The 72,089-nt window shown below is 40.3% G+C and overlaps 1 protein-coding gene and 1 long non-coding RNA gene across 5 annotated transcripts in view; both read right to left on the bottom strand.

Moving 5' to 3' along the window:
* LOC148183808 (uncharacterized) overlaps positions 1–1,526 on the bottom strand; it is a 2,573-nt gene extending 1,047 nt beyond the window's left edge. Inside the window, exons 1-3 of the long non-coding RNA XR_015773222.1 lie at positions 1,390–1,526; positions 1,159–1,263; positions 1–83 (exon numbers count right to left, since the gene is read on the bottom strand). The exon at positions 1–83 is cut by the window's left edge and continues 219 nt beyond it. This is a non-coding gene — a long non-coding RNA (uncharacterized LOC148183808). The remainder of the gene's footprint in view (positions 84–1,158; positions 1,264–1,389) is intronic.
* Positions 1,527–33,910: 32,384 nt separating this feature from the next.
* WDR11 (WD repeat domain 11) lies at positions 33,911–68,556 on the bottom strand. Of its 4 annotated transcripts, none has more exons than XM_014250464.2 (29): positions 68,416–68,556; positions 67,297–67,408; positions 63,803–63,956; positions 62,766–62,939; positions 61,505–61,691; positions 60,864–61,029; positions 60,495–60,609; positions 59,366–59,561; positions 58,225–58,328; positions 57,560–57,736; positions 56,134–56,218; positions 51,326–51,432; positions 49,217–49,292; positions 47,667–47,775; positions 47,252–47,376; positions 46,689–46,836; positions 46,253–46,359; positions 45,680–45,794; positions 44,324–44,495; positions 42,663–42,771; positions 41,847–41,909; positions 40,774–40,839; positions 39,922–40,090; positions 39,589–39,684; positions 39,071–39,236; positions 38,123–38,220; positions 37,034–37,179; positions 36,573–36,652; positions 33,911–36,041 (listed from the first exon to the last, which is right to left on the bottom strand). In XM_014250464.2, the coding sequence occupies exons 1-29, from the start codon at positions 68,499–68,501 to the stop codon at positions 35,884–35,886; spliced, it is 3,666 nt and encodes a 1,221-aa protein (XP_014105939.2). In that variant the 5' UTR covers positions 68,502–68,556; the 3' UTR covers positions 33,911–35,883. The 4 variants fall into 4 exon arrangements, with proteins under 4 accessions (XP_014105939.2, XP_005520861.2, XP_087915966.1 ...); XM_005520804.3 differs by having other exon boundaries at positions 57,560–57,733; XM_088059840.1 differs by having other exon boundaries at positions 58,225–58,325.
* Between the last annotated feature and the right edge of the window lie 3,533 nt (positions 68,557–72,089).

Below are 72,089 nucleotides of genomic sequence, written 5' to 3'. Positions count from 1 at the left end.
CTCTGCAGTTTTGGGTCACACATGCAGCCTGGAGCAGCAGCCAGGAGGTTTTGTTGTGATGCTTCATCCAGCATTTCTGTCTCCTGGAGAATGGAGGAGAACACACAAATGCTAAAAGGGAGACAGCAGTACTAGGAATACCCACAAATTAAAATAGGAGTATCTCCATTTAAGGTGAAGTTGAATGACTTCCTTTACTCTGAAGGTGGATTTAGTTTCATGAGAATTTGGAAAGAACAACCAATATATTTAACAATTAACATGGCCTGCATTTTGCATTAACAGGCTGTCAGTAAGCCAAGTCATCTTGGTAGCTCAGAGCTTGCCTGGTTCTGATTCACTTCTCTCTTTCATGCAAACATTATCTCACCCCTGGCTCGCCCTGCCCTTGCTGCCATGGCAGGTTGGATGAAGGTGGAAGAGATTTAACATATCAGGTTCTATGGAAGATCATAGCTGTGCAGGCAGCAGCAAAGTGCTTGCCAAAGGCAACAAAAATACAGAAAACAAACCCTCTTCTGCTTAGTTACCCAGAACCAGGGTCCTACCGAGGGACAAAAGGCTCCTATGGAAAATGGGAAAGTGACTGGGAGCTGTAATGGAAACTCTGTGAGATGGTTCCACGCCATGATCATGGCTATTCCCAGAGCTTCTGCCTCACAGAGCTGGGGACTGTACAATAAAGTCATCTGCAGGTCCTGATCTATAAATTCTTCTCATCCTGTGTTGAAAGCAGCTGCGTTGTTTGTGCACATCTCAGCTCTGCCCCGCAGGAGCAAAGGTTGGTGTGGGTGCTCACAATGATCCGTGAATCACAGAGATCAGTAAATCAAAGCCTCACACGCAGCAGGTTGAGGATGCTGAGGCAGAGCTTTAGTTTCCCTTCTTTATCTCTTTTTTACCCATGAAAACTTCAGTAAGAATATCCTTCTATCATCCCATCTGGGTACAAGTCCAATTTCACAGCTTCAGCAGTTGCACAGCCTTCATGGAAGAAGCAGGAGTCTCTCCTGAAACTTTAGATAGTTTGTGACCTTTTGGAAGCTCTGAAGCAAACCAGAACACAAGGATGGAAATCTACCATTCTAGTCATTAATAACTCTGAAAAAATAAATAAATTAAATTGTGCTGAAGAAAAATGACAACACCTGTTCTTACCTTCCAGGTGCTTGGAATAACGCTGCTGCTGAGCTTCAGGGACGGAGGGGAAAAACTGTTCCTGCCTGATGCAGTTAGATACAGAGTCTCCAGGGATTACAAAAGCTGCCCAAAAAACATGAAAGGGAGAGGAAATAAATAATTTTTAAGGAAATAAAGTCAGACAGGCCACCTTTATCCTTTTCCACTCAAACAGGAGAGCATGCATGTGAGCCCAGTTGTTTCTTTTACCCAGAATACAAAAGGTAGAAGTGATTTTTCAGCCAAGTATTAATCTTGTTTAGGAGACAGAAATCAACGTTATGTACAGGATACAGCCTGTGGACCTCTGTTTTATAGATTTTGATATGTAGAAGGGCAGCTGGTACTGGGAAGGGCACTGCAGCACTCAAAGGCAATCAGACCTTCTCAGGTTGATTAGAAATAAAAGGAATTTTATCACCTGTTTTTTTTCTGTTCACCTGTGACAGCAGCATCTGATCAGCACACATGAAAACAGTCTCTGACCAGTGAGTTTTTACCTGAGTGAGTGAAATCTTTCAGGTGAGACACAGGAGCCCTTTTTGAAGGTTATTTTCTCATCAGAGTGGTGGGAATTTGGCGTCCTACTCCCCAGAACAATATGAAAAATCTCACCCTGAGACTCACTCAGATATAAATCTAACAGCACCCAAATATTTCCCATGATGGGAATCCCTGGAGATCCCAGCATGAGCAGCAGCAGGTGAAGCAGAAGGATCATCACAGTAACCAGTCAATGACCTGAGCACAAAAGTTAATTAATAGTCCTTTAATGAAGAGAAGTTTTACACCACAAAGTGGTGTGCAAAGAAAGGCTGTGAGCTTTCCTTCTGCAAAGGGAAAACAGCTCAGGAATTAAACAGATAGGCTCAGGCTCTGTGCCACAGTAAATCTCTCCTAAATCCTTTCACCCCACTCCAAGGGTGGGAGTGGGAGGTGCAGGACAGGGGAGGGTTAGCCAAGACTTCCATTGCTCCCCAGGGAACTGGGATTGCTACAGCTGCTGAAACGAGGAGTAGGATTTATTCTGCATGTTTGGAATAGCACTTGTGTTAAGCAATATGTACTTCTTAAATTATATATATATTGTTTTTACTCTAGTGCATATGGCATGGCTATACCCTTTCTGGAGTGAGAAAAAAAAACCAACCCACACTTTAGCTGTTTCAGATAAATTCACACAAAATTTCTGCACTGTGCCCCACTGAATTTGGAGTGTTAGTTGTGTCTGAGGTTTCTGGCTGATCTCTCGTTTACCCTTTTGATAACAATGCCAGGCACTTCCTAAAGCTGCACTGCATCTCATAAGGAGTCAATGGGAATTTGCTGATTTACACCAGCTGTGACTTCATGCAGGCATTTGGTGGAAATTTAACGTGTCTCTTGTAGTGGAAAAAATAATCTGAAGATGTTTTATTATTCAGTTGTCTGTCTGTATATAGAAAAACATGATGTCCTGTTGCTCTTTACACTTTTAAGAGACTACAGGTGACTAAAGGGGCAAAAAGTTCCTCAGTCCCTCTGAGAAAAGCCATGGGAGTCAGCTAGTATGTTCTGCCTAGAAATGTTTCTAAAACAATAGATTGGGTGATACAGGATCCATAGGTGAATTCAAGTTATGGAGTTATAGCTGTCTTTATGTAATTCAGGTTATTTATACTGAATTTAATATAGCCAGGGTTTGAATCACTGTTATTTTAACATATTTATTTAAAAATTAAAGAATGTCTTAGGTTGCCTGCCAGCTGTATCACAGTTATCGTGCAAGAGATCAGTCATTCAAATTCAGTGCCTGACAAAGTGTAGGAAATATTCCCACAGATGCAAACATTATGAGGAAAGTGCTTTATATGTTGTGAGCCACAGAGTCAGCTGGCTGTTTTAACTGAGACACTCGCTGCTCTCCCCATGTTTATAAATAGAATTATAAAGGGTGTGTTCCATGTTCTAAACTACCCCAAAAACACAATTTAAATATCCCACAATTCATGTGTTCCTTTACATGTCCTGAGAGAATACAGTGATAATGTTCAGATTTGGAGGCCTGTAAAATCCCACATTGTCTCAATAAAAGCAATGATGGTGGAAGGAAAAGAAGAGTAAAACTGATTTCCAAAGCTGTGGGTGACAGCAGAAGTCCCAGAGCTTTGCCACGCAGCAGAGCACGAGCTCCCACCTCGCTCACTCAGCTCCTCCTGCAAGGGCTTGGGTGTAAAAAATGAACCTGTGCCTTGGTTTCTGTGACAGGTCAGCTTGCTGGGGAGTTTCCTTCCAGGCTGACCATGGGAGACAGGAATAAATAGCGAGGGAGAACGAGGAGACACAATCCAATTAGTCAGGCGGGAGGTGATGTCAAAGGCAAGCTTCAATTACAGTGAGATTATTAACGGTGTCAGCCTAAGATAAATACACTCAGCCCAACAGCAGACATGCAAATCCTCTCAGTCTGGCTCTAGACATGCTAATTTAAGCCCGTGTTGAGGAGTCACTGTGAGGAAGTGCTGGGCACACAGTGCCCAGAGGAGCTGGTCAGAGCTGGGACTGGGGCACTCACAGAGCAGATCATGGCAAAGCCAACACGATTTCCCTGTCCCAACAGCCTGAGGGGGTCACTCCAGGGATGGGCAGGAGCTGACCAGACCTTTATTTGCCTAGGAATGGTCACTGTGCAGAAATCAGGGGAGTCACAAGGCTGTGGTGTCTCTAGAAATAGCACAGAATCACAGAATGGTTTGGGTTGGGAGGGACCTAAAGCCCATCCAGTGCCACCCCAGCCAGGGCAGGGACACCTCAAACTGTCCCTGGTGCTCCCAGCCCCATCCAACCCAGCCTTGGGCACTGCCAGGGATCCAGGGACAGCCCCAGCTGCTCTGGGCTCCTGTGCCAGGGCCTGCCCACCCTGCCAGGGAACAATTTCAGCAATACCAAACACAAGTTTGGACTAAAGGAATACAGAAAGCTGAGAGCATCCAACTATACTGGATCCACTGATATAAGCTGTGGGTTTCTATTTCTCTCATTGCTCCTTGAAGCTTATTTATCCTCTTTGACAAAATTTAATTGACTAAATCACCATCAACCAAGCACCTAAATATTTTATAAAGACTTCCTTTTGATTCTCCTTTTTTGCTGATCTCAAAGAATTCTTTTTCTGCTGCACAGTACTTGAACATAGAAGAAACACTGTGTATTTGAAAGACACAAATTTACTCAGAGTAATAAGGTTTCCCTTTATGTGTAATGCAGATACTGTTGTACAAAATTATATATAAAATCAGTTGAAGGCCTAATGAACTCATATAACCAGCTTTGGTAAATTGGTGTTGAAAAGGAAATTTGTGAGATTGAGACAACATTAAAAAAAAAACCAAACAAGGTTGAGTTAATTCAACTGAAAAATGCCATTTAGATCTTGTCTAAAATATAAGAACTTTATGGGTTAAGGAAGACAGAAAAGAAATCTACACCTAACTAAGCAAAACTCAGTTGAACAACAACCTAAAATCAGTGTAATGATTGCATAGAGCCACACATTTGGCAGTTTAATTTATAACCTTTGAGGGTCCTGTGTACAGGGATGTTATTCTGCCATTTTCATCTCTCCCAATGACACTGTGGACACAGCTTCCTATCCTAAGATTGCAGAAAAATCTAGAGAATTCTTTTCTTAAGTAATACCTTTAATTCAGTCAGTGTTACAGGTTGGAGAGCTAGAATTGATAGCTGATCTTGTCTTGTTTTGTCAATTACTGAAGGCATATTCATTTTAATAAGAAATCTAACAGCACAGAGGTGTTCTAAGTGATGTCATCTATTTGGAGGGAGTTTTAGTCTTTGTATTTTTTATGCAATACTAAAAGAAAAAAAGATACCAAAATCTGTTCCCAGGTTCTGTTTTCTGTTTAAAAAACAACCTAAGACAAAGTGAACCCTTTCTTCTTTACACAATTTCTCATCAATGTCATCTCCTCAGAGCAGACAAAGAGGATTCTTTCCAGCTCCTTTGAACAGAGGTTCTCTTTGTTTCAGGGATTTCTCCATTTTACTATTTATATCTATTTTAGAGTTCTAAACAAACACACATATAAATTAAGAAGATTAAATAGGGGCAGCACTAAAAAAAAAGCAAGCCAGGCTTAACCCCAGTGTAAAGGATGAATTAAGCGCAATGACATCAAACAGGAGCAGGAAACTTGGGGAAGCAGTAGGTGATTACTGCCTCTTAATTTATGGGAAGGATTAGAGTGTAAAGGCTTGAAGAGGCACACAGAAGAGAAAAGGTGCTTTTCTCTGCAGAGTGGTCATGCAATGTAGCACAAAAGCATCCTCTGCCTGCCCATCCCACGGCAAACACTCAGCCCTGGCCATAGAAAGCCTAAAAACTTCTGGTGCTCTAAAACCCTTTTTCTGCATGACATCCTAATGAGAAATTCAGCCCTCCCAATAAATCACACCAAGCTGCCCCTTTTTTCAGCACTGTGTTCCCTTGTTGCTCTCTCTAATATTAACTGCAGCTCCAGGGGCATCACCACGTGGAATATCAAGGACTCTCAACCTGTGCTCCTCGCCCCAGAGCTGACAAAGGAGCAGGCAAAGCTGGGCCTGGCTGATGCTGGGCCTTGGTGATTTTCCTCTGGGCTCTTAGAGCTGGAACCTGTGATGGATGGGATCCAGCCTGGCCTCCTCCCAGCCTGTCCCAGCAGCTCCCCCCTTGCTCTGGCCCCTCTGATGTTTCTGGGTTTAAACACATAATGTGCAGCTAGACAAGGTTTTCTCCTTCCTCTCCCCAAAAAGATTACAGCGTGAATGAGGGGAGAATGATTGCCTAAAGGCAGGGCATAGCTGTGATGTGTTTTGAGACACACCAGAGCATCAGGAATTTGAGGTTATCACTACAGAGCTTTCTAGAGCCAAGGGTTTCAAAAGAGCCCGCCATGAGAATGTTGGAGCAGCCACAGCTTGATCACTTTTATTAAATCTGGTTTTTCTTTTTGGTAAATAAATATCCACTTTTGGGGCAAAAGCTGCCTCTTGAAACTTTCAGATCTAGTGGGTCCTGAACTAAACCTTCTGGTAACTGCTCGCCCAAAGTTCTCAAGGCAGAAGGTACAACATTTTGGCATCTCTGTGGCTGTAGTTGGCTCCAAACTAAACTTTCCCATATGAGAAAAATTAAAGTGTCACACAAATCCTTTGCCTTGATCAAAAATGGTGATAGCTGCTTTACTTCTCTTCTGGCAATATATTGTATTGTATTAAAGCCACATTTTTACCTATTAATTGCAAAGAACATTATTTTATTTTGTTTTTTTTTCTTTTGGATTGTCCTTATTGAAGCTGCTGGGAGTACTTCAAGAAACAAAGGAAAATTGACTTTTCCATATTTTATTTGTATAATCCTCCAGTTTTCAACAACACATTCAGACCAGTAACTGAAATATTTTGTTTGACCACACCAGATTCATGCATTCTGATAAACTACTACACATATCTTACTCTTGTCTCAGCATGCCTGGAACAGTATATGTAAAAATATCCTTAAAAGAGGGGAAAGTCACAGCAAGACAAAAAAAAAAAGTAAAAAAGGGGGAAGACAGAAGTGACATATTAGAAATGAAAAATGCTACTAAAAAGAAATATATCTTTTCTTGGCACAAATAAGAGGCTTCTTTTTCATTGCCAAAGTCAAGTCAGATTACTTTTCAGAGTTATGCAAACCTCAAAGTTTTGCCTGGAAGAGATCCTGAGAGAGAATTTGAGGAAGGCTCATTTCAATTCCTGCTATTTGATCCACAAAGGAGAAACTCTGCTGGCATTAGCTCAGCACACCCTGGGATGCTCTTGGCCTGTCATCCTTGAAAGAGGAGAATTGCTGGTGGGGAAGAGGCAAGTGAGTGGTCCCCAGGCAGGGCTTCCAGTGAGCCCAGACACAGAACCAGCCTAAACTCCACCAGCAGGATGCAAAACACTGTTAAGTTCTCTGGCTATTTTGCATCAGCATTGCTGTCATCTTCTCTATTTTTTTATTTTTTTTATTGTTCCATCTCTTGTTACTAATCAGGATCCTTCCATGCCTTTGATAACAAACATTATCAGCTTGACATAACAAACCCACCAGTTTCTGTGCAAAAAGATAGAAGTGACCTTTTCTTTCCTGAGCCCAGGTTCCAGAGCCAGCATGACAGGACTGCAGTGGGATGTGTTGTGTTTGTTTGACATTCCAGCACCTGAGTGTGTGACCCAGGGAAGATGGAAGAGATGCTTTTGGCACTTGCATACCTGGATCATGCTACAGCTTGCCAGGAGGGAAGGAACAAAACCTGAGCCTGCAGGGACATCCTGTAGTAATGGCCCACTAATCCAAACAGAGCAATCACTTACCTGTCAGACTGAAAGAATTTAGACAACATTTCAAATAGCTTCTCTGCTTGCCTGTAGCATAATGAGCACAAATCTGCAATTTTGTAGTCTCCTAAACCAGGAGAGCATGAGAGCAGCCCCTACACCCTGAGAATTGTGTTAATACAACTTTGGTGTTCCTTAAGGAAAGCAGAATTCCCCAGAGCACATCCCCTGAAATATTTTCTCCTCCCTGACAGAGCAGATCTTTATCATGTCACTCCTCGAGAACAATTTGCAGAGTCTAAAGAGACAAAGGAATTGTTTAATTCCCTTACTTATTCTTTATTATGCTTTCAGAATTATTATTCCTTTCTGATTTGCCTTTGCTGTGGTGTGCAGCACCAGCTGGAACATTGCCCATGGTCACATCATCCCAGGAGCAACAGCAGGACAAGAATAATGTCCCATTACTGCTGGGACATTTAATTTGCCTCTGCCAGCTGAAAGATTAGCCCTTGGACTGAAAATTCCAGTAATTCCATGTTTTGCAGGACACAGAAACACAGCTCTGCACAACTCTTCTTTCTGCAGCATTGAAGAAGGGGCTAGGCTACCTGAGAGAGCCAACTTTGAGGAGAAAGATCCTCTGACTCCTGCAGGACACTGAAAATACTTGAGCAGATCACGAAAGGTGACCTGAACCCATGTCCCAGAATGGGAGACAGACATTAACCCTGCCTTTTCTTTCTTACAATGAAATATCAGTGTAGACCTACAAAAGCCATTTTGTCAAGTCAAAAGAAAACTTCAAATGATTCAACATCTGATCTATTTTTTAAACCTATGAAAATACCAGGGTTTGTAAATGTCTCTTCCGCCTCAGATCATCTCTTTAGGCTTTTTAATTTTGTATTTTTGATATTATTCAAATAAAGGGAGGTTGTTTTGTTTTGTTTTTCTGAGAAAAGAGAGGGAAAACAGTAGAAGTTCAATGATGTGTGCTCAGTGCTCATCTGCGAAAAACAAACTTGTAAAAATTGCATCCTGGGATAACCTATTTATTACCCTGCAATTATTACTCAATCCAGCTCATCCAGTTCAGCACTGAAAGGATGGGTTTGCCCCTGATTGTCACTGAGAGCTAAATAAAGGTAAAGCTTTATATTTTCTGGGTCATGCTCTCTGAAAAGATCTTATAGAGAGAATGCTGAAAAGTCTCACTCACAGTATGAGAGGCAGAAGCCCATTTACCTTCCACTTCTACAGGGCTGAGAAAGCCCCCTAAAGAGTACCAATGGGCTATTTAATGACCACAGGAAATAGATCTGTCTAGGCAGATACAGGAAACAGATTAAAATGTCTCCTGATTGTGCCAGAGGAGATTTAGACTGGATATTAGGAAAAATCTCTTTGTGGGAGGATTGTCCAGCCCTGGCACAGCCGCCCAGGGCAGTGGTGGAGCCACCACCCATGGAGAGATTTAAAAGCTCTGTAGATGTGGCTCTTGGGGACTTGGTTCTGTGCTGTTCCTGGCACTGATTGCACTCAATGATCCTACAGATATTTCCTACTCTTCCCACCAGGTGTTTAAGCCTATAAAGATTCAGATCAGCTTCAGCCAGCTCAGGGCAGGGATGTATCTTTGTATGTCCCAGAAACTCCCTTGGTGGGGGCCATGACTACACACAGTGTTTGTGGGCAGGTATAACCCAGCACCACACCTATCCCAGATTCTCTGCAGTTGTTCTTTTCCCTTAGAATTACTCCCACACAGCCCCCAGTTTGCTCAGCTCAGGGGGAAAGAGGCAGGGTAAAATATGACTCAAATACGCGCTGCATCCTGCAGGCAGAGTCCAGGGAAAGCTCTCTGACAAAACCAACACCCTCTGTGGTCTGAGACCTCCACAGCTCCAAGCTGTACTCCTGCCACGACTCCAGACCACTGCTGGGATGGGTTTTATAGGGATGCAGTGACATTAACAACCAGCACTCTACGTAACCGTGGCATTTTCCTAAGCTCTTACAGATGTAGGCGAATAAAATCAAACCTTCTCCTAGCACTGAACCACCTTTGTGGGCACAGGGCTCCCTCAGTGTGAGGCTATTTATTCTAATTTACTGTGCTCTTGGCTGTGTTCATGAGGATCAGGACACCCAGGGAGAAGGGGCTGTTTTCCTTTCATTTCTCCCGAAGCCTTGGGCTGCAGCAGAAGCTCCCCTGCCTCGCCAAGTGTGCTGTTCCTCATGGCAGCTCATCAGCTGGGAAGGTGTCAACCATGCTACAACCCAGCAGCAAGTTTATAAAGAAATGCAGAGGGAATAAGAAATTAAAAGACCTAATCTGGAAGAAATGTGTGTATTACTCCTGTTACTGAAACACTGGAGACAGGCCAAAACACAGATGAAAGAATAATATGACCTCTAGAAAATTCTGAATAACTGTAGAAGGTAGATCTATTTAAACTTCCAAAGGTGACCTGCCACTGTTTTGACCCTAATACAGAGTGAAATATACAAAAAAAAAATAAAATTGATACTAGAGGATTTTAAACATAAAACACATTAAACAAGGACAGACTGAAGGACTGGAAGCTGAAGGCACATAAATTCAAAGTGGAAAATGGGTGATGATTTTTCCTCGGTAGCAGTCAGTCACTGCAAGGACTTCTCATGCATGGTTTCCCCATCACTTAAAATTTTTACACAAAAGTGGATGTCTTTCTCAAACATATCCTTTTGTGGAATAATGCAGTCTGCCCTGGACAACACAGGAAGCCAAATATTCCCTTCTGGCCTTAATCTAGGAGTGGTAATATTCTTGTTCTATAAAGTTACTTGTTCCTATGGAACAAGTTGGTCTCCCCCCAACTCGAGATGATATTTTCAAGACATCAAGTGAAACTAGACAAGGTGTATTTGACAAAAATATGCTGTCAGCTTGACATCTGTGAATGACATCTTGAGCCAGAGGTCTTGGAGCGAGCCCAGGTGCACAGCCAGTGCTGTGCCACACCCATGGGTGCAGGTGTGCCATCCTGGGCTCCTCTGGAGGGGACAGCCACCACCTTTGGCCCTTTCCCAGTCCTTGTGCTCCTCAGGGATGACGGGGAGGTGATTTTCCCTCCCTCTGCAGTGACTGGTGTGTGCCCATCTCATTGGCACAAACAAAACATGACCAATAAATAAATAGGTGCATTTCTTTCCTGCCTTACAGATGTTGCAGCAGCTTCACAGAGAGCCTGCAGGTGGGCTTTGGGCTCCTGTTGGGTCCCCTGTAACAAAGCCTTGCAGGTGTTCCCCACATCTTTGTGGTCACTTTGGAAGCACATCTTGCCCACTGCTCAAAAAACACAGCCTGGTGCTGCTGGGTGTTTGCCTTTGCTGTAAGTGCCCACCCACACGGAGGCAGAGGGTGTTTTATGGTGTTTAGAAGGGCTGTGGGTACAATGTGAGGCTTTGAGCAGCGAGCCTTCCCCCCAGATCAGGGCACAGTGGGGAAAGGTGACAGGGGGATGAGGTTTTTCACCTCCACCTCCCTCTGCAGGAGCTCTGCTGTGATGGTTGGCACTGGCTGCTCTCCCACCCGCATCCCCTCAGCCTCCCAGCAGAGAACTGCACAAACCCCAGCCTGTCTCCAGCTAATTGCACTTGAAAAGCAGAGGCAGGTCACCCCAGCATTACACATGGCATTTTATGATACCTTGTGATACCTAAAATTCAGACAGATTAATTTCCTAAAGCATTTCTGTGGTAATAGGCTGTATAGCTGACATGAATTTGGTAAGGTTTCCTAGGCTGTGAGTCTGTACTTCCTATAACCTTTTGGAAAAGCTTTGATTTATTTTCATTTTGCTTCCGTAATAATTACTGATACCCCATGAAGCAGTCAAAATAAAAGCAAAGAAAGCAGGGCATAGGAAAACAGACCCAAAATACTTCCAGTCTAATGTAGATGGAGGCTGGACACAATTTTCTTCTGAATTCTTATTGTGATCTAATAGCTAAGTTGCACTTTCAAAGTATTCTGGAAGTCAGAGGTTTATATAGAGTAGCATAAGGTTGGTTTTTTCTTCAAGATATGGTTTAGAAGCCACTGGGAGTTATTTGGATGCTGCTTTCCAAACTCTGGGCTTTTACTTTTAAATATCGTCATTCACTGGGTAGGCCAGCACTTGCCAAATTCTATCCCACTCCTTTAGAAGCAGATCCCAAACCAGACAGGGCCTCACTCACACCTAATTGCTTTTGGAAAATAAACATTTTACTTCATATTTCCAATGCTCTGCTGGAGAACATGGTAGGTCCTGTACTTCTCCTGTGTGGAGAGAGATTAAGGAGGACTTGAGAACCCACCAGACACAAATGGGTGGGGAGAGCTGCTACCTGGTGCTGCCTCTTTGCATGAACTGGACAATCAGTTTGGCAGAGGATCCCAACTTTTAAGCAGTCAGTGGCTCATGCAATAAACCCCATCTCTGCTGTGAAGCTTAAAAAGTTCTTTTTCACTGAAGTTTTGCACTAGGAAGAGCCCCGGTAACCATAGAGGTACCAGGGTGCTCCTGACCATCAGAAATCCTCTACAGTTTCCACAGGACAGCAATCTGCACAATTTTTTCCTGCTTGCCTGCTAGAAAAAAAAGGGAAGTCTTTATATTTCTGGTACAATAGATGCCTTGAAGTGAATATCTTTGTAGCCAAATGCTCTGTAGAGCACGTTCCTGCTATTCTGTGCAGAAACTCAGCATGATTCACTTCCAGTTGGGTTAATTCTAAGCAGCATTGGGACCTCAGAATGAGGACTTTTAATGCACTGATGTGTTATCATGGGAGCCCTAAGTTCCCTGGTTTTTATGATTCCCACTATTGTAGTGGTGATAATAGAAGTTTCAGAAGAGTGGCTCTAAGCAGACAAAATCCTTCCAGTCACAATGGATTGGTCAAGGCAGCTACCACTGACTAATGAGTCTAGTCCATATTCCTGAAATTAGGCTGCTAACTAAATATATTTCCTTAATTACATGATTTATCTGAAAGGTAAAAAGTTCTTATGTATTTTAGTATTTTGTGTCTCCTCAGATGGTTTCCTGCTTAATTTTTCTTAATGAATTCAAAAAAAGAATGCATGTTGATAGATTAATGAATAACACAATTCTCCAATCTCTCTCATTCATCTTTTCTCCCTGGATAACTTGGTCTTCATGCCACAGGTACTCAGACAGCTTTCATCTTTCTTATATTTGCATTTCTTTTTACCTCAGGCATGGTAGGTGTTTTAATAAGATGCACTGTCCTAGCCCCTTATTTCAAAGTCTGAAAAATGTATTTTCACCTACAAAGCACAGATCAACTGCATTTGAAATAATTGCCCTTAAACAGCACATTCTACTTTGCTCTGCATCCCAATTAATGAAATTTTGGATTGAGATGGAGAAATGTTGAGCTAGGAGCAGCAGATCTGTATTGAAGAAAGTGGGAGATGGAAAAGGAATGAAGAAAAAATGTAGGACCATTAGAGGTTTGCAGTAAAGATATATATATATATATGTGTATATATGTATATATATGAGGGCAGAAAATACAATAAACTTCAATATGCTAAAATATATCAAAATATTTATATAAAAAAACATACAGAGCCATTGGATGGCTCATAAGTCAGCACCTATGTTCAGATTTTGACTATGTTCAAATAAAAACCTATATTACTTAAATAATAAGAGAAAAGATATTCTCTAATACTAATGTAAGTGTCCCAGATGGAAGTTCATGTTCAGATCTGAGAAACTCTGACTGTGGTTATACAGCTCTAAAGAGTAACAAAACTGAAATGTGGGTTTCTGTTTGTCACTACTAGAGAGTAACATCATTTGGAAGCTGTTAGCTTGAAATAAATTCCATGTAATGTCACCTCAGACAACTTTGTTCTTTTTTAGTTTGGCTTAAATTTCATTGAAGTCTTTGGTATAGACACCAGATTTGGCTCTCAAACGCTAAACCTTTAAGTGAAATACTTTCAAAATAAGTTTTTGGGACAGAAAAAGATGACCAATACTCAGATAGTACAAAATCAAATAGAATTGTTTTCATAGGCAGAATCCTTTCTCTTTTCCCAGAGTGGTTTTAATTTGCTTTCTCTGTAGCATTACTGCCTGGTCATTCAAATAATATCATCATTGAAAGCCAGATAATTAATAAGCCCAATCTCACTGGTTTTTCAAAGCCCTTTAACTTCCTGAATGATACATTTCCCACTAAGTCCTCTGCAGAAGGATGTTGCACTTCTGTTTCATTGGAATTAGAGCAACAGTTCACATTTTCCCCATTTCCCAGCTTCAGGAGAATACTGGCAGGATCTGCAGCCTCTCACCCTCCCACAAGCTCCAGCCTCCTCAGCAAATTCTTGCTGCTGTCTTGTCTTCAGGGAAAGCCTTGGATGTGCAGGCTTATCTCAGTGATTTAAACACAGCTACCTAAGGATGTGATGGATTTCCTTTGCTTGCAGCCTCCCAGCCATGAGCTGATGGATATCTCAGGGACATGTTACAGCTCAAACAGAGAGGTGCCTGATGCAGGAATTACAGGGTCAGACTCCCAGACCTGTGTTCTGTGGGAGGTCAGGCAAGGTGAGCTGGCACTTCAAACCACAGCATCTGCACTGTAAATCTCAGAGATGCCTGCAGAAGTATGACAGGCACAAGGAATTTAATGGGAGGCATTTACTTTTTCTTTTTGTCTGAGCTGTAACCCAAGGCTTTGCCTTTCCACCACATCATTTTGAAAGGAAATTAATTTCCCTGCTCACTAGTTTTACTGAAATTATTTAAAGCAATTTTTCAGCTACCACTTAGTTGAGCATAAAAACTTCCTTAATGCCAAAACTCTCTCATTTCAACACTTCCCTCCAAAAGGAGTTCCACCTGAAACAAAATTAATTTCTCTGCCTTTCAACTCATTATTCAGCTTTAATTGTAACTCCAGGGAAGAGGATTACCCTCTCATTTTTCTTCATATTTCTTGTGCCATGCTTCTTATCTTCTTATCTCCCAAGGTTTTCTGAGCACCAGGCAAGGACAGCCCTTGCCATGTTTAATTTCTGAATAGGATTCTGGGGAGGAACAGTAGGCACAGAGGAGGCTGGACCTCACTGTGGGGTCATTTCTGGGCTTGGGGAAGCTCAAAAAGAGAAGGAAACAACTCTAGAAAAACAAGCCTCCAGCTTTGTAACTAAACAAGCCAAGGAAGTGCCAGGCTATCATGATGTGGAACCAGCTGAAAAATAGTCCCAGAACTGACACGTGCAGTATGGGGAAAAGAGGGCATTCCAAACACAGTCCTGAGGGGAAACTGAGTCCTGTAACTCCAAACAGGAACGGGACCAGGCTGGTTACCTGCAAAAACTCAGCCTGGAGAGCTGAGAGCTGAGCCAGCCTCGGTGGGGTGGCAGCAGCTGCCCAGGTTTCTGAGCACTGGGCCTTTATGAGCTGAGCACTTTAATGAGAATGTTTTCTTTAGTGTTTATTTTCACAGAGTCAGACTGATCTCACGTTCCAAGAATGAAACCCTGGCATAGAAGTGGCATATCTGCCAGTTAATGTCAACAGTTGATGTGCAGAGAGCAAACAGGATCTCATGTTGTGGTAAAAGTTGAGTTACTATTTGCTTTAATTCTGTTTTCTTTGTGTCAGACATACTAAGAGTAAACAGTAAAAGAATTTCATTTTTGCTTGAAAGAAAAAAAAAGAAAAAAAAAATACCCTAATAACCCTAATTCTACTAGTGGAAGAAAAATGTTATAACTACCTACTAATGAATAGCTTGAGATGTCCTTTGCAAAAGGTATTGTAATAAAAGACCCCAGTGATTTGCACAGTGCTGAACTGTTAAGGAGGGGAAGAACACACTTAACTATGAATGAACAGAATGAAAATCCTCCCTGATTTAAACACAGGCAAGGGCAGAATTAAGTTATCACAGCAAGCAGGTTCAGTGAGTGTCTGAATGTCACCAACAATAGAAACCCTGCCCTGCGTGAGCAGCCCAGCTCATCCCGTGCTGATCACACGGATGATCACAGGAGCTCACGTTTCCAACCATGATGTCCCAGCTTTGGGAAGAGCTGGGCAGTCTGTGCTGTAAGGTGGAGGTGCTCAGAACCAGCAGGGTTTGTTCTGAGGCTCAAAATGCAGCAAGGAATGTCACCCACCACTGGCACAGAAACACCTGTGGCACGTCCCAGCCTGGCAGGGAAATGGAACTGCTGACCTGACAGCCCTTTCCACCCCCAGCTTCGGGGGTTTTATGAATTGTCAGTCACACCTAGGGGTGATATGGCTGTAAAACCCCAGCCATGCAGGAAAGCTGGCAGGGCAGCTCTGTGGTTTTAGGCTTAGCTGGGCCTGAAAGACTGCAAGGAGGTAGGAGACTTCAGGATTGGTGTTGACAGTTGCTTTCAAATATACTCAAAGACAAAATCTAGTTACACAGCAAACTCACCTGGGGTATGGGGGGTGTAGGACAGATGCAACTGAAAAACAAACAAACAATAAAGAAAAAAGGAAAATAAACCAAATTCCCTATAAACACAGTGTGTATGGAGGAGAGACTGACATAAAGGTGTTCAAAAGGTTGGCAAAGCCTTCTCTGTGTTGCAGGGGATCCCCAAAACAAGGCAAGGGAGCTCAGGCAGGCTCTGCACTCACTGCTGGCTCTCAGTTCAGTGGAAGTAATTGAACATGGGTTATCCACAGCACCTACCTGGCCACTGTGACCCTGACACTGGGACAGAGCTCCCTCTTTAGTGCCTGTTTCTGCATGAGAAACCTTCTTTGATTCAAGCACAATAAGTCTAATAAAGTAATAAAAATATGTATAAAACAGAGAGACAGAACTGGTTTAATCTTCCCCTCCAAAATTCTGTAATGGGAGAAGGAAACACTGGAAAGCAGGTTTTTGAATTATACACCAAATTTATGCACTATTATTACAGCCTGAACCTGTGACTGCCCTTCATCTCACTGCAGAATCATCAAGCAGATTTGTTGTGCTGTATTTATTTATGGCATCTGTATTTGTTTTAGATGATGCTACAGACAAGGGCCAGTCAAACTGCAGCACTGGAAAGCAGAGCTGCTTTAACTGGGATTTCAGAGCAGGTCCCTCTCCACCACGTTCTCCTGTTGGGAAAGGGTGTTCAGAGCTGACATGGCTTTCCCAGGTGTTTCCTACAGGGACAGAGTGTGGAGTGAGCAGTTAATCATGAGAGCACTCGAGTGTCCTGAGGTCCCTGGGTGAAAGCTGCTACAGACATTGAAAAAGTGTTTAATAATCAGAGCCCCACGTCCTGAGTGCAGTCTGGGTTCACAGGAGTTCACACACCTCTCAAGAGCTTCAGGCCAAAATGTAAGGAGAAGCTGCAGCTCCAGGGGCTGCACCTTGTGGAAAGCCCATGAAAAGTGTGTCCAGTCTGCCCTTTGAGTGACCCAGGCAAGGCTCTTGAGGTGCAAACACATCTCAGAAGGTGCCCAGGGAAACACCCTGTAGATCACCACCTGGATCTCTATCAGATCCAGATTTTCATTCTGCACATACAAAGTTAGAGTTGCTCACAGTTCATAAAAATACTTTTTATCACAATAAACTCACTTATAAATAATTATTCTTGAGAATACATGTAACAACCACCCTCAAGAGAAATCAGACTAGAGGCTTCCAGCTCTCTGCAAATGCACTGGCAAATCAAAATGCCTTTTTCTGCCTCATTTGCATTGTGATCTCAGAATAAGAAACTGGACATATGAAAGCATTTTTCCACTGGAGGAGGAGTGAGGATGAGAAGCTTGTTTCTCTCTCTCAATCTGAGGGGGGAACAGATTCAGCAGGTCCCTCTCAAATACAGATTGGGTTTGGGATGGAAGGGACCTAAAAGCCCATCCAGTGCCAGCCCTGCTGTTTTCAGGGACACCTTCCACTATCCCAGGCTGCTTCAAGTCCTGTCCAGCCTGGCCTTGAACACTTCCAGAGACCCAGGGGCAGCCTCAGCTTCTCTGGACACCCTGTGCCAGGACCTCAGGACCCTCACAGGGAGAAATTTCCTCCTAATATCTAATCTAAACTTCCTCTCTTTCAGCCTACACCTTCTTTTCAGTCCTGGTCTGCACCCACTGCTCTCTCCTGCAGGCTGGGGGCTCCCTGCTGCCCTAACTCCAACCCCAACTCTCCTCCTCCTCTTTTAAAGGCTGCTGAATGTTACTTGCATGCATTTTTTGAAGAGCCCACCTGCTGCACACAGGTTTCACATCACTTTAGACAGAGCAGCAAACTCCTTCACACCACTCTGAGCCATGCCATGGCACTGGGCTTGCTGGGTTTTTTTCTATGTAAACCTGTTAAGTATTAAGAGAAGTTAATCATTAGCTGGCTGGTTGTGAATTAAGACAGAACCCCTCCTTTGTCTCTCAGTGTTATTAAATGCCTTCTGCTTTGAAATGCCACATAAAAGTGATAGATGCCCTTTCTTTAAAAGCCAGGCTTCCAGTCAAGCTATGCTCGATATTAGCTCAGCCACAAAGAGCCCTCCTTGTTTAAATAAAGAAGCCTGAGGCAGATAAGGTTCAGTCAGGCTGGCTGCTGTGCCAGGGCTGCCCTGATAAGGAGCTGCAGGGGCAGGGGAGAGTTCCCTGAGCACGACAGGTGAGTTACAGCTGGACACCGGCACAGAAAATGATTGGGCTGAGGCCAGAGATGGAAATGGTCGAGTGAGTTTGTGATAAGGTGGTGGAAGGCTCTTGGCATTTTGAAAGATGGTTTAGAGTGGAAGCTGCTGCTTAAAACAGCTTCAGAAAGAGCAAACTCCACCTGTGTACTCTGAGAAAGGGTGTGTGTGTGGAGCTTATCCTTCCAGCTGGGTTTATCCTTCCAGCTGGGTTTATTCTTTCAGCTGGGTTTATCCTTCCAGTTGAGTTTAACCTTCTATTCAACATCTGTGTTCAGAGAACCCCAGGACTGTTTTCAGAAGCACTGCCATCTCCTCAAAACACACACACACAGCCCTAAGCAAGAAATGAGTGAACAGGGAGGCAGAAAATCAGGGCTGAGCAAAAGAGAGAGCAAATCCCCTTCCCAAATCACTAGGAAAAAAAAAAGTTCCTCCCCAGAGGAATGATAAACTATATTTTTGCCTAACAGCTTTTACAAGGTGAAAGTGCTGCTCAGGAGAATAAATGCCTGCTTTGTGTGGCCCCCCTGGAACCAGGAGGCAGTCAAGTCTGGGCTCAGCTAATGTATAATCTATATTTACATGTCAAAATCCCCCTTTATTTAGGTTCTTGATTTACAGTCCCTAGTTTTCATAAAAGTCAGTCATTCCCAGTGAAAGAATGCAGAGCAGATTTATAGGATCTGCATTATGCCTTAAATCTTAATAGCATTTTTAAAGCATTTTTATGACTCGTCGTAAGTAATGTTTTCCCTCTCTTTTTTTTCAAGGCATTACTGTGTAAAACCAAATACAAATCCTTACCTTAAAAGCAAGATCATTTTAACCAACCCTGCTGGTATCAGCCCTGCTGCAACGCCAAACCTTCTCAGCAATGTCCTTATAAGCCTCTGTTTTCAGGCATTCATAGCTTGAATGCAAAATGTGCTTTTCACTAAGGTTTGCCTGATAAGATCTCAACCTGCAAGCTCAGTGAATTTGTTTTCACCATCACAATCAAAATAAAATAAATCTCTGGAGGCTGCTGTGAGGTAGATGAAGGTAAAGGGTCTGATTCTGTGCCTTCTGCCCCACACCAAGATGCTCTTTGCTTTGAATCAAATGTCAGCCCAGGTTCAGTCCAGTCTAGAGCAGAAATATCCCAAGTCCATTAATCACAGGCACAGACACAAAAGTGCTGGGCTCATGTGTTTGCATCCATGGATGGGCCCAGCACTGCAGTGTTGGTTCTTAACCAGCTCTCTCAAGAACTCTCAACCTTTAGGTAGAAATTTAAATATTATCAAAGAAGTCAATGGCTCAGAGCTGTGTCCCAAAGTGGTTCTGTAGGGAATGAGTCTCTCAAGAGTTTTTTTCAGGAAACCAAGCACCAAGAGCTAATATGTTTTGGGGAAGACCTTGGAGCCCCCTCCAGTGCCCAAGGGGGCTCCAGGAGAGCTGGAGAGGGACTTTGGACAAAGGATGGAGAGAGAGGACAAGAGGAGTTGGTTTTAAACTGAAACAGGAGAGGGATAGGTGGAACATTGGAAGGAATTCCTCCCTGTGAGGGTGGGCAGGCCCTGGCACAGGTGCCCAGAGCAGCTGTGGCTGTCCCTGGATCCCTGGCAGTGCCCAAGGCTGGGTTGGATGGGGCTTGGAGCACCTGGGACAGTTTGAGGTGTCCCTGCCATGGCAGGGGTGGCACTGGGTGGGCTTTAATGTCCTTCCCAACCCAAATCATTTTGGGGTTCTGTGACTTCACCTGACAGAACCAACAGTGATGGGGATCAAACCAGTGTCCCCAAAGCCTCCTTGGCCACAAGCCAAGGATTTCCTTAGAGAATATATTCTAACCTCTGGTCACTTAATATGAAAGTGTTCAAAGGAAATGGAAAATATCTGTTATACACTGGGTTATTGCAAGCTAGAATAAGTATACATCAAATACTAGCAGTAGAGAAAGAAAAAGAAGTTTGGAACAGCAAATATTTCCAGTAAATTAAAAATATACTTTAGGATATCTTGAGTAACATTTCAAAGAACTCAGAATATTCTCCCACTAAGTCAAGTATTTACTCTGGATCCAGTTTTGCAACCTCCAGTCATATGAGAGTCTCATCCACAGTAACTGCACAGACCATTCAGTTTGGTACACAGTTTTAAAGCCTGCTGTTATTCCCTTCAATGCCCTAAATTAAAAATTTCCATTTACAATGCCATTGGATATGAGAAACAGGTTTTAAAACAACAGTCTTGATTCCAAGCTGGTCAAAATTCACAGATAAAAATCAATCATAAATGCAGCTATTACCCTTGTAAATATTTAGATATTTCAACAGACTTTGAATGAAATTTTGTGTAAACAACAATTAAAATCAGTATGCAGCATGCATAGAAAAATAAAACACATTAAAACAAACCATCACATTGTGACAATTTATATTAAAAATACCTTCTCCTCAGGGAATTTATTAAATAGCCATGAAGTCTAACCTAATGACTGGTAGGTACGGAAAAGCTAATATTATTTTGGATACCTCCATACTACTTTCAAATCCCCCAAAGAGGTCAGCATCAACAAGGAAACAAACCCCAAATTCCTACCTCCTACATTCCCACAGACAAATAAACATCGATATTTGTATACAATCAGTTAAGCATATTCTAAGAGAAGCATAAATAAAGAAAGAAAAAAAGAAAAAACCCTGAGGACTCATCAACAGAGGTGAAACTGCTTCCAGACATCCAGCATTAATAATACACACCTGCTTTAGCAGGTATCAACTTGAGATATGATTATACAATATTCAGAGTTCTTGGCTTTGGTCAGCCATGGTTAAGCAGCTGCTGAAACTGGAGTGTGTGAAGAGTGGTGTTGGAACATCCTGTGTGCCAAACACTTGAGCTCTTAAGGCTGCTGTTCCAGACCATCATTTTGCTGCTTTTCAGCAATTTTCAGTGATTAAAGATGAAACCTGAGTGCAGTTTCTGTCCTTGGCTGCATCTTTGCAATGAATAGGAAACAGGAAATATAGCAAATAGGAAACCTGTCCTGTGCTTCCCCATGCAGGGCAGGCAGTGGGGGCCACACCAGCCACAATTCCTGTCTGCTGTCTTCCTAAAAGTGCCCAGCCAAGATCTTTCCTAGAGATATCTTCCATCAGCTGGAACAGCTCCATCAGGACAAGCTGGATAAACGCTCTCCCAAAACAGACCAGGCAAGTGACAAATTCTGCCCCCCAAACCCCAAAGCTGTACATCCCTGCATCTTCACAGAAAGAGAATTGTCTCAAAGGCCACCACTGGTCATATTTTCTCCTGATTTCCAGTGTCTAGAGTCAAGGACCTGATAGAAATCTCTCCCTGGTAAGGTCAGGCTGCCCAAGGGGCTGTGAGCCTCCATCCTTTGAGTTTTCCAAGACCAGACCACAGGAAGCCCTGCACAACCCAGTGGGATCCCAGCGCCGACCCTCTCAGAGCAGAAGGCTGGACCAGAGCTCTCCTGGGGTCCCTTCCAACCTGCCCTGCCCTGGAGTGCTGAGAAATCCTTCTCCCTCTCTCCCCTGTACTCCTTCTGCCCCCAAAATCATGCCTTCTCTAGGAATATTTTCATTTGTGCCTTAATATTTTCTTCAGGAAGTCTGCTGACACTGAATTAAAGTTCAGTTTGAGAGGGAATTATGTCTTTATGAACAGTCAGCTGTCTCACACTTTTACTGCTATTTCATTGTTGTCACAATCCTTTTTCCCCCAAAGCAAGAGCTGCCAGCTCCATCTTCCAAATGACCATTGTAATGAAACACTTGATTTTCAAATGTTCATTGAAGCAGGAAATATTTTACACCCCCTGAACTTTCCAGAAGCTCAGGAGCACGCTTTTTCCCCCTTAACAAAAGTTTCTAATGGCTCAGATGTGTGATCTGTGTGGAGGAGTTTATGGCTGAGCAGGTTGGGATACCTGGATCCCGATTGAAAGGCAGCATCTCTTTAGATAAACTAGAGAAAGTCATTTATACAGGCAATGAAAATGTAGTTTTCAGACATAAAACTAGAGTGTAAGAGACCATGAGATGCCAGTCTGCCCTTGGACAATCAATCTGTGCTGCTCCCAGTAAATGCGTACCCTGGTTTCTTTAGAAACAAAACTTCTCTGGTATAGATTCCAAAATCTCCCTTAGAAATTTTTAATTCAAGAGGGAAGGACAATATAACAAGCTCTGGTGGTTTTGGCTGTTGTCATTATTTGAAATGTGTCTGATTTCTGTTCTATTTTCTATTTTCTGCTTGTGCACTATGCAATGGGAGCTTGGACACCAAGTGACCTTGTGCTAGGAGAGGTGATCACAGCGCTGCCTCTCTGCCTGTACACCTGGGGAAACAATTCCCTGCCAGCCTGGCAGCTGTTCCCTCCAGTGCTGAACCTCTTGACCACTCAGAGCTGAACACTCATTTGGCAGGAGACAATCAGCAGGGACAAGCAGGGGCAGGCAATGGGCCCCAGACACAGAACGGCACAGAACCTGTCAGAGCATGAGTTACTGCTGCTCCAGGACTGCATTGGCTCACACATTCCTCTCTTGAAAACTTCTTTTTATTAAGTGTACACCGTGGATTCCTCCGAGCTAGCACTCCCTTTCTGGCTGCATCCCATCTGGAGTGGGAATAAACCACTTCAGAGGAAGCTTTTCTGGGCATGATGAGAGAGGTATTGGCTAATGCCTCGTGCTCCCAACCTTCACCTGCTGGCCCAGGGCTAGCTCAGGGTCAGGGGACCCGGTGCCCCATTGCAGGAGCACAGCCTGGCTTTGCAAAGGTCTCCTGTGAGCTTCTGAGTCAGCAGAGGCACAGCAGGGCTGCGACCTGGCTCACCAAGCCAGCTACAGAGAGAGTCAGGAGGGAGGGATTCCGGAGGGAACCATTGCTGAGACAACGGGAATTCATCCTGCAAGAGCCTGGAGAAAAGAAGTTGGTGGATGCAATGGCAAAGCAAATTTTGTTCAGAGATTTAACAGCTTGGTGGCCAGTATTCACTGGGGCCAGGGGCTCACAGGGACCTCCAGGCTGCTGAATTGCCTCTGACATCCTCATCCACCATCGGAGACACAACTCTTTTAGCTGCAAGGTTTCTTTTTGGAATCAGATGCTAAAGGAAACCTAGAGGAAAGATGGAGGGGGATTTTTTACAGGAGTGTGTAGTGACAGAACAAGGGGAAATGGCTTCAAACTGAAAGGGAGTAGGTTTAGATTAGATATTAAGAAAAAAATTCTTCCCTGTGAGGGTGGGCAGGCCCCGGCACAGGGTGCCCAGAGGAGCTGTGGCTGCCCCATCCCTGGAAGTGCCCAAGGCCAGGTTGGATCAGTCTTGGAACAACCTAGATTTTAAATTTGGGCTCAAAACACTGCCAGAGGAAAGTTATCAGAGCAACAATCCCCAATAAACTTGCTTCTATAAAGATCATCCAATTGTAGTATGTTCTATTCCACATTTCTTTTTGGTATGAATTCAATTCCACAAACAGAGAAAAATGGAACTTTATAGAGGAATCCAGGTCCAGTTTAGAACAAGGTGTCTTACTAAATGCAGCCTTTGCATTTAATCAATATTAAAAGTCACCTGTTGTGCATTTGTGCATGCCTGAATTAGTGAGGATGAACAGAATTTAACTGTCTGCATTTAAACAGAATTCTCAAAGGTTTGAGAGGGATTTTTAATCCCTGAACAGCCAATCTGACCCTGATTCAAAACCATATGCACCAAAAAACTCCTCAGGCCCCACTGACCCACACACCTGAAAGTTTTTACCGGAAAATAATTTTGCTGCTTATGTTTTGGTGAATTTTGTGGGTTTTTTTAGCCAAAGTTGAGCCAGACAGCACTGGAAGGATCAGGACCAGCACAGTGGGCAGTGATTAAAGGTGTAAGCAGAGGGAATGGCAGTGAAAGGGGCAGGGCTACATCCACTGTGCCCACACCATGTGGGAGCAGAAATTTGGGATCTGGGTGCTCCTGGCAGTGGAAGATGCTGTTGGGATCACCCTGCCCAGGGGCCAGAGCTGCTCCCACCTGGCTTTGGCCAACAGAAAAATCCTCAGCTCCACCTCAGGATGGCCAGCTCCTGGAGAGGAATATTGGGAATATTGGAGAGGCAGCACATGGGCTTTTAGCAGAAGTTGTAATTTTAAATGAGACTCTAAATCTGGGGAGGGTTTCTAAGAGCTGACCTGAAACAGAGGAGCAGACGTGGGATCATGTGGCACCTTGGGAGACAGGCTGGCTTTTCCACCTCAGGAATTCATGTATATTAAATATGGACTTCATTTTTATCCTCTCCCACTGTCCAGAGATGTCAGAAATCACTATAATTGCACAGACTGTCCAGACTCCCTGGGAATTATGTGTACTTTCGCTCTTTCTTTCTCATACAGAATCCATCTTTCCTCTGAATAATTACTGACAGAGCTGAATCAGAGCCTGCCAGTTTTGCAGAAAAGAATCCAACCCTTTTCTACAAACTCTCAAAACAAATATGACTTCACTTTGCTGATTTTTTTTTCCTTATTTTTTTTTACATCCACTGTCATTTGATTCTCTTTGAATAACTTGAATGAGTTTAGGGAAGGCGTGGTACATAAGGAATCTTTGGGCAGACCCTCAGCTGGTGCACAATTGGCTTCAGAAAGCACTGCTCAGTTACATCCTGAAGGTGCCTCACAGTGAATTTGAAAAGCTCTCTTGGAGATTATTCACCTCATGTGAATGCCACTGTTCCCACCAGCTATGTCATTTTAAGGATTTCAGCTGTTAAGTCAGAGGGCAGACAATAGGATGGGACAGAGCCCAAGCAATTAACTCCACTCGGTTTTATTACTGAATCCTCAACTGGACCCCCACAGGGAACCTGTAACATTTTAGTCAAAGGAAAAAGGGCAAAACTTTAAATAATTAAAAGTTTGGAAGATGAAATTAAACAGCAGCCTATGATTTGCACACAGAAACTTTAAGAAAAACCCAATGAAACAAAAAAACAACCCAAAAGGGCATTAATTGAAACCTTTAATCCCAACAAAGTATTCATTCTGAGATAATTACCACCATAAAACCCTCTGACACTGACAAGAGAACTGTCTTCAAAAGTTACATACGTAAGCAGCTTGGAACTTGAGAGAGGAGCTGGCAAATCCTACAGAGATGTGAAAAGGAGGGAAGATTTTGGAGGGAACTGAGCCTTCCAGTGTTGTCATTCCTCTGTGAAAACATGTTTTCATCTATAAGAGACTGAAAGAGGAAAAGGCTGGAGAAGATTTGCCAGCAGAAAACCAGTTCCTCCAATAAATACGAAACCAGTGGGTAAAAAAAAAATAAAATTAGTAGCAACAAACTGGACTTTGAAAGGCATCTGGGACCAAATATCAGCAGTACAAGGTGGTTAAAACTGAAATCACACAATTCCTTACTCATGGCGCATGAAGTGCTGCAATCTAAAAACCTCCTGCTGCGGTTCCCCTGCTCTTCCCAATTACAAACGTTTCTGAGATGCACAAAATTAAGGTTGTCACTGTCCTTTGCTCCAGTCCTGCTCATTTTGGCACTTCCCCAAAGATGACAGCAGCTCTTGGAGCACAGCAGCGCTCAGTCCCTGCTCCATAAATTGGGTTTGGTTTGTATTCCTGGGAAATGACACCTGCTTTAAATAGAGACAAGGTTGGCTGATACCTTCAATCACCTTCTCACCCTCTGTGAACTGGCTAAGAAGCTTTAGACTGACAGATAAATATTCTTGCAAAGATTCCAAAGTCTCTTTTCCTCTCCAGGAATATTGTTAAAGTCCCCCAAAAGTGGTGCCCATCAGTGCTGCCTGTTGTGCCAAGAGCTGTCCTGGGAAAATGCTCCAGTCCATGCTCATGGGCCTTTCCTACCGATTAGCTATTCCTATATATGTGCAGATAAAAATTGCTTTGGCATGTTTTTCCTGAACATTCCTTATGGCAAAGGGATAAATTTATCAGCACCCACTTTGTTGATGTGCTTCTAAATGCTTTTAACAGTTGTATAGTTAAACATCTCTGTAACAAATGATTATTTGAAACAAAATAATTTGGGTATTTTTCCCTTTTTTATCATAAAATCTGATTTTGAAGTCACTTTAGAAGTCACATCAATACTTGATATACAGAGGGGTAGTGCTCTAAAAGTTGCACTTAGTTACTTTGAAACATATTCCTACTTTAGTAAGGCCAAAAATCAGGCTGCTTGTTCCCATGGGCCTTCTGGCCCTTCCAGCAGTCATGGCATTTTTACTTACCTGGGAATAAATCTGCCAAAAGGCACCTCCAGAAGTTCTCACCCAGGGAGCAAGAAGCTATTAGAAATAGGTATTTTAAAAAGAAAAGGCAATGGAGTTTTTTAGAGCAGATATTCCTGATTCACGTGAGGTTAAATGACAAAACCCCAGGCAGAGCCAGACCTGTGAGCACAGACCAGGGGCTCTGCAGCAGCCTGGCCAGCAATGGCCCAGCTTTGATACTGGGAGAGGGAAATTCATTTCCCTTATAAGAGGAGAGCTAAGCAAAAACTGCATTACTGAGCCCAGAACTGGTCTGGGAGGGAGCTCCCCTGGCATTGCATCCTCACATTTATGTGAGCAATGGATCCTCTGCTGGGGCGCAGGTGCTGTGGGTCTGAGCTGGCTCTGGGCTAAATCTGCAAGAGAGGGAGTCAAGAGCACTCAGAACTCAGAGCATCTCACCCCAAACTCCTGGGAGAACAAGCACAAGAGCTGAGCCAAAGCAGCCCCCAAGCCCATGGGATGTGGGGGTGCTTTTTGGGCAACCTGTGCCAGGGCCTCAGCCCTTGGAGGAGCTGTCAGGGTGAAGGGGAGGGTCCTGTCAGTGTCAGATCCAATGTTCTCCTTATTTTCCTGCCATTTCTGACCATAAAGAACTGGATGCAGCAAGGGAGAGGCTTTGGTGGCAGCACAGCAGGAAAGCTCCCCGTGCCTGCTCTCCTCAGGGACACACACACAGGGCTTGAACAAAACCATGTCCTCTGCAGAGCTGGGCCTCAACAGCTGGCACCACCCCGGACTCGTCACTAGTTACAGACATCTGATGCTCCTGCCAAAATATGAAACCCACTGCTGTGTTTGTTTTCCAGCTGCAAATGCAGAGGTTGCTTCCTGCTGAGCTAAAACTGCCCCGGGCTCAGAATTATCTCAAGCAGAAATTTAAGCACCATGGCAGGTGCACATTGAAAGAGAAATCGTCAGATTGGTACCCCTCAGAGGGGATGCTGTGGAGATGAAGGGACAGTTTAGTTCCTCATGCAAGAGTTCAAAGTTTTAATGACAATAATAAAAGATTATTCCAGAAAATCTGTTGGCCACTACATCAGTGCCTCTGCCCGGTTGTGTTCCCAGTACTTTTTAGTTTACTTAAATATACTAAAATCATATAAAATTCACAGACAACAACTTGCTGCTGCCCACAAACACCCACACCAGCAGGTGCTGAGGGTTATATCTTTGAAACCCACCAGAAAGAACTTTCCCTGCCATAACTTTTCACTGATCCTTTCCTCTTCCTACACACAGACACAAAGGATGAGGTGCTGTGCTCTCTGCTGGCACCCAGGAATGCTGCCAGCAATTCACTGGGGATTGTTGGCACAAGCAGCCTCTGATGCCCAGGTTAATGCAGAAACAGTTTTCCTTCTGCTGCTCCAGCTCAGGACACTCTTTGCAATTCCTGTGTGTGCATTAGATCTGCTCCCAGCACTTTCTAGAGAGTGAATCTCCCCTCGGCTCTCAATAATTAAGAGACAATCCCTCAGCACAAAAAGAAACTGAACCAGACTTGACCACAACCAAGTTCTGAAGCAAACCCCACCTTTCCAGCATTAGATGCAAAATAAAACTTTAAATCGTGGTTATTAATGCATTTTCAAGCATTTCCTTTTTGCCAAATCAGATCAGATTTCAAGTGAGGTGTGAGCTCGTGTTTAATGACAACTTGAGCTCCTGCTCTTATAAGAAACCTGGAATCTCTCAATGCCCGGCTTTCCTTTCCTGTAGCTATTTGCAGCTGATGCTAAAATCCATATCTGAGATGGCTCCTACTGCCTGGGAGCTGCCAATCCCTCAGGACTGAAAATAAAAGGAAAAAATTTAAAAAACCCAGCCCCTTTGACTGGGGTGGTTTGGCTGCTCCCAACCCTCTCCATTCGCTGATCTCTGCTGCCCTCTCCTGCAGCAGCTGGAAACTCTCAGGATTTCAGTGAAATAACTCGATATTAAAGCTGCTGTAGTGGGGTGTTAAAGCTCTGAGGGGATAGAGCAGGAGTTTTAGGAGTAGGGAAAATTTAAGCTGAAAAGGGAAAGCGCTCGTGGCAGCGTATTGAGCACAGCAAGGGGCAAAATAATGATAATTAACAATGATGCTAAAATTATAACAATGCTAATAATGATAACAGTAATTATAATAAAAATAATAGGAACCGTGGTAATAAATTAAATAATATAATCATTAAAGTTGGAAAATACATCCAAGATTAATAAATCCAGCTTTTGACTTAATACCACCATGCCCACTAATCCAGATTGTCCCCAAGTGCCACATCCATTTGTTTTCTGAGCACTTTTCTGGGATGGTGACTCCACCACTTCACTGAGGAGCCTGTTCCAGTGCTTAACCACTCTTTCAGTGAGGAAATCTTTCCTAATATCCAATCTAAACCTCCCCAGTCTCAGCCTGAGGCCGTTCCCTCTCCTCCTGTCCCTGTTCCCTGGCAGCAGATCCAAAATCCCACTGGCTGTCCCCGCCTAGCAGAGCCAGAAATTCCCCCTGAGCCTCCTTTGCTCCAGGCTGAGCCCCTTCCCAGCTCCTTCATCCACTCTTCCTGGGACTTATATCCCTGAATTAATTTAAGATGTTATCTCAAAGCACTGGAGTTTCACAGAAACACAAACATTTTGAAAGTTCATCAAACATGAAAATGTGGAGGAATGGGAAAAAGAAGAATGTGCTTTGCGAATAATCTCGTGGCTGAGGAATTTGCCTGCAAAGCAGTCAGAAAGGATAAACAGATGATTTCAGTTCAATTAGAAGAAAGTGCCTTGGCTTTTTGATGAGATGGTTGTGGCACAAAATAAGAATAAACTTGCTCCACACTGGTTTGGTCCTACTGGGAGAAAAAGCAGCTACCACAAAACATCACATCCAGGTGATCTCTGGCAAATTCCCTGCTCTCTTTCCATACTAGCCAGGCTGATTTTCCTTGCATTAATCTGCCTTTTAATCAAAGCCAGGCTGAACTCTGCAGTGGAAAAAGAGAGCAGATGCTGAGGTAAACCACAGAGTAGAACTGGAAGAAACAGTCAGAAAGAAAAGGCTCCTTGGCTTGATAAGGATTTAAGAACCATTTTTCTAAAGGGAAGGGAGAAAGAAAACACTCCATTTTTTTTCCAGCTTGAAAAAATGGCTATGCCTGCCTTGTTTTCCCAAATGTAGGATGCATGGGCTGGTTTGCACAGTATTTTGCATGTGCCAGCTCCTATTTAGTTGTGCAACATAGAAAAAGCCAAAAATCAATGCTGACAATTTGAAAATCAATCTTCAGACTGTGGAAATGAAATTTTTGTGCTGTCAGCAATTAAGAAACAAGCCAACAAGTACTCCAAACAAACCAACAAGTACCCCAAATCAATCAGCTGCTCTAGGGAGGGATTGTGTGCAAACAACCAGAGACTGGGATCCAGTTTGACCATTACTGTAGGTACCAGTTAAAATTCCAGGTGCAAGAAATTATTGAAACAGAGCACAACAGGAAATAAAAGTCACAGATATTTGAGGGGAGGGAGGGTTTGTGTTGGTTTCTTTGGTTGGTTGTTTTTTGTGTGTTTTGAGGTTTTTTTGGGGTTGTTTTTTGGGTTTTTGGTTTTTGTTGTTTTTTCTTTGTGTGGGGGGGTTGTGTTTGCTGGTATTTTTGTTGTTTTGGGTTTTGTTGTTGAGATCCCCAGCTGCCTTTCAAAGATTAAGGCCATTGCTTTAATAAATGTCCTCGTGTCCCCAGGGCAATTTTCTTCTGCAAAAGAAAAGTGGTTGGTCACTAAACCACTGAGGAAAAAGTTCGTTTAGGAGCCAGGAAGATAAGACCAAAATCTAGTCTTGAAAAAATGGCATTTGCAAGCAGCAACCTTGCTGGTTTTCCTTAGCACAAGCAAATACTGGAGCTGAAGCAACACAAAAGAAATACACAGTAAATCCAGACAAGAGATACAGAGCTCTGGAGAAGCTCAAAACTTTCTGAAATAGCTGGATATTATGTAAAACACCAGATGAACTTGCCTCTTGTATAAAGCATTACTAGAGACAGAAACCAAAAAGGTAAAAAGAGTTGAGTGTATAAAAGTTCACAAACAATGCTGGAAAATAGTATTTCCAAAGGCTCACCAAATTACACCATTATTCATGAGCCTGTGGTTTGATTCCAAAAGCAGGAAAAAAAAAAAAAAAGATTTACTCAGTAGGGCCATAAATATGAAACCAGTTTGAAAAAATGACCACACACACAAAAAAAAAAAAAGCAGAAAGATGACCTTTTTTTGCAACTGAAATTTGTTGCCTGTAGCTTTTTATTAGTTACAGGGAGTGAAATAAAAGCCAGACAAGTCTAATATAACTCTATTATCTCCTGCTACACCAGGGTGAAAAGCAATAACACTGCTTTTTTTTAAAAACCACCTGTTTTGCCCCATATATAACAGTAACATTCAATAAAACTCTGGAAAGCAGCCACTGAAACAGAGTTTGCCAGGGGAACCTCCCCGACCTGCAGCCACCCTTTGCTAAATAAAGCAGCTGTGACAATGACGTGGAAAACAAAAAGTATCTTCAACTTGGGGATCTGATTTGCAGAAAGAAAACCTTTAAGTTGGGCCAAGAAAGTCACTTTGGAGGAATATTTAACAGCCTTGCCTTCACCACCTGCTGGATTTGGTCTGACAGGAACTTTGGCTTTCCCTGCAGCATCTGCTGATGTTCCCTCCCCATCATCCACAAATCCTCCTTTTAGTGCTGCATTGGCAGGGAAGGAGGACAGAACAGGAAAGTGGAGGGGGAAGTTTAAAGCTTTGAAAGGGGACCAACAGCTTCAACGAATAGCATAGAAACAAACTTAGTATCACTAATTGTAACTGCTTCTCTATGATTTTCAAGACTGAAATAAACTTATCACTTACCTTCTGTGACTGCATTTTAAATGTGCTGCTTCCCTCCTTTGGGGATCCACACTTTTCTTCCAGATTGTTACATCCAAGCCAGAAAGCCATTTTAAATCTCAAAACAAAAAGAAACAACAACAAAAAAAATCCACACTAATAGCAAGTTAAATACGAAGAAATTCTAGAATTTATCTAAAAAAAATCTTTAACTAAAATCTAGATGCGCTATTTCAGCTACATTTGCATGTTTCCTGGTTTTGTTCTGCCAGAGCAGATGGATTCAGATGGATGAGGTGCCAGCTGTAATCCCTCAAAGAGTGCCTATGACTTCCACCTGGATGTTAAATTTTACCCTTTCCACTATTTCCCCTTTCAGTTGGTCATCCCATACCCAATCATTACAACTTAATTTGTTCAGATGGGCTGAGGACAAGAGAGAACAGGGCAGAGTTCTCTGTTACAGGAGCTTGGGAGCCTTCTGATCATCAATTCTATAGAAAAAGCTGTGTTTATGCAACTCCAGCCTGTTTGTTACTGATAAAATTTGGAGGAAATCACTTAAATTGTCAGTTAAGTTGTGAGGATGCACTTTGGTAGGAGGGCTTAATTCATTACACATAATAAATATTAACAGAATAATTAAATACTAATCACCCTGAATCATTAATGAATGGTTCAGATAAATATCAAGGTTGTGATTAATTATTCTGAGAAAGAAATAATTATAAAAAACTCCCAAGCCCTACTCTTTTGTAAGCTATTATTATTGTCCTTCTCCCCAACAATTTAATTTTTAGTTAAACTTTTAGAATACAATTTTGGGCAGGAAGTGATCATCCAAACCAAATCCATTCCCCATTGAAGAATCTGTGATTGTCCTCATTTTCTGTTTCCAGACTCAGCTGCACCAAAAATGAACTCTCAGATTATTTGCTCAGACACCCAACATCAACACTCCAGGCCAGGTTTTCTGATGTATAATAAATGCCTCTCTCTGGCTGTGGTGTCTCTAAGCTGGCAGATTGCATTTTAATGAAAGCAAATGATAAACAATTTGCAGTACAGTACTAATCATTTTTACACTGCAATCAAGTATTTTGTGTTGTCATTTTCCCTAATTATTCCCCCCAAATCAATTCTATGTATATGTGTGTATATGAGCATGTGCACACACCATTAAACTGAATATTTTTTGAGAAGTACTTCAGAAAGTGACCCAAGTTAGACAATTTTAGACACTGTTGATCCACATGTTTAATTTACAGGCTGCCTTTATTGTGAAGCACATTGTGATCAAATTAAAACTCTAATTAGGGCCTTTACTGAAGCTAAGCTGAAAGACAATTTTCTAGACTTTCCACTGACAATCCATTATCTTAAAACTGAAATAATTTGGACTTTTTTAAAGAATCACATCAGGAACTGAAAAGAAAATAAGCCCATTTTTAAAATCCAGCTCTGCCAAAAGAGTCCCACGACAATATTCAGTGTAAGCTTCCCTCAGGTTGTACAACCACCAGTGGAATGTGGGCACACTGATTTGGAGAGAAAGCGTCTGTGGGACTGACTGAGCTCCAGAAATGTACAAATTCCAGATGCTTCACTGAACTGAAGACAATTTATGCATCCCTGCACTCCATCTTACGCTTTTGTTTTTTGCTGTTGATCATGGAAGGCCAAAATTATTCATATCAAACAATGGGAGGAGTAACCAGCACTAGCTGTGCTGCAAGATTTTCTTCAACCAGAAGTTTCTCATCTAGACAACCTAAATGCCCAAAAAATTCCGTATTTCCAAAGGTCCTGGCCTTAAGCAAAAGAATCCTTAAACAGTTACTGAATACTCTGCTCTGCTAATCAAACATCCCAGTTAATTAATACAGGGCTGGTGTTCAAAGACAAATGCACAAAGAATCTCTGTATATTGAGGTGCAAACACAATTTTACCATTTCCTTGTTGCCAAGCATGGTCAAACACAGGTTCCAGAGTTATGGCTTCACTGCTGACAGAAGCTTCAAAAGGCAAAACTGAGAAAATACAGATTATAAATGGTAGTATTCACAATGCTTTGAGGAGGGAATTCTCAAAGGGGTTTAAAGGAGTTTAAATCATATTTATTTAAAAAACACATTCAGTTCACTTTCTAGGCTGTGAGAACAGAAAGGGAGAGGATTTTTTTCATCACTTATTTCTGTGCTTTTCAAAACTCAGGATGTGCTGACCATGTCCTGCTCTAATTTAACCCATACAAATTTTATGTTTGCTGCTAAAACCTGGGAATTAATACTGCTCAAACACAATGTTTCATTAGAACTAATATGGAAAATGTGACTCAGATGTACAAAGGATAATCACTTCCTCTATTAAACCCAGCCCTGAGCATTGTTCCTGTCCAGAAGGCAAAATGACAACAGTTGCACAAGCAGCACTCAATTCCAGAGCAACAGATGATGGGTTTGTATTAAATCAAGACACACAGAGATTTAAAAAATATTTTTATTATTGTAATGAGACTGCAGTATTATCTAAATAAACTTTTCAATCACTATTACACTCTATTTTCCTCATGAAGGTTCCAGTTGGGAATGCCACAAAGTACCCTGAAACCTGCACACTTAAAAGTTTATAGAAACATTCAGTATTAAAAGGCCTTTGCAATATGTTGTTTTTTTAAAAAAAACAAACATCAGAGTTACAAATCCAAGTGTATTCTGAAGGAGATTTATTTCAGAGACCCACTGACAAACAGCTCCATGACCTGTCAAAGAAAAGTTTGGGTGTGCTCACAACTCTGTGGGAGCCTTGTCCACAAGGGCTGCTACAAAAGCAAGAGCAGGGACTGAGCAGGGACTGAGTAGAGTTGTAGTAGTCAGTGTGAGGCAGAATTTAGGCCACTGCTAATTACAGCTCATTTTGATTCATTCTGTTGCTCACGTAATACTTAAGGCAAATTTCCTTGTATACTCATTTTCTCAAGCTAAAGCAACACCATAAGCACGGTTCACAATACACTGAACAAAAGGTATTTTGTGGTTATTTATGTAAGATGTGTCAAGAACAAAAACAACACATTGCAGATATATCTCCTACTTTTCTGCTTAGAATGATGAAACTCTCTTTTTCAGTTTATACTCAGAATGACTTGAACAGTGTACTCTTTCCCATTTTATCACAAATATTATTTAAGATTTGAACCAAAAGTTTTCTTGGGCTGGAGATGTCCCAAAGCTGATGGGAGTTCTCAATACATATCCACAAATCCTTGAACAAAAGGAGAATCCAATGCACTGTTACTGTAAGTAGACAACATAAAAATTACATTCAAGTGAGAGACATTTCATAGGATTCTTTTCACGACAACAAACTCAACTTCAGCAGCTCCAACAAGCAGGGAAAAAGAAGAATTTAGGATTTTAGCCTAAATGCCACAGTCTTCAGTTTGCAAGGGCAATGTAGCATCAGCATCCACTCCTCAGCTGTAAAATTTCTCAGCATGGAAAAGACACATCTGACATCAGAAACAATAACACAAACAAGTACTGAAATACTGGCAAAAAATATGAAAAGAGGTTTTTGGTGGCATCCTTGTGTCTGTGGACCATAAGATACGTTAGCAGGAGACGTATCTCATGAAAAGCCATTGCTTGGGCTTTGCACAATGCTTTTTTCACCTTCTGTTAATCAGACATTCAATAACAAAACAATGACTGGGGACAGCACCAGCAGTGTCCTGACCTTGCTGCTCTGGAGGTAAAACCTTCTCCCATCCTCTGACAGGCGGAATTCAGTCCCTAGGGTGTGCAGGAGTGCACAATTGAGAATAAAATGGATTGTAACAATTCCTTAACTGAAAAAAGTGATGTTTCATGGATTTCTGGAATGTTAGGAGAGCAACATTTCTAAGTTAACCTGTTAAAGATTCCATCCCAGGCAGTTATGGAAATGACAATACAGTGAATTGATTTAAAATAACAGTAACTTCAAACAAGAAATTGGACTGAAAAAAACATGATTTTCCAGGAAAGAACTGTGTGCTTTGTGATCTCTGTATTTTTAAATATATTTATATTTTTACAGTACAGACTCAATAATTTTTACATATAAATACAACAGTGTAGAAGTTCTACTAAGATTTGATTTTTAGAAGTAAATGGGCCAGACTTTTACACATGTATGGAACCCTTTCAGCATATTTTTAAATTTTATCCCTACTACATTTGAAAAAGGGGAAATACTATTGTATAATTTTATCATAAGCTTTTCTCCCCTCTTGTGAAAGCGAAGACAAATTTAACAAAAAAGCAACACCACAGTTCTTAATCCTGACTTTAAACTCATCTAACAGCATTTGCTCAAATGACATAGATCAGTTATTACAGTGATTCAAGAGAAAAATGTATTTTCACCCAGTGGAATCCCAGTCTGCCAGACAACCTCCCAACACGGAATCCTCACTCCTGTGTCACCTCCTCCTTTGGTTGTTTGAGTTCAGTCAGAAGCTCCTTCCCACTTTCTCCTGCTTTTGAGGCAAAGAGAGCAGCTCCCTCTTTAAAGCCCAGGAGCTTCAAGCTTCTGGCATAATCTGCATACACAGCATGGATCAATTTATGTAAATGAAGCATTAAGGAAAACACAAATTAATAGCAAAACAAAAAAACCCCTCAGAATCCCTTTTTCCCCCCCTTCTTACTTCTTGCCTCTCCCAAGGTGAAAATGCTGAATGTTGCTACATATTGTGCTAATCCATTATTTTTCAGCACAAATAATAAAAAAAATGTTGCTTCAAATCCTCCTTTTGAACTCATATTAGTATTTATAAAGCAGCATGCAGAGTACTGTAAACTAAACCAGACACACTTCAGATATCCTTAAGTACCTACCATGACACAATGGGATAAATTGCAACAGAAATTTTAATGTCACAAAGATTTTTTTCATTACTTAGACCTGAAGTTACTTACATGACTTATTAGTGTATTTTTTATTTACAGGCTGATGACTCCATAGAACAGGATCAGGTATTATTTGCATACACATTATTATTTATAGTATACAATACAAAAGTTTGTGTAACTGCTCAGCTTTCCAGAACACATGTGAAGATTTAGTGAGCAAAGACAGGGTTTCAGAAAAAGGATATTTGTATCATCATTAACTTCAAATGCCCCGTACTTCAGACAAGCTTCTACAAATAAAGCTGCTCTATCAAAGTACCTCATACTGTTAAAGGGGAAAAAAACAAAAAAGAGAATCATTTGTTAAGATACAAACCAGAAAAGTATTCCAGGACATCACACCAAAACACTTGCAGAGAGGCTTTCTAAAACTTTTTTTATATCACCCCTTCCACTTTGCACTCAAGAACTGACACTTGCTATAAATTTTTCTGAAAGATCAGGGCTGAAGTTACTCAGAACAAATCATAGATTCTATAAATCATTGCTGCTTGGTCCATGGGTACTGGCAGTCTTAAAGCCTGTGCTAAAATGAAATGGCAGTTGTAGCCCACAGGTTAAAATTAATTAAAGAAAAACCTGCTAAAATAGAAACAGGTGTCAGAAATGTGGACAAGAGAAAACACAGCTGCTGTTTCACCTTTACCTGTGCAACATCTCTGCAACTTTTGTGAAGCAGCCAAGAGACAAGAGGACAAGAATGGCCTTGGATTTCTGGTTGACCTGTGGGGAGCAGAGGTGATCCACCCAACGCCGGAGCACGTCCGCGCACTCCTCCGAGCTCAGCCGCACCTGTGGGGCACAGCAGAGCCTGAGCGAGTTCCCAGCTCCCACACACACACAGCACTCTGCTGCTGCTGCATTCTCCTCAGGGCAACACTCTGGGCAGAAGCAAAAGCATCTGCAACCATCATTTTTTAATAAAAAGTACGCATATTCCTTGAATTAATGTGGCATTAAGGAAAATCAGAGATATCTGGGTACAGAAATACTTCACTTGGGTCACTTCATTTTTACATGTGATTAACATCATTTTTACCCCAAGTTTTTGTTAAGTTTTTTTAAATCAAGAAGTTACTCTTCATCCTTTACTGAAGACTTAAGGACAAAAAAATCTTTATTTTTCTGAAAAGCAGCATTCACTCATTTAGAAAATCTAAGTACTTTTTCCATTCCTTCTTCAGGAAACATAACAGAAACTTCAGTTGAGAGACACTGAAAAATCCTTACTAACTCCTGCCCATTTTTAATGTGGAGAATTAATGCTGTGTCTGGGTAGTTTTGCTGTAATTATGGCTGCACACCAAAACAGAAGATGATGCAAATTTATGTGGGTGTTGGTAATTTTGAAATCAGCTCACACACTACATAGAGCTCAGCACAAAGTCACTGCCCAGTTATTTATCCACATCCAGGAGTGGGTTTTTGTAGTTTATTACCAACTTTATACTGCTGCATCTATATGGACCTTCCCAAACTACTGAAAAATTAGGAAATTGAGTATTCCAAGCCTTTTTAAGCCTCAGTCCTATAACATAAATGAGGGCAGACCTGTGTGGTCAGAAGGCTGAAGAATCTGCCAGCGCTGATTGAACAGACTGGCTTTGCATAGCTAAATGGTATTTCTAACATGTTTCAGTTATTTAGGGAACCTCAGCACCCTCCTCAGCCTTCCTAAACACAGATCCTAAGCAGGTGGTTGGTGTTACCAGCCTAGAAGTGAGGAATTGCCCACCTTGGCCAGCCACGCTGCACGGTTCCACTCGCCGTAGGTCTGCAGGTAGCGACAGGCATCTGCAGCCTTGTCAATCAGACACAGCAGCTGCACCCCCTCTGGAACACAGAAATGCACTCCACTCAGGAAATCCAGGGAAAAAGGAGTTGCTATCTCAGTGTGGAAAAGGATCTCCATATCCTCAGCACGTGAGGATGTTGAGACTGCCCTCAACATAACCCGTGTGCCAGTTATTGCATCTTTGTTCTGGGCTACAGAGGCCACGTAAAGCTCTTATTTATCTTTATTCTGAACACAAACTTAGGGGTTCACAGGACTGCTCATCATAAAGACATAATGATCTTTGTAAATGAAATAAATAGATTTCATAGGTAGTTCTTTATTTTAATTTAATGTTGTCCACAGTGCAATTATTAACGGTCTAAAGAGTGGAAAGTAGTTTCTCCAGGCAAGTACAGACTTCTAACTTTCTCAGCATGTCTGAGTATTTCAGTTATATGGTTATAACTGAAATATTTCAATTATGTTGCAGCTCTTGCATTAAGCAAAATTAACCTGTACTTGTAAGGAAACACATATTATGAACAAAGTTCTGAACTGAAAAGGAGACTAAATCCTTGTTTCATGTTTTGTAATAGGACACCAAATTTTAGTTATTCTTTAATTAGAAAAGTGGAAAATATATACTATGTGCTCAGCTTTTTTTTGTGCAAACAATTCTAAAATATTTCCTCCAGAAGTAAGTTTTCCAGTGAAAATAAATCAAGACAAGCTGGATTTTATAACTCAGTAACTGATCATTTTTGTGTTAACTACTCTGTGTAATGTCTGCTACAGCACATGCAACATGTAAGATCTATCACAGCAGGATTCGCTCCTGTTTCCACTGGCATCCTTCAAAATGATGAGAATTATGAGTTTACAAGCAAAGAGAAGGAGCTATTTTACCTGCAAGCTTTCCATTGGCTATCATGTTGGTTGCTACCAGTTTGATGGTGCTTTGAGATGGCCCTGATGAGGTGACAGTTGTGACCAGGCAAGCTTTGAGTGAGTCACAGTAATAATGTGCATTCTCTGAACTGGTTTCCAGCAGCAGTTGCACTGCTCTGTCAGTCTAGCAAGAGAAAAAAATGCAACCTTGACCACAACATATTAATTTTGTTTAAAAGCCTTTATATTTTTACCCTTTTTAAGACATGGAACAAACAACAATGGAAGTAATTCTAAAACAGGCTACAAAAATACCTCCCCGTCTAGTAATGACTAAGATTCTGTTTCAATAGGATATTTGCAATAAGGACAGCATTGAAAACCCATCATGAATTTAACATAAGAATGAAAAAAACACTGCACTGGATTCATACAAGTATGAAATAGCAAATAAAGTTAGCAAAAGCCTTCCTTGAATAGGCTAAGTACATGAAACAGACAGGGAAGAATAAAAAATTCAAATGTTACCCACAAACCTGGCCCAAGAGAAGAAGTTGATCAGCACATTTCCTGGTATGATCATATGTTGATCTCTTCAATTCCTGGAGATTTACCCTTTCCAGCTGGAATTTCTGGACAAAGAAGGAAAAATATTTTAAATGTAAGCCTACCATAAGAAATAAAACCAGGCATTTAAAAGATATTTACATATCTTGCCAGTTTTTGGAACAGCCTCTATTTTTAAGTACTAGGAATGTTTTAATCCAAACTGCTATGTTACTAATAAAAGTGAAATATGTACAGGGAAGTGAGTGTTTATTGTGTTGATGACATTCCTATTAAATTTGGTTTCAAACTCTTTGACATACCTGGAAGTAAGAATTTTCACACAGTACATCATAGCATATATCCAGAGGATTAACCAGCTGTTCTTGAAGGACGGCTGTGTCTGGTTTTGCAGGCTTTTCCTGGCATAAGCTGTGCAAATAGTGGGCAGCAATAGTCCAGAAATGCAGCTCAGATTCGTCCCCATACAGTCTGAGAAGATACAAAGCAGGATGTGAAACAGGTTTGTATTTTTCCATAGATCACATAAAAATATGATGTATTTCATGTTCTCAAGGACTGTGCACAAGTACTTTGCATTATCAATAGGACAACATTATGGAATGACATTCAGCAAGGTAGGTCACAACAGCAAACTCCAGGGATGTTCAGCATAGAAATATGTGGAAATTGGTATTTATTATTATTTTACACTTAGTCACTGATATCCTCTTTCAACCACAAGGTACTAAGTTTGGAAACCATCTCTGAATACAGACAGATTAAAATTAGCTCAGTTTAGGCAGAGGAACCACACAGAACAAATATACTTGAAATAAAACCCAGGCCCTCCCTGTTTGTACAGAACTGTTGTGAAGTTCTAAATAACATTTTGGAGCATGAACAAAATAATGTGGCTGCCAGAACTGCAGTTATAAAAGTGCCACCAAGACTGAGGGAAGCTCCTTGTATCCAGCATGCAAATAAAACTGTTTCAGTGTGGTAACATTTCCATTTTGGTCTTGAAGCCACTCTTCTATATGGTTAATAAAGTAGTTTAGGGACAGTGCTAAGTTAAAGGACAACTGGGTGAGTTCCTGTAATTCAGCTCATTCCTATGCATTAACAAGATTTTCCTAGGAAACATTTTCTGTATTTATCTGAATCTCTACTACCTGGCAACCAGGAGACATCTCTGCAGCAGAGTAAAATCTGGATCAAGCAGAAGTTTCTTTATGTCACTGCATGAAGTGGAAAAAAAAGTAGAAAAATAAACAGAAAAATAAATAAATAAAGAGAAAGTGTTAAAGAATCTGTAAAATGCTGTGCATGTTTTTTTGTTTGGTTGGTTTTGAACACAAATAGGATACATCACATACAAACTGAAAAAATCAACCCCTAAAATACACAATTTCTTTTCTGAAATGAAAAAATGCATCTATGAAAACAATTACAAGAGGAATTATATATAATTTGAAATATAACTGATCTCCAGGAGCAAATGCACTGAGTCCATCAGGAACTCTTTCTTGCAATACAGGGAATCACCACCAGGGTGTATGCAAAGCTGCCAATTATTCTGCAATAATTCTACTAATTACAATATTAATTACAAATAATCTTGCAGCTATGTAGTGTCATAGCAGAAGGGATGCACATGCACGAATTTAGGTTTTCCACAGGTGTCTCAGACTGGATAAAAACAGGCTGTTACCTATTCCACCCAACTAAATGAAAGGACAAAAGGAAAATGGACAAAATTGTCTATTTGCTAGCCTTAACTAGAATTTTCAAGGTTTAAATTGAAAATGTCAAAATCTGTTTCCTGTGTAAATGTGCATCAACATTATTCTGGAACTGCATCTTCAACAAAGGATTGCTAGAATCATCTTATTTTCCTCAGAGCTCAAATATCCTAACAAACCTTGGAATATTTAAGTAGCAGTGTCCAGTGCAGTCAGGATCAGCATAAAGAACCCCTAAATCCCTGAGAAGTACTGCTTAAAACATTCCAAATGCTCACAGGCCAGTTGCCAATCATGTACCGACCCTGTCAGCACCTTTAAAGCACCAAGTTTAAAATTACATAAAAAATAACCTCTTTTAAGTAAAAACTCATTACTCAAGTGTATCTTTAGAGAGGCAAAAAGAATTCTTTCTTAATTAATTGTGAATTGCCACAAACTTCAGATTTTTTGCCTTCTCAGAATTCCACAGCTTACACAAATAATAATAGGAAAACTCTTACTTGGACAATGAATTCAACTGTTCTTGAAGAAGGTTTTTAATATTTTCATTCTCTGGATAATCACTGGATTAGAAAAAAAGGAAAAAATAGAGGTTTTCTACATTACCAAAAGGACAGAATTACCTGAAATGAAAGAACACTACTTGTAGGAGAAAAATACAGGCACATACATAGAAACAATCTTTCACATTCTTTTGGTAAGCACTCATGCAGGATTCTTTATCCAGTTACCAGTTCCAAAACAGCAGTGAAAGATTGAGTTTGCTTCCACTGAACCTCAGAGTCAGTGCCAAGCTTCCTTTTCCCATTTTTCTTTTATTCATTAACCTTAAAACTAATAAAAATGGCAATGCCTAGAGCATTATAATGTGACAGTGAGCCAATCCAGGACACAGAAATGTGCCCCTATGATGATGTGAATGTGGCTCTCCAAGAGTACAGCCAGATCAACCAGAATATCAGAGTATCACCTGCAGTTACACTTTAGGAACAACTCTGACTGCTGCATTAACTCCTAGAACAAAGAGAACACAATTTTTCTCAGAAGTAATATAATGACATAAAAATATTACCCATACTTAAAGCAGACTGCAGTTTTTAATAGCCAAGTGCTACTGAAAGCCAGAAGAAATACCTGACCTTAGAGCCTTATCAATTTATTACTTTTAGTAATAAATAGTGAATTATTATTTTTTTACTGTCCCCAAGACTGAGGAAACTTATACATCCAACAGTTATTTGCACAGAAAGGCTAATAAAAGATGTAGGCTTTAAAAAATATTAATATGTTATATATAGATCTATATTTCTTCTTACATGTCCATAATATCTAGAGAATATTTCTCATCCCATGGTTGATGCAGCAGGAATGCTTTTAAAGCTAATGAAGCCCTTGGAACAAGCAGGTAGGGACACCAGACAGGTTCTGAAACAAAAGGAAAAGATTCATTGTCCAGAGGGTCATGTGCAATAATGCTGTGTTCACTGATCAGAAAATGTACCTCCAGGAAATGTATAACAGAAAATGTACCACAGAAAATGCACCAGCAGAACATGTCCAACCAGAAAATGTTCATCAGAAAAGGTCTCAGCTGGTTTGCAAGCACCAGGAAAATCATAAATAAAAGTCTTCTCACACACCCAGCACAGGCTGCTAGTCATAAAAACTTTTCACTACACTCAAGCAAAAACATTTCATAGAAGGCACAGGGTTATCAACCATGCTCAAATGAGAATTTCAGGACATTCCATAGTGAATTTAGCCATAGACTCCTGGAATGCATTCTACTGGTTTTAGCAGAGCTGTGTGCACTGATTATTGCTACTACAAGGGCATGGTGCAAAGTTTAGTTTGGCTTTGTCCCCGTAATTCCTACAGTACAATGCAAGGACTAAACCTTGGAAAGGATGGTGGGAAGTTTAATAAGATAAAAATTGTACATGAAGGGCTGTCACATAAATGTGAAAGTCAGTAAGTCTGTACTCAGTACAAGGTGTGGCTGACAGGCAGTAAATGCTACCCAGTAAGGTAGTGAGGAGTAAAACAAGTACCAAAAACAGCTCCATGATTAAATATTCACAATTCCCTGTTCCTCTTGTGCACTGAGTGATGTAGGACTGTTGTAAATGTGATTTGGTAATTAAAACATTACCACAGAGCAGAGGCAGAAGGACAGCTCAATCACAGGCAGCTGGCACAGCCTCATTTCAGTGTGCTTGGCTTTACAACATTCATTTTTATAACTTAATATTGCAGAACATTTGATAACAAAACTGGCTGTGATAAATTACATGTTTCCTCAAATAAATCTATACCACAGCTCCTCACATCATAGTTTATTACATATATCTTAGAATCTACTGGGTTTTAAGGAAATGACTTAAGGAATTGTATGAGCAGGACTGACTCAAAAGGCAACAAGAAGAGTTATTTGGAACATCACTAATAAAAAATACAAAGAAAATATAGCTTAGTTAACTAGCTAAACATTTGCATTCCCTTCTTAAACATATGGCTAAAAAGGCAAGTAACACTAATATTGCTGTTTTAAAGGTCAGTTTGAAAAGCAATGTATCAGCCTACAGACACCTGAAAAAAAATCAGGAAATACATTTTCACACATCAACAATTGTTTCTAAATCACGTAATGAGTATCCAATGGTGCAGGTAAATGATGTGCCAATGCTTTGTAAGTCAATTTGCTAAATATCTGCACAAAAAGCTCTTATTTTGCTAATTTATACTTCAATTAATATATTAAAAAGTATTTATTATTTAGGAGATTAAACTTGTATTAAAAAAACCATACATATGCCCTAAGCATAAAAAAATTACCTGTATCTATGAAAATCAGTGAAAAGGCACCAAAATCTCCACATGTGACAATTCCCTGTTCTAACAGAAGTGCTGAGCTCCACTTTCCAAAGGGGAGTGCAGAAGTCTCAAGCAGTGGGTAGCAGAAAAGACATGAGCATACCTATTAAATCCTGTTCATCCATCCTGAAGCACGAGGGTTTCATGGATAAGTCCAGCACTCGGATGCATCCATCATCTGATGCCAGCACCACTTTGTCTGACGTGCACCAGTCCACATCCAAGATCCGGAAATTCACATTTCTCCCGCTTCTTAAACTGCTCACCATTTGTACCTGGTAAAGTTCAGTAATTTTTTATTTTTAGCAGCCTCTCCATCACCCCGTGTGAGGCTGTGTCACACACCCAGGAGGCACAGCACAAAATTCACGATGAAAGGTGAAGTTAGCCATAAATCATTTCAATAATGGTCTTTTCTGGAGAGTGGGAATTTAGAAACCATGGAGAGATCACATGGTTGCCCTGGAACAATACTATTTCCCAATTTAGAGCTGAGAAAAAAATCCTTTTGAGCACAGTGTACAGCTGCCTTCTTGTTATCTTTTTTAACAGGACAGGATTAGATGTATAATAGAACTGAGACTATAAAATATTATTACAGATATTCCAAAAGACTTTGGACTGAAAATGTGAATTTAATTTTAAATGCTTTCACGTAGGAAACTCCTTTATCCTAGAAAAAGAAGAGGGAACAGCTACAGGAGGAGTATCCTGTGGCATCAAAACTATTCAAATGTGCTTCAAGGAGAGACTCATTGGGTAATATCCTACTCAGCTTATGTAATTCACAGTAGTTGTTCCTATCTGCTGCCCATTCTTATCATCAGTGGAGTTTCATATTTCACTAATTAAGAGTCTGAATTTGGAACTGGTGCTCTTTACAAAGTGAACAGGAAAAAAATTAAAATTCCCGTTTCATACCCTGATACCCTGAACTTATTCCAGCAGTTAAAACAGTACAATTATATTTCCTTCCCCATGGTCCTATAATCCCCTGAAAGACCTACAAAGCAAAACCCAAAAGGTTTGTGACCATAACTACAGAGTTTCTGAGTACGAAGAGAAGCTAGACAATGTTAATGAACAACGTTTTCTGGTTTATTTAATTAAATCTATTGACCATACACAAAGAAACCTGCAGTGAAAGCAATCTCTTGTCCATGGATTAAAGTCTCACGATGGTGACTCCCCCTTAGATTTTCAAGGTCTGCCTCAAAACCATTACAAAGAGGATCTCAGATAGTGTCAGCTTTAACAGTAGAAGACACTTCTCATTGATGGCAGCTCAAAAATGCTTTATAGGGAATAAAAGTCTTCTGAGAAAAGCCATATGACTTTATCATACAGCTGCCAGCAAGAAATCCTGACTCAGTAAAACTTAATCCCTGACTCATCCTGATTTTCAGAGGTGAGGTGTGGGCTTTGAAGAGAAGTGCCTATTAAACCCACAGCCACTTACCTCTTTTGAATCCCAGATTTCTGCCCCATCGTTGTACATTGCAAGAAGTTTCTGATTTCCTTTCCCTGGGGCAAACCGTATTTTTTTCACCCAGCTCCGGTGTGTCGGAATCCCCCTAAGAAAAGACAAGATTAGGATCTATCATTCTATACCCAATATTGCAGGAAATTGAATCCTGTCCAGCAACTTTGCAGATCCTGGTACTGCACAGACTGAGGAGAACAATCTCTCTATATGCAGACACAAATGGCTGTCCAGATTGTCAATTTAGTAAACAAAAATTATTAAATGCTTGAAATAAATACTACAATATTTAATTGCAGAACCCATTGCAGATTTAATGTGAGAAAATTATATCCAGCTGGTTTTAAAACCATGATTAAATGTTAATTCTTCTGAAAACACAAGAGATTAAATGTAGGGAACTGTGACACAGTAGACATTTTCTAAACTTTTATTCCAAAAAACGTGTATCTTTCCCTACAGTGAAGAACAAAAATGAAGAAGGATGGAAACATTCCACATTCTAATACTCATCATCTCATGTTTGACAGAGTTAATTTGCATTCATACCTGGATACTCTAGCTTTCAAATCCCAGAAGTTTAAATTTCCATCAACATCTCCAAGAACCAGGATATCCCCTTTCCAGGCAATACAAGTAATGCTACCCATACTTCCCTGAAAGTATTTAAGAAGCAGAAAAATATCTTGGGATTAATAAATAGACTCAAACACATGAATAAATATTTCAACATTGGTATTCATTAAAAAAAAATATTATACAACTTGGTAGACCAAATTCTACTCAGTTAAAACAGGAGAAGTTACATATAAGACTGTGAAAACAGAATTGCTATCAGGTTTTAAGTTGGAATTCAGATTTCAGATTTCAAAGTACTACATTACTGACCTTTTGATGCTACAAAGCTTATCCCAAATTTTCCTCTGGCAATCAAAGCTGAGCAAAAACAATAAAGCATCAATGATAAAGAAAAACTGGAACTCACATCTGGAGGAATTCTTGCACTGTCTTTTACTGAGTTTCCCTCTACTGTGAGATGATAAACCTGCCCATCAGCACCTGTAAACACAAAGTGCTCTCTGGCAGAGATGTTCTGGCTCAGCTCTGATTTACTTTCAGCTTCCTGCAACAAGCTTTAAAAAGAACATAATGAGACACAATTATTTGTTTCTTGAAATCAGAATTGCAAAACAAATTCAACCTAATAATGCACAGAAACAGGGAAAAAAATAAAAAAAAAGCATATATCCTTCTAACCATTTTATTGAACAGTTAACTATTTATTACTTCTACTCTTCTGGAAATGTCCAAGGGCAAGTAACAGCTTCACTAAAAGAACCAGGTAACCAATGGACTGCCACAGACATCCCTGAGAGAAACAGATGTATCAAAGTCCCACATATAAAAACTAAAGGGAGGCCCATAAAGTTGTTTTGCTTGCTATGTGCTCAAGAATCTGTTCTAAAATATTATTCTCATTAGAAAAAGGGCACATGGTGGAAAAACAACACCTGCTGTAGCACAGGATTCCACCAGGAGCAGGGATACCTGATCACAGAGGATTCCACACTGCTGACTTCAGTGTCTGATGCCACTGTCTGCCGGGCCATGGCCTCCCTGGCTGCCAACTGCTTCTTCCTCAGGCTTTTTAGGTTATGGGAAGGTGACCACTCCTGTGGAAAATGGCCCAGGAAAAATGGAAAAGACAAAGGTTTATTCCCTGAATTTACTGGGGCTTTATAATGATTCCCAAGGAGATTGCTTTCTGTAGTACCTCCGTCCATCACCCAAGGCACAGAGCAGATTTCTGCACCATAACCTCCTTTTTTCCTGCCTCCATTTGGTTAAAGCATTTCTCTGTATATGCTACAGCTACAGTAACACTTGCTGCAAAATTGCTCAGAGATTTTATACTATTTCAATGTATTACATTTATTCAAAGGTAACAGAATTTACTCCTTACCAAAGCAGTGGCTGTAGGGAAGTTTTTAGACATTTCCCTGAGCAGAGTGCAAGTTCTGACATCCCAGATCTCCAGTGGTTTATCTTTAAATACCACAGCTAGATACTGCCTGAAACAAATGAGAATTTACTTCAGCAAGAGTCCTTTGAGCATTTTACTTCACACATGTTGTTCACACCAGCACTCTGGAGGCCCTCAAGAGTTAGCAGAGCAAATTAAATCCCCTCTGAAGCTTGTGATTCCCTTGAGTTACTGAGGAGCAAAAGAATGTCTGAAAAAGAGTTCTTTTCAAAGCTAACAGAATGAGAAATTTCTGACAGGTGGTTCTGCACAATTACTGTGGAGGAGACAAGGGGAATAATTCAGAGAGAGCAGCAGCAACTCTGATCTCACCATGTTCAGCCTGAGTTGATGGCACAAAACACCAGAAAAACACACAAGACTGCAGGCTGGACAGAGTTTTTTCCCTCCTGCAGATGCATGCCACTTCCTAACCCAGGGATAAATGAGCATAAAATCATCTCACACTAAACCACTTGTCATTCATGTCTTCAGATGGCTCATCTGTGGAGCTGGGTGAGTGTAAACACCTTTAATCTTCCGCTTTTCACATTTAACTTGAAAATAGAGAGGCCGTGCAGCAGTTTGTCCTCTAAAGCATTCATCTCTCTGCAAGTGAGCCTCCTTTCTTGTCTCACTCAACACTCTCCAGCCTCTTCATCTCAGCCCATGGCTGTTCTTAATTTTTAATGCATTATTAAGAATATTATGTGGCTGAACTCTTCCAAATTCTCTGGAATTCCTACATGCAAAAATATTCCTGTGCAAGCTAGAGGACATTAATTTTTTCCTCCACTGTAAAGAAGAAGCTTTGAAGATTTAGAGAAAATACCCAATCAAATTCAAGACTACTTTAATTTCATTTGTAAAAGAAAGTGGTTTCCCAGAGTACTACAATTATTTTTGATACAATGAAGATCAGAGCCTCCTTTCACAGGCTTCAGCTCAAAAGAATGAGAACTGGAAAGGAAACAACTTGGTCATTTATCAGCTGACTTTCCAAACAACTATATCTCACATCTGGTTTTCCAGCAGAAAATTATTATAAAGGTGTGAAATACTTACAAAAGCTAAATAAATATGAATAATCATCCAATCTGTAATGCCAAACTTCCTAGTTTTAAGTAAGGCCTAAGTTATGGAAAAGACAATTAACTCATAACAGAATCAAAGTTGAAAAAAAAGTTCAGCACTTTTTTTCTCCTTAATATTATCAAAAAGTCTGTTCAGTAAAAACAACTCCTGTCAGAAATAAAATATTAATTATTGATTTTGCAATGTGGTTGGATCCTGAAGTGACGAAGTCAACCACAGAAACATTCACAGCTTTCGCACTTGGAATTAATATTTGGAAGCATTTTCCTCTTGATGCTGCTGAATATTTTTCTATATACTCTGAAGTGCTTTTTTTCTTGGAATGTCTATGATGTTATGAGGATTTTCATGCAGTACAGTGAAATTTATAAACTTCCCAAGGCTGATGCACTCACTTCAAATGAGACACCTTTATCATTTCGATGGCTGGCTCGTCATTGCCTCGCTCCCCACGGAATGCAATGCTCCTGCCTGGAGCACAAAACAGGGGGAGAACAGAAACAGTCAATAAACTAAAGAGAAATAGAGAAATAGCTTATAAAAAGAACCAGTTTACAAACCAAACCAGCACATCTCCAAATCACCAGTCATCTCTAATGTTACTCTTGTCATTGTCAAAGTTTTACTGCATTTCATTTTACTGCATTTCAGAGTTTATCATTATAATTTCAAAGTTTACATTAAATATATTATAAACTCTACTGTCAAATCTAACTCCTGACTCACTTCCAGAGCACAACTCAAATGGATGCATCAGGATTACATAAATATAGAGAGTTCCAAGTGTTATTATTTTCCACTCAAAACCAATGAGAGATTCTCTCCATTCTCCAAAGAGGAAATTTATTAATAGATTTCAAGTTTGATAAGAGAAATCAGAACCATTCTCTCTTCCTTTCCAGCTAAAATAGTAAATCTTAAGAGTTTATAATCTCATCCCCAGCAAAATTTTCATCCAGCTGTAGGAAGTGTTGCAGAATTACAGGTGTTAGAGCTATCACTAAAATAAATAATGACCTACAAACAGCATCTTCTATGCAAGTTCATTCTCCTTAGCTTTCAAGGAAAATTCAAGCTATAAACTTTAACTCCTCTTGTAGCTCACTGCTAAATTACTTAAGCCAGCTACATGAATAAATCCAGTTATCAAGAATATGAGTTAGAGCTCTCCTGTCAGAGGCTGCTGGAATTCTTTCTCCTCTATTTTCAACATCTTAGCGATTTTCTTTCATATTTTTGTTCAGAAACATACATCTGAATTTTGTCAAAGTAAATCTGAATCAGCAGAGTTTGCCTATGCCTAAAATAGAAAGCTGGGCTCCAAACTTCCCTCCAAAGAGGGAAGAAGCAAAAATCAAACAGTTAAATTGCTACAGCTTTCTTGAAAGCTTTCAAAGAGGAAATGTACCATTTTTAAGCAAACCAAATGCTAAGGTCTCAGGTATTCATATTTACTCGAAACTTGGTTGCCTGCAGAAATTCTGAATCTTTTATGACTTCTGTCTATAAATGTTCTACACTGATTCAAAAGCTGAGTGAAAAGTCAGATTCCCATTTTACATGAGATTAATTTCTCAATCTTTTCTGTTTTGGTTTTAAACAGATGAACAAAAAACATTATATGAAAAAACTTTACAATAATATTATGCTACAAGAATAGCTTCTCTATGCAGCACCTTGGAAATACAACAACTGAGATTTTTCCATAAGCTTAAAAAAACTGGGGAAAAAAAATCACTTTATATAAAGAACTAGCCATGTGCTGCAAGATTTAGGCTCTTCAATGAGAACTTAAGTGGCTCCAGCTTTTCATATTTAAAAATAATTTAAAATTATTGAAGTGCTTCCTGTTCTGTGCTGTCTAATCTCCCCAGTTCTACCTCTTTGTATTGTGCAAATATTGAGTTCATTACAAATATATTTATAATCCATTATGAGGCCAAATTAGTTGAAAAAACACATGTAACCTGTTAACTTTGCTATCAATAGTATCTTTTAATAGTTATTTACTTTTTAACCTTTCCAATTCTTTATAAAAGTATCAGATTTTATTGTTTAAAATCCCTTTTGCACTCATTCACACTCAAATCCTGACCATGTGCCTGACCTGTTGCTGAAACAAGCCACAACAAATGGTTCAACACCATTTCAGGGGCACACGAAACAGTGGGTGCAGACTATGACAAAACACATTTGGAAATCTGGAAGTATGTGCAGTTTGTGAACAAAATTCACCACTAATACCCTGTGTGGCTACTTCCAAACCCTCTGCTATATTTATTATTCTTTTAATAAGGCCAAGATGTTTTTGCAAAGGTTGGTTCAAGTCTGTCTGCAGAGCACCAGACAAAACACATCTTTGTGGCTTCACAAAGAAGAGCAGAAACAGTTAAAGCTCCTCTATTATTTTATTTTGTCATGACAACAGAAGAAAATAAATCAGAACTTGTCACTCCCCAGCAAATCTATCAGCTCCTGGAGCAGACTTCTCAGGAAACACAAACCTGTTGGAAGGTCCACCAGCTGCAGCTCATTCCTGACCAGCCCCAGATTGTTGGGTGTTGATGTGGCAAAGGAAATGAACCCACTCAAGCTTATCCACTCAATTCCCCTGTGATCAGAAGGAAATACATGGAGCATATCAGCCAAAATACTTGAATTGCTAGAAGTATTTTTTTTAATGTATATTCTTAAAAAACCCAGCACAGATATAACTTTCTGCACTTTATGAGAACATAATATTTAAGCATAACAAGAAGCTACACATTAACAACTACGGTGTGAATATAAAGTTACTGAATTAAATTTAAGAGCAGCTTTCTTTTCAGACTGCATTAGCTCTACTTTGGTTAAAATAAAAAATTCAGGTAGAAACACTGCTAACTTTTGCAGAAAGCCCTCACAGATACTCAGCACTAGCGTGAACTAAAAGCCCTGCTCTGATCAAATCAGTGGTTACTATCAAACAACTCCGATTTCCCAGCACACAGGAAATACTCATGTGGGAGGCAGAGTGGGTAGACTTAATTCTGTCAGTCCAGAGAGAGGAGAAGTAAAGATGATATAAAAAGAGAGGCCCTGAAGAGATTTCACAAAAGAACCAAAAACCTGGTCTTTTTTTTGTTTGTTTTTGATCTTTTAGATCACACCAAAGCAGCTCCCAAGCAAATCACGTTGCAGTGCTGCAAGGATGTAAAGTTCCAGTGCTCAGAACATATTGGCAGCACAGATGGATTCTCAGCCAATTCCTGAAATACACCACAGGGCAAAAGGGGCAGAAAGTGGCACTGGGTGGGCCTGATCCTAAACAAGACCCTTCTCCAGCCCCATTTCCCACACACACTTGGTGCCTGCAAAAACTGCTTTATCTGCAAAATAAATCAGGGAGCTCTTCTAATGAAAAGTGAGCTCTAATACACACGTGCTCAACTTCATTTTAACACAGATAAAAGGATTTAAGGTTTCTTCAAAGCCTTCAAACACAGATTACTTAAGAACTGTTCCCAGGACAAGTATTCTGTTACATCAACTATGTGCTTTGCAAGAATATATGTGCAGTTTGAGAAAGATAAATAACAGTATTTATGATTTACTGTCAGTAAATCCAACTAACACTGCATTAAGCAGAAGTTTCCTAAATACAATGTACATGGGTGAAACCAAAAAGCACTCCCATAATATTTTGCACCTACAATTTACAGCTGTATTTATATTATTTTAGTTCAAGCTTTAAAAACATGGGAAGCTTTATTCCTAAGTCCACAAAAAATTTAAAAATTTATGGTCCAGTCTTTTTCCCAGCAGGACCTATGGAAGTTCAACCATTAATTTCAATCAAAATGAGAAGTATTCAATTATTAATTGAAACATTTCAGGCATGATTGAGTAGAAATCTAAAACTGCAGTAATGGGTGACATTGCAAGTCTCCAAAGGGTCATAAACCCAGGGAGCTTTCTGAAATGGAAGAAATATGAATTCTGACACCTTTCCATTTCTGTTACTCAGCTATGGTTTTTGGAAAATGTCCACTCCTAATGCATTGTTATTGCTGGTAGTTATTCACCATTCTCCTGTAAAGACCTGAAGCATTTTCCACATTTTTACACTTCCTTCATCAGCTCAGATTTACCAGGGCACTTCTCTGCTGCTGCCTGGCCATTTGTCAATACCAATAAAAATCTACACAAACCCAAGACACTCAAAATCAAAAGTAAACCTTAGCTCAGCTAACTGCTTGCACCTGAAACAACATCATTTTTGTCACTGTCATACACAGAAATTGAGAATTTGAAGACAGTGGTTCAAATTCCCTAATTCAAGTTCCCTACTGAAATAGCAAAAATTTCCTTATAAAAATCATCTTTGCCTACCAGAATTAAGAGTTACATTCAGCTGCCAACCACTTCTCAGACTGAATCCACTCTTCTAAAATGTAACATTTAGAGATTCTATACATTCAACTTGTCTCAGGTACTTCAGGAGTGACACTCAGTTGTTCTGATTAATGTTTCCAATGCAAACAAATCACAAAGTGCACTGAAGTGGATAAAAACACAAATTACATTTCTGCTTGAGAATAGATTGTTGTGTCTTTATGACATGGCAGCTGCTACTTAAATTTAAGGATTGTGAAAAAAAAAGAAAGGCAAAATGGGAAATTAAACCATATGTGCTCCCAAAGTGGTGGCAGATATTTTTCACTCTGATTTCTCTATTCAAGGAAAGTTTTTTTAAAGAGGTGATGAATGTTTGCAAGGCAGTTTCCCAAAGTGCAGTCAGCTGAAATTCAAATGCTAAAACAGCTTCAATTCAACTGCTAAAATTTGGATGTAATGTAGTAATTTTCAAGTCGTGCCTGCAGGCCATAGACATTCTTGTTACAGTCAGTGAGATTTTAATTTTCAAAATAAAAGCTGTTGTAGCCTTGAACTTGCCGAGCTTCAGTGAAAAAGAATGAGCAGCACTGCTCCAGTCACAGCTATTTCCCTACCAGAATAAGCAAAAGCTGCACTGAGAACTGCAAATGTGTCTCTGAACTGAAAGCTGCACTGCAGGCATTTTATTTGCACGTATCAAATATATTTTTCTCTGCACTGAAGATGTTTTGTTTTCTCCTGTACTGCCTACTGTCCACAGCTATCAGACTTGGTTATTTCATGGTTCTTCCAGTTTCTGTTAGTAATAAGAATGATTTGCATTTCTCTGTCCTGAAGGAATCCTGACCTCCTGCTCCCAGTTTCTACCAAGCCAAAATCCCAAAATTCTTGATTTTCCCCCCTCCCTTGCACTCCTGGCTGTGGCCTGACTTTCCCTCTTTGTGTGCTTTAAGCATTTCTGCTGCTTCTTGCCTCAATCTCCTTATAAAAATGAAATTAAACTCAACAGCAAAGTATTTACTTCTATAATTCTAAACAAATAGTGAAAGCTAAATAATAGCCATAAATAAAATAAATATGCAATGTTACCCACAAGTATGGATTATCTTAAAAGGAAGGACAGAAAAGTGATTCTTCCTCCTTCTAGTCCCAATGGAATTTCAAAGTTTAAATAAAAAACTAAGCAAACACAAAAATCAGCACATGACTACATATGTAGAACACTTTGATTTCAATAAAAACAAAAATCATAATTGCTAACAACTATAATAACACCCAAACAACTCAGTGCCCATTAATTTAGAACATTTAATTTGTAAAGGAAAATTGCCTTATTTTTATTACGTTCTCTTCTAAATACAGAGCACTGAGAACTCTGCTGGCCTTGAGTTATAATTTCAGGGTACTCTCAATTACTACTAAAATAATGATGGTCCCTGAAGGTGCTCTTCAAGATAAAATGGAAACAGAGGCATTATTCAATGTGTCCAATATTTTAGAGGTAAAAATTCCCAATGGAAGAAAAACTTTTGCACTCCAGGAAAATCAATTAAAAAAAGAAAAGAATCTCCATGTATTAAACTAAATTGCTTGAAGCATTCCCTTGAACTTGTAAAAATTATGTAGAAAGTCACTCAGACAATTGAGGAATCTATAACAAATATTTAAAAGACTTACCCTGATAACAGCTTATGGCTAAATAGAATTCACAAACATTTTATATGAATTCTAAAAAGACTTGTTGAGGACATTTGCTAAAAAGACAACATATTAAAGTTTCTCAAAAGCTGCAAACCCTTTACAAAATTGAAAAACCCAAACTAACAATACTTCTAGTAATGCACAAAGCTTTTTTTCAAAACTGTGTTTATTTCTTCCTCCCCCTCCGTCTTAACTTTTTTTTTCACATGTGAAATGCGAATAGGGCTTTTCATTTTGAGTTCTGTAATTGCTGTAATATAAAAGGACTCTCCTCTTGTGCTGCATAAGGGAAAGTCAAATGAAAATAATTTCATGTGTAGTCAATGGTATGAAATCAAGAGATTGAAATGATTTAGAAAAGAAAGGGGAATTCTACTCTTACAGTGCCAAGTAATCACACCACAAACTTGAAGTTATTTCATTTTGTTGGTAGATTCCAAGCAGGTTTCCATGATGAACTCTCAGAGCTGCCTATTCTCAGTAACCTGTACATAATTTTTTGCAGAATGCACAGTAAAATGCAGACCTTAACCAGATGAAGGCTTTATGACACAATTTTGATGCAAATATTTACTAATATTAGTACTAGAAATAAGTATTTTTTTTCATGCTTAAATCTACCTGGCAATATGTAACCAGCAAGCACCACCTTGAATATCTGTGCCATCAGTTATTCAGAAAGTTCTGCCATTGTGTACACACAAACACACATCACAAAACCTTTAAAACTTACTCTGCTCCTTCTTAGGATGGATAAATACCTATTCCTATATTCAGTCTTTAAAAAATTATCTTTACTTCTCTTAGAACTAGAACTCTCAACAGCAATTTCAGCCCCAAGGGGATAAAGTAAATAAACCCTGACATATCAACCAGCACTATCTCAAAGGACTCAATCCCAATAGATACAAAATAAATAAAGTTCCTTGTCCTAAAAAGACTTCTTTGTCCTGCAGTGCCCTGAAGAGACTGGAAGTAGTTCATATGCATCCCAGATCAGCAGGCACAGATGCAATTCCAGTATTTCCTTAAATGTAATTTTCATTACAGTTTTGTCAGGGTGTTACAGCTCTTACACAGCAAAGGCAGTGTCAGGGTAAAGCACTCAACAGGCAATTTTCCTGATTCCATTAACAGCAAGGCAAGACACCCACACTGCTGGGTAACACAACTCAGGTGTCTCAACATTTGTTTCCTAGAAGGATTATAGCAGGAATTTAAATGAAAATCTTACTTGACTTCACAGGAATGGATGCTTAACTCTTTGTGGAGGAGTCCACTTGTAAGGTGAAACACCAGGACAGAGCCATTGCTTGTACCTATAAAAAATGATTAAAAAAATACAGGCACACGTTTTTATTCTTCCATGCTTTAGTGAAAATGCAGGATTTACAGGTATTTCTCTCTCTCTCATTTTTAGATACCTGTAACTATTATATTTTACAATTTTACAAAAACTATGTTAATTTCTAGAACTTAAATCCCAAATACTAAACCCTCTGCAGCCACTGATATCTACTTGGATCAAGACACCTTCCCAAACCTTTTTGAAGAGGCTGTAGAAAATCTGATTATTCTTCTCACATTTCTACAACACACCCACCCAGCTGAAGAAGAAAAGAATGTTTCTTTTTGCTTTGATTACTGGAGATGAGTAAATGCCTCAAGGAAATGTTTTAACTGTTATCCCAAATAATGCCAGGGGAGAATCTTGGGTAGGTTTTATGGAATCATTAAAGCAATTCTGCTTTCTCATCCTGAAATAATGAGTTCTTTCAAATTAGAAGCCAGTAACTTAGTAGCTTTGAGCTTCAATTACATCAAAAACCTTCTGAAACACTGAAACTTACAATTTTCCATTAGACACTTCTTTATATTCATATCAAGCCTATGAAATACAACAGGGGATACCTAAAGAGCCATTCAGGTATGTTAAGTTTAAAAAGATCTTGCTGTAAATGCACGTCACACTTAGTTATTTTCTAATCTTAATATTTCACCTTTTTTAACAGTTGTAGCTCATGGAAAACCACAAGTTACATTTTAGCAGCACCACATCATGTTGTGATGGACTGCCCCTGGTTTACAGCACAACTCTGAAAGAGGATGCCAGAAAAATCAGCTTTCAATAGGGAAAATTCTGAGTTAATACATCAGGTGCTGGCAACTATTCTAATAGCTAGATGTAATAGCTAGATGAGTTTAACTACATTTGTGGTAAGACAGAGTAGATTCATCCAGAAAAAGTAATTTTGCAAGTGTAATTTTAGGAATTCATGTCAGAGCAAAAATGAAGTCTCTGTAAAGTCCATTTACTTGTTCTAGGAATGCAGGGCTGCAGAAGTCCCTATTTCCCAGAATTCAGAATTAAGTGAGAGCAACATGTAAAATGCTGAGTGTATCAGCAAACCAACATCACAGAAAATAACAGGATAAATAAAAACTTGCTATGAAATTGCATTTTTCAGGCAGCATTGCTTAAACCCAAGGCAGGCAAAAAGAACCCAAAGACTCACAGAACCAAACCAATACAAGGGTCACTATAAATTACATTGGCTCAACAGACAGATTTATTTTTTCTCTGTACTATTAACTATATTTGTATTTAATACAGGATCTGTTCTTTCCAGAGCAATGAATAAGCTGCTCAAGGCACTCACCAACAGCAAGGATGGGCTCATACTGTTTGATGTTTTTGGTTGTGAGGGGCGGGCACATGCGGATGGCGAACGGGGGCAGAGGCAGCCCTGACAGAAGTCCTGTCAGCAGGAATTTGAGATGCACTTCCTGCAGAAATGAATTCCTTAACTCTTCTCCAGAGCTTGCACCTTGCCCTGCTTAAAAATTAAAGTTCTTGTTAGTATGAAACTTTAATTGGAGATGTTATAGAAGGTTTTCAGACAGAAATTTCTATAATGAAGAATTACAAACAATGCATAAGACACATTTCTTCCTCTTGAGCTTTGCATGATTAAACTTTCCTGAAGACTGGTTGCTGGTTTCACAAAGAGAAATGTGAAATTATGTGTCAGATAAATTGGCTTCTAAGATTAGTAACAAAAAATCAAAAAGTGTTTTATCCAAATTCCATTTTAAAATACTTCTTTTCCTCAAATAAAATGAATTTGGAACATTGGTGGTCAAGATAAAATCCTCAAGAGGATTCAGTTGATAATTTCTTTAGCAAACAGGAAATCTTCTATTTCAGAGTTACTATTAGAAATAATTCTAACAAATATTTTAAGTTCTCAAGTCAGGTAATATGTACAATGATTCAAAGCCACAAGAAATTAATAGCTGTGGTATCAATGAAAGAAATTCTTACCAATCATGTTGTCTAATGAGAGGTCTGGAAGTTTATTTTGGAATGTTCCTACAGGGATTCCACAGAAGGAGACTGGGGAATACAGAGGTGATGCACTGGAGCTGCTGCAGAAGAAATGAAAACAAGTTCCCCATGCAGGGACAATCTCCACCCCCAAGGGACTCAAACTGCCCCTGCAGCCGTGTCCTGCTGGGCTGGGGCGCCTCTGTGTCATCAGCAAAGAGCACAGACCCACCTGGCTCTTATAATATTTCATTTTTCCTGACAAAGATCAGTGCTTTAGAAATAATTTTTAAGAAAAGAAGAAGTAAAAAACAAGAACATTTGGATTCTAAACAGCTTTCCTGGATATGCAGCACAAAGAATCCATCTAGCACTCTAAGAATAAAAACACTAAATTTCTGACGAGCAACAAGAGGATCTATGCTGAAAATCTGGTACTACTGACATGTGAAAGAATTCTATTTCTTTTATGGCAGTAAGTTATTTATTTTATTCCATAATGCTTTAAAGGGTTATTGCAGCAGAACAGCCTTTGTACATTGACTGTTCAAAGCACTGTATCACTTCACACAGTATTTGGAGAGACTGCTCCAAATCTAAAATTCTAAAAGCTGTGTGTATAAAAACATTGTTTATACCACCGTATTCCAGTCACCTGCTGTGCAGCTGGAATAGTGCCAAATACACACAAATCCAGAAGAAAGCCATTCCCCTACTAAAAGTGTAGTTCTTTAGAGACTCATTTTGGCCCTTACACCAAAAGGCTGTGACAGTAATTGAGGGATCCATTCCTAAGGAAAATGAGATGATCTGAAGAAAGCCAAAGAGAGAAAAACAATCCCCCAAAATAAAGAGAATAGTAATTCTATCTTTTGTTTTCTTAGTCAAGACAGTCAGGATGGAACTTCCTTTAAAAAAAAAAAAAAAGAGTAAATACAGTTCCTGCACTTCCCCAAAGAAAGGGAACTGATCTATCTGGATGGCACAGTTTGTTCCTCCTCCTTCACTCACACACATGTACTGCAAATGAAACACTTCCAGACACAGAAGGATCACTGTTGCCTTTAAAATACAATGAAATACCGAATACCACTTGGAAAAAAAAAGAAACTTTGGTAAGAGAAGTAAATCCCATTACCTGTTCCGCACATTTCTGCCTGAGATGCTGGATTTTAATTCCCAGATCATCACCCTGCCATCACTGACTATGAGAGCTGCAGCATTCTCATTCACTGGGCAGCACACCATGCTGAAGGGTCGAACTGTTTTGGTCACCCTGATGGCATCACACTGACTTCTTAAATCATAAACCAGCTCCTGAACTGGCTCTGGATCTGTACAGAGAACAAACAGAGTGAAAAACATGGGATGTGAGCAACAGAGGGAAATGTGAAGCATGACTGAGCACTTTGATAGAAATCCATGTGCTTCCTGTGCAACAATTAGGAAAAGCAATCAAAAACAACACTCTCTTGATCTTGCTGTACACAACAAAGATCAGGAAAGTTCTCCAAAATGTAACTTTGTCTTTGTAATATATTATTCCATATGAATCTTGCAAAACCTAAAACAGAAACTGTTTCATAGCTGGGCAGAACCTTCATCTGCTCTCCACAATCCAAAATTCCAGGTTTATTGGTAAACTTGGAAGCCACTAATGTAGCTCACTAGAAATTAGCCAACTGCCCAAAGCAAAATGAACAAACAAAACTCACAGTCCCTTTTTTCCAGTCTCCACCATTAGATTTAAAAGACCATTCCTAATAATATTTCATGAAACAAAGTTTTAATAATTCAGATTTGAAACTAAATTTAAGCCCATATCTCAGGTCTAAAATCAATTTTTCCAATTGACCAAGTTACTTCCAAAATCTTGTGTTTGCCTAAAAAACGTTTTTTCTTCTTAAAGATAAAAAGAACACACTAATATTTTATTTAAAACATTATTGTATGTTGTAGTGACTTTTAAGCCACTTACTAATTTAAGTATTATTTAGCAATAAAAGGATATTCAGGGAATTAATATAACCTATTTCACACTTACTATTAGGGAATTAAAAAACTTTTCAGTTTTGGATTTGTTTTGTGAATTTGTTTTGGGAAAACACAGCATAAATTTAAATTTAAATCCAACATATAAGGGACAAAACACTAGAAGGGCACTAGATTCACCATCTTTTATGAGGCATGATGGTCATTACTGGTGTTAAACTATTAATTAAAATGCATCAACGTTAATTTCTGGACATTTCTGATGTAAAACTCACCTGGCTCCTCATTTGGAGTTGCAGTGATGCTGCAGTTGGATCTGCGAACCCTTAACGTGATACAACCATTTTCGTGTAGGCAAAATAACCCATCCCTCTGAAAACAAGGGATTACCTGGGCAAAGAGATGGCTGTTAGATTGCACATTCAAAATCTTACCCCTTTGAAAAGGACACTTGCAAGGGAGCCTACAATCCCTGATGTTTAAGCAAATCATTAAAAATGTTACCATTAAGGCAACACTTCCATGGATTTCTTCAGCTACAGGATTTGTGACCAAGGAAGTCAATTAATTGGAAAAAATAATTGAAAGGTTTTGATTGAATTGTTTGCTGTTACAATGATCAAACACAATCAAATCTTCCTCACCTGTATGAAAGGCACTCCTGTCCTTTCAATGGCAATCACACCAACTGTCTGATTCACTTCCAAGTCAAGAATCAGAATTTCCCTGGGATACAGTAAGAGCATGTAGTTTCTTTTGGAAGGCAAATATGACAACTGAAGACAGTCGTTGAGTGTTACAGATTCAGCACTGTAAAATCAGACATGAACTTTTATCAGGTTGTGTCAATGAAGAGATCAAGTTCAAAATAAAATTAACAGTTTCATTTTTCCTGCAACTGCATTTTTTCAAGTAACCTCTATTTTGATCACAAGGCAACTGCAGATTTCCATTTACCTGTCAGAGCAGTGCAAAGCATCACTGACTTCCAAAAACACATTCTGTTGACTTTTGTCTAAATAAGATTATAGAGCAATTTTAAAAATTGTACTTCATTCAAATGGAATAAGTGTAACTCTTGCACATCTCAAATCCAAAGCAATTCACTTAGGAACAGCGCTGACTGCCCTGACATTTACTGGCATTCATGGGAAATTACCCTCAGTCACACTGTTTACTTCAATTCTTATACTATTGTGTGTATTACCTTACAGGCTTTAACTTAAGTACATTGATAAAATCAGGTATAAAAAGCATTATCTGAGAAGAAAGATTTGTAACTTACCTTGGTTTTTCATTACTGATTAGGATTTTTACTTTATCAAGGGCCTTTTTGGCCCCTGTAGCAGCAGCCAGTTTGTTGTGAGAAGGACTGGAATGGGGACTGGAGATGTAAACTTTCTTCCCTGAGCTGGCAGGAGCTTTGGAAGGGGAGAAGTCAGAGATGAACACTATTCCTTCACTGGTGAGCACTGGACCAAGAAAGAAAAATAGCACAGTTCAGTCTGCAATTTGATTGTGGCATTCCATTTTAATGACATTTTGGTGAGGAGAAATGTTAATAACTTTGGTAATACTGTATCAGATAGAAAACTCATAATTCTAGACTGCCAGCACTTTCTAACTGAAAGAGCAGCAGATGGTCCATTAAAACCAATTAATATCCAAAAAACTCAACTTTTCAAAATTAGGTTTATATTAAAAGCTACTGTATTACAGGCAGAAGCTGAGTTATTCTCTCTCACCGTTTTTCTTTAAGATTCACAATGCAAATTGAAGACAGAATACATACTGACTGTATCACCATTTTTTGTACTCATGCAGAGCATTGCCCAAATAATCATTAATTCACATTATTTATGTTGCAGCACAAAGCTCAGCTGTACAGCTGCAGTGTTTATAGAAGGCTGAATGATATGGCAGGTAAAAAAATGCCCAAACTACAAAGACTGGCAACTGTACTTTCTCATTACAGATCAGGAGTGATGAAGCTAAATTCAAGAATAAAATGGTGACTCTTCTATTTCTCTCAGTTTCTTTCTGCTAAAATTAATAAATCCGCACTACATCCTCCTTGACATCTGAATCACTTCTGGTACTGATCTCACACTGAGTCCTCTGAAATCTTTTCTGTTGGAAATAATTTTTATTCTTGGTCTACTCATCTCAATGGCTTCTCCCTCAGCACTCATCCCTTTATAGCCTTTTATATTTCACAGGGCTCTCTATCCTTGGCTTTCTCCAGCTCCCTCTACACACTTCACAATTCCTGTTGTGAAGTCTCAGGTATTTATTTTCAGATCTTTAAATCTCTAACTTCTCCACTCATACCTGCTTTCCCCTCCCCACCCAACAGCAACTTGTGAAACAAGATTCCATACTGGCCAAAGGCTCCCTGTCTTTGCTTTCTGACTTCTTATTGGCATTTCTGACATTATTCTCTCCAGTCCTTTACTTTCAATTTCAACATTTACATTCCAGTTTAACAATTTTCCTGGTCACACATATCCAGGCCCCTCTGGATTTTAGTTTACATATAAACTTACGAGCTAGATGTGAGGGATCAAAGGGGTCAAATGAAAAAGACAGGATATTTTCAGCATAACTTTTCTTCCAAAGTTTGGTGCCTGTGTCTGCATTCCACAGTACAATGTAATTTGGTGGGTGAACTGCAAGCAGTAAATCTCTGGAAGCATCTTGATTCCACAGCCACTGCATGTCTGTCAAAAGAAATGGGGAACAAAATTAATATTTGGGATGGTATCAGTTTGGGCCTGGACAAAAATGTCTTCTCCACTCTAATCTTCACTCTTCTCCACTAAATCTTTTAATCAGTTCTAAGCTGAAGGGTAAAATGAGACTGAGTATAATACTGAGTATAAAACCCTTTCAGAGCTGGTAAGAGCTTTTCCTGGTTTCACAGAAAATAAAAGATCTTCAAATGGCATGGTAAGGACTTCTTTAAACCTTCAGTGAATTGGTGTCAGGAGTAAACAAAACCCAATTTATAATGCACACGCAAACAAAAAGTAGTAAAACTAAAACCAACTGTAGTCAATTGACAAATTTTCAGTGGCCCAGTATCATTTAAAATGTTGCATTTTCTTTAATGGGATTTATAAAACAGAGTAATAACAAAAATGAAACAACCTAATTTCATAAGAGGACTTTTATGTAATAGATTTTAAAAGCCCACCAGGTATAACATAAGCATCATCACAAGTTTTTAAAATCACTGAAATGCCCCAAAAAAACCCAACTCCAGCTGAGGAGCAGGAAGATGTTCTTGACATAGTAAACGTTATGATGTCAATCAATAACATTCATAAAAATAGATTCTACCTTTCTGTCACAAGATCTTGGAAAACATCACCATAATGAATTAAATCTCACAGCATTCCTCTGGGGGACAGTAAATCTTACATTTACTCATAAAACAAACAAGCAAACATACAGAGGGCTGGTAATCCCAGCAGGAAAATTCCCTGTCAGAACTGAGCACAGTTTATAAAAGGCAGGTGATGGATTTGTACACAATGCTCCATAAAATAACTCCCATATAAACACCAGGCACTGTCATTACCTTGGATGGGCTTTGAATGCTCCTGTATTTCACAGCGAGCTGTTCCTGTTGCCACATCCCACACAATGATTTTCCCTGTGGCATCAGCAGAAGCCAAACGTAAGGAATATGGAGAGCCAATATTGTGGTGGTAATTTTCCTTAGCCCATTTAACCTGAAAATACACATGGGAATCAGTTAAAGGAGACAAATATATGGTACAGACACCATAGCTCATATTTTTCAGATAATGAACTCAGTAAAGAAGCATGGTAATAGTTAATGCCAAGAGCACCCATAACATACCTTTAAGCCACCATCACTTATATAAATTTAAGGTAGGTCAGCACTGTGCTGCATGACTGCATGGCTGATATCCTCAAATTACATAAATCAACAACCCTTGCTCCTGAAGGTAACTACAACAATGTACACTATGTATATAGAGAATTTACTCAAATATTTAGAGGAAACCAAATGGCAATGTTTAAGGTTCTGTGGGCACCCACAAACCTAAACTTACTGACTTCCAATCAAATGAAAGCTGAGTTATCGTTCCATTTTTATACACATCCTAAAACATGTAATTTTCATAATCTGACAAATATATTGTGGTATAGGTGAGGAAGTAAGATTAGTCTGTAATTTATGTGTTGTCTCATAACAAAACAGAAACAAGTTACTGTTGACATTTGCTACCTTTTTGGTTATTTTCAGCACATTACTACCTCTGATTTCCAGACACCACTTTGCAGTTTGGGATTTCAAGCTGCACAGGCTTGCAAATTGGCAATACTTATGAGAAATCTGTGTCTTGAGATCTGAAAACACTCTGTCTACAACTCCCAGATTACAAGGGGATGGATAACACTGACTTCTTATCTATCCCACATGGAGCTGTTTTTTGCTATCTGCTTTTAAGGTGAACTTCTGCCCAAGGAGAGACTGCAGACACCGGCAGAATGAAGAAACATTATTGCTAAGATAATGGGAAGTCACCTGCTACAAAAATTCCATCCTGTGTGCTGTCACTGCCTGTCACAGAAAGGGTGAGGCAAACACAGGACTTTCTGCAGGTACTGAAAATGTGACATTTGAAAACTGAGACAAGACTATCATTAGTCACCACTTTCTTTTCACCATGATCCAGATTTACAGCAGCATTCAGAGCCCTGCTGACACCTCTGTGCTGCCCCTCTCAGAGGTGTGAGCAGGATGTGCTTCACAAACCAGCCGAATAAATTAAACAAATGTAACACAGGCACAGCACACAATCTCTAGCTCTAGCTATAAACTCAAAGCATGTTTCTATCAGAATCACAAAGAATTCTTGAGAGACTCTACCTAAAATTTCATTTTTGCAATTCCTGCTTCCCTGCTGTTCCAAGAAAGAACTGCCCCTGAGGATATCTGCAGGTCGCTGTTTAACTGTAACTGCAAAAACATACAAAGCTATTTATTTCTCAGTTAAATGTATAATACCCCAAAGCAAATTCCAAGTCTGGAAAACATCCTTTCTCAAGGGAGGAGATGTCACCAAGTTCAGAACAACAAAAAAAGGAGATCTTTACATGATCAGCTGTACTCAGAGCCCATGTGGTGCTCCCACACCATGAGCCTCTTTCCTCTCTGCAGTCACACTGATCCAACAAGTCCCCACACAGGACCTGACATTCAGCTAAGAGAAATTATTTTCTAGCAGTATTACTCACTGTCTACTTGACTTCAAAATACAGCAGCATCAGTCAGAAACAGGAACCAGAGGTGACTTTTTTAATTTTCACAATCCATACCACCTCATTTATAAAGCCTCCTTTTCACTGTTTATTAATGCATCAAAAAGAATACAAATGTCATGTCAATCCTCTCATTTTTGTGACGGATCAAAAAGCTTCTCTTGTAATTAGATTTTCTTCTGAAGAAGCACGATTTCAATAATCTTTGTAAAGGTAAAATCAGATATAATCCACTCCACACAAAGTCATCAGTCCCCCACAGAGACCTTTTGGACAGATGGACAACTAACATGGATCCATTTTCAGGGAAGCTTTTACCTATTCCAGACACAGCTGCAACTGCAGCCAAAGGAGAGGATGTTTTTTAAAGGAAAATAGCAAAATAGACTGCAAAAGCATTATGAAACAATTGCTTTCTTCTTTGTTTTCTTCATAACAGATGTGGTGTGTTTTGGAATTTTTCTGAACTGACACAAGCACACATTTTTTGGGGAGATCCCCAGTGGCCTGAGTTTGCTGGTGTGAGCCTCTACTCCAAGGAGTTTAAGTCAGACTTACACAGCCACTCCAGCTTATTTATGCTCTTAGCATTTACAAACTGTTTAAAAAAACTGATCTAGGAATTGAAGAAAATTTCTTAGAGATGTAAAGGTATCTGCAATGACCATGGCCTCAGAATAATTTCTCATATAATGCCTATTTCTTAATGTACAAGGGATTTTTTTTTATTCTTCCACCTCATAAATTAGCCATTTTCTTCCAGTCTGCTTTTGTGCACAAAGCTTCAGGTAGTGGCTTTGAAAAAATTACCTTATAAATTATTGGGCTTTAGCACTTGGTTTCCTGTTGAAATTATGTAACTTCTCAAAACTAGTGAATGTATCCAAAACACACTAAAATGCCATCACTGCATGGATCAAAATGGCTACAATTTTTACCTAAGCTAAGTGAAAATGTTAAAGCAGAAGGCACATTGAACCTTTTTCTTCTACTACAAAAAAATCCCACCAAAACCTCACTACCCAAGACCCTATTATTCTCCATAAATTATTGATTGCCTTCTACTAAATACAGCACTTGTGCCAAGGGCCATGAAACACATCTGCCAGCCAAACAATCCTCTGAACCCTAAGTGAATCTGTCATTGCCCACGATCAAAGAAATGATAAATCAAAGAAATACATCCTGTTCTACCATCTACCCAAAGCCAAACTCTGCAATTTCAAATCAAGGACTTCCAAAGAAAGTACAGGTACCCTACACTTAAACTAAAATTTTAGCCATAAATGCTCCATTTTGTCTGCAATTGTTCCTTTTCTAAGTAAGAAAAGAAGAAAAAGGTTAAAAGTAACTTTCTAGACAAATGGTGCACTTCCACAACAGGGAGAAAAGGCAGCAGCAAAGAGATCCATTTGGTATTATGTAACATCCATTTGGTATCCTCTTCTGTTAACAGCCTTCCTAGAAACATATCTATGTTCTGTAACGCTAACAAATGTTTCCAGATATTCTTTTATATTCTATATTTTTTAGCAAGATACACACCATCAACCCTAACACAAACTTCAGCATGCATGATGTGACTTAACTGCAAAAGATCACATAAAATACATGTATTTTACATCAGATTTCATGTGAAAATCACATGATACATCACGCCAAGCTGTTTACAGTGATTTAGATGATATTTCAGATATCACGTCAGATATTTACAGTGATTTAGAAGGATAACATAAACCCCAGAACCAAGTAATATACAATAAACCAGGTACATCTCACCTTCACAACACTGGCTTTATGTCTTTCCAAAACCTGCAAGGTCTGAGCAGAGTTGGCATCCACTACAAGCACGAGGGAATGGCATCCATAGGCAATCAAACCTTGCCAGCCCCTGGAAAAGCACAGAACATCATCAAGAAGTACATCAGAACAAAAGCTCTTCACATCAGGAATGAGAGGGTTTTTTGGTAAGTTGAATGCATGCTACTAGACACCGTATTTGATGTTTATCAGATGGTAAATACTATTTAGTAACCTAAAACCATTATAAAATAATATTGCACTGTCTGCTGGAACCCTAAGCCACCACAAAGCATCTCTTTGTGTCCCTCTCAGAATCTTCTGTAAGTTTAAAACATCAGACAGGAATTCATTAAGAGTGTTCCCAAATTTTAGATTTAAGAACACAGGTAAGAAATATATTTCAAATGATACAATTAATTGCTTATCTTTTTGTTTATTTACTTATTTATTTACAGACAAAAAAGGAGCATGTAAACAATTATTACAGTAATAGTGAAGATCTGCTGAGGACTGTCTGACTTCAGGAGAAGTTAAATACAGAATCATAGAATAGTTTAGGATGGAAGGGACCTTAAGGATTATCCCGTTCCATCCTCTGCCTTGGGCAATGACATCTTCCATTATCCCAAGCAGCTCCAAGCCCCGTCCAACCTGGCCTTGGGCACTTCCAAGGATCCAGGGGCAGCCACAGCTCCTCTGTGAACCTGTGCCAGGGCCTCTCCACCCCCACAGGGAACGATTGCTTCCTGATATCTAATCTCAACCTACTCTGCTTCAGTGGCACCCACATGTCACTGCCGGGAGGGGCCGGGCCTCGCTCGTCCGTGGGCACGGCTTTGTCCGTGCCCAGCGCCGGCCAGAGGCAACAGCCCCCGGGCTCCCCGCCCGCGCTGCGCCGGCCTCTCCAGGGGACGGATCCATCGCTATCCCAGCCCCGACCCCCGGCGCTGCTCGGGGGCTCTAAGGACACCCGCTCGCAAGGGGAGGCAGGGCCGGGGCAGAGCCAAGCCCGACCCGTGGCCGCGGCCAAGGAGCCACGGGGGGGGACCCGGGACCCCCGCCCGCCCGCGGCCCGGCCCTCACCCCGGCCCTCACCAATCCGCCGCGCCCCGGTTGGGCGCGCTCAGGGCGCCCGTCAGGGTCCGCGCCGGCAGCTTGATGTTGACGGTGAAGCGCTGCATGGCGAGGCCGGGGGGAGCCCGGAGCGGAGCCCAGCGGGGCCGCCCCCGCCCCGGCCGCCGGTGCCGTGCCCGCGGCCCTGCCGGCGCCGCCCCGCAGGAAGCGCCGCCCCGGCGCCGCCGCCGCTCCCCGCTCCGCCGGGGCCCCGCGGCCCGGGAACGGCGGTTCCGCCGCCCTGCTCTGCCCCGGCCCCGGCCCGGCTGTGCTGGGTCAGGGGCACACGCGGATCTCAGAAGGGTTCGGCTTGGCAGGGACCTCTGGGGATCATCCGCGGCAGGTGGCGCAGGATCGCGTCCAGGTGGGGTTGGGATGTCTCCAGAAACACTCCACGCCCGCCCTGTTCAGCTGTTCCAGCGCTCTTCCACTTTCAGTCTTCACTTTCAAGTTCTCCTTCATGCTGAGGTGGAACTTCTTGTATCTCAGTTTGTGGCCGTTGCTCCTTATCCTGTCGCTACCAGTGAAGAGCCTGGGGCCGTCCTCTGACACCCCTTAGAGATATTTATATGCGTTAGTGGGATCCACTCTCAGTCTCTCCTCATCAGAGAGATGCTCCAGACCCCTCGTATCTCTGTGGCCCTGCCGGACTGTCCCAGCAGCATTGTGGCTTGCACCGAGGAACCCAGGGTTTGACAGAGGAGGGACCCCCAGAGCTGCCCCCATGGCCAGGGACACGGTGCTGCTCTTGGCTGCTCATCCCTGGCTGGGACGGGGAAGGAGCCGCGGGATGCCAGAGACTCCAGCTCCAGGGACTTGTGCTGCTTGTCGGGCTGCAACCTGGGACAGCTGTCTGGGAAAAGGGCCCCCTGTCCCATCTCTAGGATGCTGCAGGACATTTTTCACTGTAGTGTCACCGCTTCAGTGACAAAACACAGTGGCAGGCCTCAACAGCAGCAGCATCAGCAGCACACTTTGCACCACAAGGCACCAACCCATCCTCCAACTGTCCCCAGGTTGTCACTCACTACCAGGCAAAGCCACCTGGGATGACACATCCCTGTGCAGGAGCACTGAGGTTGCTCGATAATGTCAAAGGTCTTTTCCAGCCTGTGTGATTCTGTGAAGCTTCTAAAACAATTTTCTGTGCCCAGGCATTAATAAGATAACAAGAATTATGTACTTGCAAGCTCATTATTTAACGTACATGAGCTGTTGTTGAGGTGTTCGTTTTTCTTTGAAATAATAATGGTTTGTTTGTTTTATTTAGTGGAGAAAAGGATGCCACTAGGTGGCCAGAGATGGCAAGAATGTAATGCCAGCGACTCGCTTTTACACTGCTGCAGTGTCACTTTGTCACAGAAGATGCATTAATGTTGGTCCTCCTTTTCCCTCTTTTCATTCTAATCACAAATACATTTGTGCAAGTGGGAACTCAAGAAACAACCTACAGCTGATGCCTTTTCCCACTCTCTTCTAAAGAAATCTGCTCTTGAAGCACAGTACATCACTCACAGCCACTTCCAAGTCACCGTAACATTGTAACTTATTTCTTGAAACTGTCTTGTCCCAAAAGATCTCTCTCTGCTCTTAAAACTGAAAAATACCTGTTTGGAGAAGTAAAGAGCTTTTTTGTTCCCTTCTCTTTGTCATTATTTGAGGACTATGTTATCTGCACCTCTGGAGATCAATTTTGTAAGAACCTGAGCAGCTACTAGGTTCATTAATTTTAGTTATTTTTGCTAATGATATGTTTTCACTCTGTATCCTTGGGCAACATGCTGCTGCTTATGTTTTTTGAGGAATTTGGTTATTTTCTTGCTTTGTTGAATTTGGACTCTGTAAGAAGGGTCTTTTTGGAGCTTTTATTGCACAATAAAAACAGAACCTCTTCTTGACAGTTTTCCATCCATTCTCTTGACATCAGAAAACCAAGCAATAAATGAAATGCCTAAAGGAAATAGATACTTTAAGGCAGCTGAAGATAAGGATAGATTCATAAAAAGAGGAAATGAGGGCTGTGTCACCAAATTGGTTGAAAAAAACCCAAAACGGAGTGGTTTTCAGAGTCAGATAGGGTGAAAATCGGGGTGCACAAGCCAGGTGAATACATACTGAAAATTCATCAGAGGAATAGGGAGGAGATGAGGAAAGGTTTTGAACAATGATAAGGATCACTGGAAGAGCTGAAAGGAATAGAAATGTGATCTTTCAGAGGGAAAACAGAATGTGCAGTGGATGAACTTCTAATTCCACTTCTGATCCACAACTACTCACCAACACTGAGTGCTCAGGACTGATGCACAGCAAATGGATGTGAACTAAAGACGTTCAGAGATGTTAACTTCTTCTTTTTTAGGGGTGATTAACTGGATGTCCTCTTTCACATCTTATTGTTCATTTAAACCACTGCTGAGCAAGAATGCAAAGTACATCAAGGCACTTTATCCTCTTCTGTAAATATAATGATACACTATAGATATATGATACTGCTATAGAAAAAGCAAATAGCAAGCTTTCAGCTGTTTAACTGCATAGTCAGTAATGCCATTAAAGCCACCAAAACCTCTCAAGTATCCAAGATACCCAGTGGGAGAGACTTCATTCCAGACAGCTCCAATAGTTCTCGCTGAGGACATATGGAGAATAAAGTTCTGGGTGATCATACAAACAATTTGAATAAATTAATGATAAAATAAATAATGAGAAGTATGATTCTACATAGCTTTTGGCTCATGACTGTAAATTATTTTTCTGTGAATTCGAACAAGAGAAACTGGGAATGAAGTAGAGACTTGCAGTCTCCCTTTTAGGTTTCTTCTTTACATAGTAATTATTGCAGGAATACTCCTGTGAAAGATTCTGGGACCTCTTTGATTTCCATGGCCTTAAGTTAGAGCTGCAGGAGCTCCTGGGATCCACTGGTGAACTTTGGATGCACTTTGCATTCCTTTATACAAACCCCAGTTTGAGATGGGGGTGTGTAAGCAGCACATGCAGGGTTCCATTTGCATTACAAATTACACTGCTCTTGCCTTGGTGGTGTCATTTCTGCTCTGTGCATTTAAAGCTCCTTGAGTTTTCTGCTGGTTAAGTGTCCCTGGCTGAAAGGGGGCTGTCTAAACACTGATGCCGTCCTCTCTTATCAGAGGTTTTGCACAGAGCAAGAGACTTGTACAATTCAGTTTTTCCTCACACTTTGGGTTTTTTCCTTTTTCTTTTTTTTTTGCAAAGGGAATATATCTAAAGTCAAGATTCGTTTAATCACAGTCTAACTTCATAATCCCAGTAGGGATCTTTTTATTTCATCTCGTATTTTCAAAAAAAGATTAAATAAAACATATTGATGAAGGAGATTCTATTTCTGGAGCATCAGAGTACTGCTAAATTTAACACAAAAATAAAACCAATATATGAATTTCAGAGTGTGGAATATTTAGCTTCTAGAACTCTATCAGCTTGATGCAAAACCAGATGGCTTTAATCAAAGACTCAAACGCTTGGCTCCCTTTCCAAATGCTTTCAGCTGAAAAGTTTAAAATTATCCAGAAACTTCCCTCCAAGTGAGAATGGTCTAATCCAGTTTCACTGAACCTGCTGGACATGTAAATGTAAATCTCAAAGTGGGAACTCAAGGGGTGAACTATGAAGACACT

This window comes from Pseudopodoces humilis, chromosome 9 (assembly GCF_049639895.1).
Source record: "Pseudopodoces humilis isolate 2021_Gansu_Grassland_sample_001 chromosome 9, ASM4963989v1, whole genome shotgun sequence".
Taxonomy (NCBI): domain Eukaryota; kingdom Metazoa; phylum Chordata; class Aves; order Passeriformes; family Paridae; genus Pseudopodoces; species Pseudopodoces humilis.
This window is presented reverse-complemented; position numbering and strand designations above follow the sequence as displayed.

Excerpts from the sequence above, each read along its gene's own strand:
- WDR11 (XM_014250464.2), bottom strand. The coding sequence starts at position 68,501 with ATGCAGCGCTTCACCGTCAACATCAAGCTGCCGGCGCGGACCCTGACG. Across the intron at positions 62,940-63,802 it reads GCATTCAAAGCCCATCCAAG|ACATGCAGTGGCTGTGGAAT; the intron begins GTAATGACAGTG and ends TTCTTTTGACAG. Across the intron at positions 61,030-61,504 it reads ATCAGTAATGAAAAACCAAG|TGCTGAATCTGTAACACTCA; the intron begins GTAAGTTACAAA and ends CTGATTTTACAG.